General features: G+C 32.1%; 1 protein-coding gene across 1 annotated transcript; it reads left to right on the top strand.

The window, feature by feature from the left end:
• The first annotated feature begins 26,097 nt into the window (after nucleotides 1-26,097).
• Nucleotides 26,098-69,964, top strand: LOC148948263 (3-hydroxyanthranilate 3,4-dioxygenase-like). Its single transcript, XM_089093847.1, has 6 exons — nucleotides 26,098-26,252; nucleotides 54,812-54,974; nucleotides 57,793-57,899; nucleotides 61,573-61,688; nucleotides 66,431-66,660; nucleotides 69,704-69,964. The coding sequence occupies exons 1-6, from the start codon at nucleotides 26,152-26,154 to the stop codon at nucleotides 69,854-69,856; spliced, it is 870 nt and encodes a 289-aa protein (XP_088949973.1). The 5' UTR covers nucleotides 26,098-26,151; the 3' UTR covers nucleotides 69,857-69,964.
• Nucleotides 69,965-72,089: the final 2,125 nt, after the last annotated feature.

Raw genomic sequence — 72,089 nt, 5'->3', positions numbered from 1 at the left:
TAGCTTGGAGTCTTAGCTTAGAGTTTTTGTTAGAGTTTTAGTTTAGTTTAGTTTAGTTAAGAGTTTAGAGTTTTTAGCTTAAAGTCTTAGGTTAGAGTTTTTGTTGAAGTTCTAGTTTAGTTTAGTTTTAGTTAAGAGTTTAGAGTTTTAGCCTAGAGGCTTAGCTTAGAGTTTTAGTTAGAGTTGAAGTTTAGTTTAGTAATAGTTAAGAGTTTATTGTTTTTCTTAGAGTCTTAGCTTAGAGTTTTTTTTATAGTTATAGTTTCTTATATTTAATAGTTTAGAGTTTTATATTACAGTCTTAGCTTAGAGTTTTTGTTTAATTTATATTTTAGTTTAGTTTTAGTTAAGAGTTTAGAGTTTTATCCTAGAGTCTTAGCTTAGAGTTTTAGTTAGAGTTGAAGTTTAGTTTAGTAATATTTAAGAGTTTAGAGTTTAAGCTTAGAGTCTTAGCTTAGAGTTTGTTATAGTTCTAGTTTAGTTTTTTTTTATTTAGTATTTTATAGTTTTAACATAAAGTATTATAGTATATTTTTTTTTATATTTTTAGTTTATTTTATTTTTATTTAATAGTTTATATTTTTATCTTAGGGTAATATCTTAGAGTTTTATTTAAAGTTATAATTTAGTTAAGTTTTAGTTAAGAGTTTCTAGTTTTATCTTAGAGTAATAGATTAGAGCTTCTGTTAGAGTTATAGTTTAGTTTAGTTTTAGTTAAGAGTTTGGTGTTTTAACTTTGAATCTTAGATTAGATTTTTTGTTAGAGTTCTAGTTTTTTTTAGTTTTATTTAAGAGTTTAGTTTTTTATCTTAGAGTGTTATATTATAGTTTTTGTTATATTTATAGTTTACTTTATTGTTAGTTAATAGTTTAGAGTTTTATCTTATATTTTTAGTTATATTTATAGTTTATTTTATTTTTATTTAAGATTTTATATTTTTTATATTAGATTATTATATTAGAGTTTTTTTTGAAGTTATAGTTTAGTTTATTTTCAGATAAGAGTTTAGAGTTTTAGCTTAGAGTCTTAGCTTAGAGTTTTTGTTAGAGTTCTAGTTTAGTTTAGTTATAGTTAAGAGTTTGGAGTTTTACCTCAGAGAATTAGCTTAGAGTTCTAGTTTACTTTAGTTTCAGATAAGAGTTTAGATTTTTAGCTTAGAGTCTTAGCTTAGAGTTTTTGTTAGAGTTCTAGTTTAGTTTAGTTTTAGTTAAGAGTTTAGAGTTTTACCTTAGAGTCTCAGCTTAGAGTTTAGTTAGAGTTTTAGTTTAGTTTAGCTATAGTTAAGAGTTTAGAGTTTTCTTATATTAGAGTCTTAGCTTAGAGTTTTTGTTAGAGTTATAGTTTAGTTTAGTTATAGTTAAGAGTTTAGAATTTTAGCTTAGAGTCTTGGCTTAGAGTTTTTGTTAGAGTTTTAGTTTAGTTTAGTTTAGTTTTAGTTAAGAGTTTGGAGTTTTAGGTTAGATTCTTAGCTTAGAGTTTTAATTAGAGTTCTAGTTTAGTTTAGTAATAGTTAAGAGTCTAGAGTTTTTTAGCTTAGAGTCTTAGCTTAGAGTTTTTGTTAGAGTTTTAGTTTAGTTTAGTTTTAGTTAAGAGTTTAGAGTTTTAGCTTAGAGTCTTAGCTTAAAGTTTTTGTTGAAGTTGAAGTTTAGTTTAGTTTTAGTTAAGAGTTTAGAGTTTTAGCTTAGAGTCTTAGCTTAGAGTTTGTTTTATAGTTATATTTTAGTTTATTTATTGGTAAGAGTTTATAGTTTGAGCTTATAATTATACTTTTAAATAGAGTTCTAGCTTAGTTTTGTTTTATTTAACAGTATAGAGTTTTTTTAGCATAGAGTCTCAGCCTATAGTTTTTCTTAGAATTCTTTTTTATTTAATTTATATTTAAAATTATATAATTTTATATTAGAGCAATAGCTTGGAGTTTTTTGTTATAGCTCTGGTTTAATTTTGTTTTAGATAAGAATTTAGAGTTTTAGCCTAGGGTTTTGTCTTAGAGTTTGATTTATAGCTATAGTTTATTTTAGTTTTAGTTAAGATTTTATAGTTTTACAATAGTTTATTATCTTAGATTTTTTTTGTTATATTTGAATTTTATTTTAATAATAGTTAATAATTTAGATTTTTTTTCTTATAGTCTTAGCTTAGAGCTTTTGTTAGATTTATAGTTTAGTTTAGTTTTTGTTAATATTTTATAGTTTAGATTATAGTCTTAGCTTAGAGCTTTAGTTAAAGTTTGAGTTACTTTAGTTTTAGTTAAGATTGTAGAGTTTTAGCATAGATTCTTACATTAGAGTTATGTTAGAGTTGAAGTTTAGCTTATTCATAGTTAAGAGTTTAGAGTTTAGCTTAGAGTCTTAGCTTAGAGTTTTTGTTAGAGTTTTAGTTTAGTTTAGTTTTAGTTAAGAGTGTAGAGTTTTACCATAAAGTCTTAGCTTAGAGTTATAGTCAGAGTTGAAGTTTAGTTTAGTTATAGTTAAGAATTTAGAGTTTTATTTTAGAGTCATAGCTTAGAGTTTTACTTAAAGTTGTAGTTTGGTTAAGTTTTAGTTAAGAGTTTAGAGTTTTAGCTTAGAGTCTTAGCTTAGAGTTTTTGTTAGAATTATAGTTTAGTTTTAGTTAACAGTTTAGAGTTTTACCTTAGAGTCTCATTTTCGATTTTCTTTATAGTTGAAGTTTAGTTTATCTATTGTTAAGAGCTTTGAGTTTTATCTTTTAGTCCTATATTAGAGTTTATTAAGGGTTGAAGTTTAGTTTAGCTATAGTTAAGATTTTAGAGTTTTATTTTTGAGTCATAGCTTAAAGTTTTTTGTTAGAGCTCTAGTTTAGCTAAGGATTTTAGTTTTGAGTTTAGAGTTTTAGTTTAGAGTCTTAGAGTTTTAGTTAAAGTTAAATTTTCGTTTTCTTATAGTTAAGAGTTTAGAGTTTTAACATGGTCTTAGCTTAGAGTCTTAGTTTATAGTTTGTTTTGAAGCTCTATTTTACTTTAGTTTTATTTTATAGATCCACCTTAGAGTCTTAGATTAAAGTTTCAAGTAGAGTTGAAGTTTAGTTTAGTTATAGTTAAAGGTTTAGAGTAAAGGTAAGAGTTTAGAGTCTTACCTTAGAGTCTTAGCTTAGAGTTTTAGTTAGAGTTCTAGTTTAGTTTATTTTTAGTTACGAGCCTAGAGTCTTAGCTTAGAGTTTAGTTAGAGTTGAACTTTAAGTTTAGCTATAGTTATGAGTTTTGAGTTTTATCTTAGAGTCTTAGCTTAGAGTTTTTGTTGAAGTTCTAGTTTAGTTTTAGTTATATGTTTAGAGTTTTATCTTAGAGTCTTGGCTTAGAGTTTTTGTTGAAGTTCTAGTTTAGTTTAGTTAAGAGTTTAGAGTTCTACATTAGAGTGTTAGCTTAGAGTTTTACTTAGAGTTGAAGTTTAGTTTAGTTATAGTTAAGGGTTTAGAGTTTTACCTTGGAGTCTTAGCTTAGTGTTTTAGTTATAGTTCTAGTTTAGCTTAGTTTTAGTTACGAGTTTAGACTTTTAACTTAGAGTATTAGTTTAGAGTTTTAGTTAGAGTTCTAGTTTAGTAAAGTTTTAGTTAAGAGTTTAGAGTTTTATCTTGGAGTCTTAGCTTAGAGTTTTAGTTAGAGTTCTAGTTTACTTTAGTTTTAGTTAAGAGTTTAGAGTGTAACTTTAAAGTCTTAGCTTAGAGATTTAGTTAGAGTTGAAGTTTAGTTTAGTTATAGTTAAGAATTTAGAGTTTTACCTTAAAGTCTTAGCTTAGAGTTTTAGTTAGGGTTGAAGTTTCGTTTAGTTTAGTTATATTTAAGAGTTTATAGTTTTAGCTTAGAGTCTTAGTTAGAGTTTTATTTAGAGTTATTGTTTAGTTTAGTTTTAGTTAAGAGTGTTAGCTTCGAGTTTTAGCCTAGAATCTTAGCTTAGAGATTTAGTTACAGTTGAAGTTTAGTCTAAACTAGCATAACCACGAAATTCCACAATATTACATAGAAATACTAAAACCATAGGTTAGATTAGGTTAAGTTATGTTAGAGGTTAGCTTTCTCCACGTTTAAGTTAGGTTAGATTAGGTTAGCTTATCATGAGAAGTTAGGTTAGATTAGATTAGGTTAGCTTAGGTTAGGTTAGGTTATGTGGCGCGCCACTTGACCTAACCTAAGCTAACCTAATCTAAACTAAGCTAAACTAGAACTCTAACTAAAACTCTAAGCTAAGATTATAATATAAAATTCTAAACTCTTAACTAAGACTGTACTAAACTAGAACTCTAACTAAAACTCTAAGCTAAGACTCTAAGTTAAAACTCTAAACTCGTACCTAAAACTAAATTAAACTTGAACTCTAACTACAACACTAGGCTAAGACTCTAAGCTAAAACTCTAAAACTCTAAACTCTTAACTATAACTAAACTAAACTTCAACTCTAAGTAAAACTCTAAGCTAACACTCTAAGGTAGAACTCTAAACTCTTAACTAAACTAAACTAGAACTTCAACAAAAACTCTAAGGTAAAACTCCAAACTCAAAACTATAGCTAAACTTAAACTTCAACTCTAACTAAAATCTAAGCTAAGACTCTAGGCTCGTAACTAAAAATAAACTAAACTAGAACTCTAACTAAAACTCTAAGCTAAGACTCTAAGGTAAAACTCTAAACTCTTAACTATAACTAAACTAAACTTCAACCCTAACTAAAACTCTAAGCTATGACTCTAAACTAAAACTCTAAACTCTTAACACTAAACTAAACTAAACTAGAAGTAAAACCCGAATCAATGACTCTAATAAAAAACTCTAAACCATTTACTAACACTAAACTAAACTAGAACTCTAACAAAAAACTCGAAGATAAAATTCTAAGGTAATACTCCAGACTTTTAACTATAACTAAAATAAACTAAACTTCAATCCTAAGTAAAACTCTAAGCTAATACTTAAATGTACAAATCGAAACTCTTAACTAAAACTGAACTAAACTAGAACTCTAACTAAGGCTATAAGATATCACTATAGGCTAGAACTCTAAGCTCTTAAATAAAAATAAAATACAGCAGAAATCTAACAAAAACTCTTAGCTAAGATTCAAATATAAAACTCTTAAATGAAATTGTACTAAACTAGAAATTTAACTAAAACTCTAAGGGAAAACTTCAAACTCTAAACTAAAACTAAATTAAACTATAATTCTAACTAAAACCATAAGCTCTGAGTCCAATCTAAAAATGCAAATCTTTAATTATAACTAAACTAACCTTCAACTATTATTAAAACGCTAAGATAGGACTCTAAGGTAGAACTTTAAACTAAAAATAAACTAAACGAAAACTATAACAAAAACTATAAGCTCAGACTCTAATAAAAGACTCCAGGATAAAAATCTAATATCTTAGCTAAAACTAAACGAAACTATAAATTTAACTAAAACTCTAACTAAAACTCTAAGACTATAAACTAAAACTCTAAACTCTAAACTAAAACTCTTAACTAAACTTAAATTCTAACAAAAAACTTTAAGCTATGACTCTAAGCTAAAAACCCAAAATCTTAAAAATAGCTAAACTAGATTACAACTCTTACTAAAACTCTAAGCTAAGACTCAAAGCTAAAACTCTAAGCTAAGACTCTAATTTAAAACTCTAAACTCTTAGCTAAAACTAAACTAAAGTAGAACTCTAACAAAAACTCTAAGCTAAGATTCCAAGATAAAACTCTTAACTAAAATTGTACTAAACTAAAAATTTAACTAAAACTGTAAGGGAAAAATTCAAGCTATTAACTAAAAATAAATTAAACTAGAACTCTAGCTAAAACTCTAAGCTAAGACTCAAAGCTAAAACTCTAAACCTTCAATTATAACTAAACTAAACTTCAACTCTTAGTAAAACTCTAAGCTAAGACTCTAAGGTAGAACTCTAAACTAAAACTAAACTAAACTATAACTTCAACAAAAACTCTAAACTAAGACTCTAGGCTAAAACTCTAAACTCTTAACTAAAACTAAACTAAACTACAACTTTAACTAAAACTCTAACTAAAACTCTAAGACTCTAAACTCTAAACTAAAACTCTTAACTAAACTAGAACTGTAACAAAAAACTCTAAGCTATGACTCTAAGCTAAAACTCTAAACTCTTAACTATAGCTAAACTAAACTTCAACTCTAACTAAAACTTTAAGCTAGGACTCAAAGCTAAAACTCCAAGCTCTTAACTATAGCTAAACTAAACTTCAATTTTAACTAAAACTCTAAGCCAAGACTCTAAGAAAAAACTCTAAACTCTTAACTAAAACTAAACTAAACTAGAACTCTAACAAAAACTCTAAGCTAAGGCTCTAATCTAAAACTCTAAAATCTTAACTAAAACTAAACTAAACTATAACTCTAACAAAACTCTAAGATATGACTCTAAGATAAAAACCTAAAATCTTAACTAAAACGTATCCAAACTACAACTTTAAGCAAAACTCTAAGCTATGACTCTAATCTAAAACTATAAATTCTTAACTATAACTAAAATAAACTTAAACTCTAACTAAAAATCTAAGCTAATAATTTATGTTAAAATTCTAAACTCTTAAATAAAAATAAACTAAACTGGAACTCTAACTAAAACTATAAGATAAGACTCTAAGGTAAAACTCTAAACTATTAAATATTATTAAACTAAACTTCAACTCTAACTAAAACTTTAAGCTAAGACTCTAAGCTAAAACTCTAAACTCTTAACTAAAACTAAACTAAATTAAAACTCTAACTAAATCTCTAGGCTAAGACTCTAAGCTAAAACTCTTAACTAGAACTAAACTAGAACTCTAACAAAACTCTAAGATAAGACTCTAAGCTAAAAACTCTAAATACTTAGCTCTAACTAAACTAAACTTCAACTCTAACAAAAAAATCTAAGCTAAGACTCTATGGTAAAACTCTAAACTCTTAACTAAAACTAAACTAGAACTCTAACAAAAACTCTAAACTAAGTCTCTAAGCTAAAACTCTAAACTCTTAACTAAAACTAAACTAAACTAGAATTTCAACAAAAACTCTAAGCTAAGACTCTAAGCTAAAACTCTAAACTATTAACTGAAACTAAACTAAACTATAACTCTAACAAAACCTCTAAGCTAAGACTCTAAGATAAAAAAAAATATAGTCTCTTAAATATAACTTAACTAAAACTCTAACTAAATCTCTAAGGTAAGACTCTAATCTAAAACTATAAACTATTAGATAAAAATAAAATAGAAATCTAACTAAAATCTATTATTACACTTCCAAGGTAAAACTCTAAACTTTTAACTAAACTAAAACACTAACACAATCTCTAATCTAAGACTATAAGATAAAATTCCAAAATCCTAACTATAACTAAACTAGAACTCTAACAAAAAATCTAAGCTAAGACTCTAAGCTAAAAAACTCTAAACTCTTAACTAAACTAAACTAAAACTCTAACTAAAGCTCTAAGCTAAGACTCTAAGCTAAAACTCTAAAACTCTTAACTAAAACTAAACTAAACTAAAACTCTAAGCTAAGTCTCTAAGTTAAAATGCCAAACTCTTAACTATAACTAAACTAGAACTCTAACAAAATTCTAAGCTAATACTCTAATATAAAACTATAAACTCTTAAATATAACTAAACTTCAACTCTAACAAAAACTATAAGCTAATACTCTAATGTAAAACTATAAAATCTTAACTAAAACTAAAGTAAACTATATCTTAAACAAAAATTCTAAGCTAATACTCTAAGCTAAAAACTCTAAACTATTAAATAAAAATAAACTAACTATAGCTCTAACAAAAATCTAATCTAAGGCTATATGATAAGACACTAAACTATTAAATAAAAATAAACTAAAATATAAATAACAAAAACTCTAAGCTAAGACTCAAATGTAAAATTACCAAACTCTTAACTAAAACTAAACTAAACTAGAACTCTAACAAAAACTCTAAGCTATGACTCTAAGCTACAACTCTAAACTCTTAAATATAACTTAACTAAACTAAACTTTAACTAAAACTCTAAGCTAATAATCTAAGATAAAAATATAAAGTATTAAATATAAATAAACTAAAATTAAACTATAAAAAAAACAGTAAGCTAATAATTTATGTTAAAAATATTAAATATTAAATAAAAAAAAACGAAACTAGAACTATAACAAAAACTCTAAGCAAAGAATAAGATAAAACCCTAAACTCTTAACTATTACTAAACTAAACTTCAACTATAACAAAAACGCTAAGATAAGACTCTACTACAAAACTCTAAAATCTTAACTAAAACTAAACTCAATTATAAATTCAACAAAAACTATAAGCTAAGACTACAATCTCAAAAATCTTAACTCTTAACTAAAACTAAACTAAACTAGAACTCTAGCAAAAACTCTAATCTAATACTGTAAGCTATAACTATAAACTATTAACTAAACGAAACTATAACTCTAAAAAAAACTCTAAGCTAAGACTCTAAGATAAAACTCTAAACTCTTAACTATAACTAAAATAAACTTAAGCTCTAACTAAGCTTCTAGGATAAGACTCTATGCTAAAACTCTAAACTCTTAAATAAAACTAAAATAAACTAGAACTTCAAGGAAAACTCTAAGCTAAGACTCTAATCTAAAAACTCTAAACTCTTAACTATAACTAAACTAAACTAAAACTCTAACAAAAACTGTAAGCTAAGACTCTAAGCTAAAACTCTAAACTCTTAATTAACTAAACTAAACTATAACTCTAACTAAAACTCTAACCTAAGACTCTAAGCTAAAAAACTCTAAACTCAACTAAAACTAAACTAAACTAGAACTCTAACAAAAACTCTAAGCTAAGACTCTATGGTAAAACTCTAAACTCTGAACTAAAACTAAACTAAACTAGAACTCTAACAAAAAATCTAAGCTAAGACTCTAAGCTAAAAAACTCTAGACTCTTAACTATTACTAAACTAAACTAGAACTCTAATTAAAACTCTAAGCTAAGACTCTAAGCTAAAACACCAAACTCTTAACTAAGACTAAACTAAACTAAAACTCTAACAAAAACTCTAAGCTAAGACTCTAAGCTAAAATTCTAAACTCTTAACTATAACTAAACTAAACTAGAACTCTAACAAAAACTCTAAGCTAAGACTCTAAGCTAAAAAACTCTTAACTATAACTAAACTAAAACTCTAACTAAAGCACTAAGGTAAGAGTCTAAGCTAAAATTATAAACTCTTAACTATAACTAAACTAGAACTCTAACAAAAAATCTAAGCTAAGACTCTAAGCTAAAAAACTCTAAACTCTTAACTAAAACTAAACTAAACTAAAACTCTAACTAAAGCTCTAAGATAAGACTCTAAGCTAAAACTCTAAGACTCTTAACTAAAACTAAACTAAACTAAAACTATAAGCTAAGTCTAAAATTTAAAACTACAAACTATTAACTATAACTAAACTATAACTATAAAAAAATTCTAAGATAAGCATCTAAGATAAAACTCCAAACTATTAACTATAACTAAAATACAAATCTCACAAAAACTCTAAGCTACGACTCTAAAGTAAAACTCTAAACTCTGAACTAAAACTAAAGTAAACTAGAACTTCAACAAAAACTCTAAGCTACGACTCTAAGCTAAAAACTCTAAACTCTTAACTAAAACTAAACTAAACTAGAACTCTAACAAAACTCTAAGCTAAGACTCTCTGCTAAGACACTAAACTCTTAACTAAAACTAACCTAAACTAGAACTGACAAAAACTCTAAGCTAAAACTCTAAACTCTTAACTAAAACTAAACTAAACTAGAACTCTAACAAAACTCTAAGCTAAGACTCTATGCTAAGACACTAAACTCTTAACTAAAACTAACCTAAACTAGAACTAACAAAAACTCTAAGCTAAGACTCTAAGGTAAAACACAAAACTTTTAACTAAAACTAAACTAAACTATAACTCAAACAAAAACTCTAAGCTAAGACTCTATGCTAAAATACTAAACGCTTAACTAAAAAAAAATTAAACTAAAACTCTAACTAAAACTCCAAGCTAAGACTTTGAGGTAAAACTATAAACTCTTAACTAAACGAAACTAGAACTCTAAAAAAAACTGTAAGCTAAGACTCTAATTTATAACTCTAAACTCTTAACTATTACTAAACTAAACTTCAGCTCTAACTAAAACTCTAGGATAAAACTATAGGTTAAAACTCTAATCTCTTAACTAAAACTAAGCTAAACTAGAACTTCAAGGAAAACTCTAAGCTAAGACTCTAAGCTAAAAACTCTATACTCTTAACTATAACTAAAATAAACTAGAAATCAAAATAAAAATCTAATATAATACTATAAGCTAAAAAAACTCTAAACTCTTAACTAAAACTAAACTAAAATAGAACTATAACAAAAACTCTAAGATAATAATATATTTTGAAAATCTAAAATCTTAACTAAAACTAAACTAAACTAGAACTCTAACTAAAACTCCAAGCTATGACTCTATGGTAAAACTCTAAACTCTTAACTAAAACTAAACTAAACTAGAACTCTAACTAAAACTCTAAGCTAAGACTCTAAGCTAAAACTCTAAACCCTTATCTAAAACTAAAGTAAACTTCAACAAAAACTCTAAGCTAAGACTCTAGGCTAAAACTCTAAACTCTTAACAATAACTAAACTAAACTTCAACCCTAACTAAAACTCTAAGCTAAGACTCTAAGGTAAAACTCTAAACTTTTAACTAAAACTAAACTAAACTAGAACTTCAACAAAAACTCTAAGCAAAGACTCTATGGTAAAACTCTAAAATCTTAACTAAAACTAAACTAAACTAGAACTCTAACAAAAACTCTAAGCTAAGATTCTAAGTTAAAACTCTAAACTCTTTACTAAAACCAAACTAAACTAGATCTTCAACAAAAACTCTAAGCTAAGACTCTAAGCTAAGACTCTAGGCTAAAACTTTAAACTCTTAACTAAAACTTAACTAAAACTACAACTTTAACTAAAACTCTAAGTTAAGACTCTAAGCTAAAACTCTAAACTCTTAACTATTACTAAACTAAATTTCATCTCTAACTAAAACTCTAAGCTAAAACTATAAACTATTAACTAAAACTAAACTAAACTAGAACCTCAACAAAAACTCTAAGATAATAATATAAAGTAAAAACTAAACTCTTAACTCAAACTAAACTGAAATTCAACTATAACTAAAACTCTAAGCTAAGAATCTAAGCTAAAACTCTAAACTCTTAACTAAAACTAAACTAAACTAGAACTTCAACAAAAACTCTAAGCTAAGACTCTAAGCTAAGACTCTAGGCTAAAACTTTAAACTCTTACATAAAACTTAAAGAAAACTACAAATTTAACTAAAACTCTAAGTTAAGACTATAAGATAAAACTCTAAAGTCGTAAATATTACTGAACTTAACTTCACCTCTAACTAAAACTCTAAGATAAAACTCTAAACTCTTAAATAAAAATAAACTAAGCTAGAACTTCAACAAAATCTATAATCTAAGACTCTAAGGTAAAAACTAAACTCTTAATTCAAACTAAACTGAACTTCAACTCTAACTAAAAATCTAAGCTAATACTATAAGATAAAACTATAAACTATTAAATAAAACTAAACTAAACTAGAACTTCAACACAAACTCTAAGATAAGACTCTAATCTAAAAACCCTAAACTCTTAACTAAAACTAAACGAAACTAGAACTCTATAAAAAACTCTAAGCTAAGACTCTAAGCTAAAACTCTAAACTCTTAACTAAAACTAAAGTAAACTTCAGCTCTAAATAAAACTAAGCTAAGACTCTAGGCTAAAACTCTAGGCTAAAAATAAAACTAAGCTAAGACTCTAGACTATAACTCTATGTCAATGGGTTAAAGAAAAAAACTGGGAAAATAATGGATAATTTCAAAATCTAAAAATTCATTCCGGAAAAACTTTAAAAAATTTAAAAAAGGAGGGAGGAATGGAGGTCTTCGGTAAACTTTGCCCGGAGACAAATCTCCTGGACTAACATCAACAAATCAATTTCTCGGAAATCCATTTCCCCTAGGGAGTCTATGCCCATATATGGAGCCCCGTTCGGACTGACAGCACATGTGACCTCCCTAGGGATTCTATACCCATATATGGAGTCCCTTCACGAGTCAATAACATTGTCTATGCGGTTAGGTACCGTTAGACTAAATTGTAGATGGCAGCAGGGGTGAAGGGTGGGAGTCAATAAGGGGGTTCTACTTGTAGATTCTATAATTGTTCAGGTGGTGGGACAAAAACTTCTTTTCCTTCCAACGAATAATTATTTATAACACTTGTAAATTTTCGTTTTATGGATCTTGTCTCATTTGATAGTCTAGGATGTTGATTCTCGCCGTTTGCGAATTTGATTTATTCGGGGTGTTCTTTTGGTCTTATCACGTTTATAGTTCTCAAAGATATTTATTATTTCTTATAGATATTATTTATTATGTTATTTATTATAGATATTTATTATAGTCCAGGTAGTTGATTTTCAACAATTGTGAATTTAATTTGTTCGGGCTGTTCTGTTGGTCTTATCACATTTGATAGTTCAGGTGGTTCTAGAGAATCATCATTTGTATTCTCATCGCTATCATTTTCAATTTTGACACGCTTTAATTATCGCTGTGGCTTATCTTCTAACCCCATTTCTCTTTCTTCTTCATTTTGGATTTTCATTACTTCAAAGAATTTACCAATATCCTTTGCTTTAGCTGCCCTTATTGGCCTAGTCTTACATGACGGTCCAGGGTTGTAGATTTGTTAATTGTACAGGTGGCGGGACAAAACATTCTTTTTCTTCCAACGAATTATTATTTATAATACTTGCATTTTTTTAGGGGGGGGGGACTTTTCTCATTTGATGGTCAAAGCTGTTGATTTTTACCCATTGTGAATTTGATGTTAAAGTCCATTGCTTTAGCTGCCCTTACTGGCCTAGTCTTACATGATGGTCATGGTTGTAGATTGTTTAAGTGTTCAGGTGTTGGGAAAAAACTTCTTTTACTTCCAATGAACTATCATCTATAACACTTTTAAATTATCATTTTTGGGTCTACCTATAGACATGTTTCTCATGCTGATATGTCTTTTCATACTGGGTCTTTTTAAAGATATTTGATTAATGAATGAAGTCCAATTCTTAACACCGATTGTCTACTATGTTTCAAGCTTTTTTTAGGTCTTTGAATTGCTATAATCCCTTGTTAATGTATATACACATATTTGTGAAATTACTCTTCGAGCAATTTAATGTAAACTTCTCTATGTATGAAAATTTTCAGTTTTTCCACATAAGTGTGACAACTGTGTCAACGTCATTGCAATACTGATGTATGCAAAAATGACGTCACTCACACGAAACTTTTTTTCCAAAATTATGGCTCTTAATGAATTTTTTCATACTTCTGACCTATCAAGAATCTTTTTTTTTAGGCCAGAATTTCCCTGTATAAAAATTCCCCCCCCCCCCAAAAAAAACGGAGCCGATAATTTTGGAGACCACACTGCCTTTCCATGACGATAAATAAAAGTTAAAACAGGGAATAAAATCCTTTTAATAGACAGTGTTTCAAAAACAGTGATAGAAATTCACAAAAAATACCAGATATTTCGGTCACATATGCAGTGACCGAAATATCTGGTATATATATATATATATATATATATATATAAATATATATATATATATATATATATATATATATATATATATATATACATATATATAAAATACATGTGTATATTATATATATATATATATATATATATATATATATATATATATATATATATATATATATATATATATAATATATATATATATATATATATATATATATATAAAAAATATATATATATATATATATATATATATATATATATATATATATATATATATATATATATATATATATATATATATATATATATATATATATATATATACATATATGGATTTTCATTACTTCACACCCTTTGCTTTAGATGCCCTTATTGGTCCAGTTTTAAATGATGCTCAAGGATGTAAAAGTAGAACCCTCTTATTGACTCCCACCCTTCACCCCTGCTGCCATCTACAATTTGGTCTAACGGTACCTAACCGCATAGATAATGTTATTGACTCGTGAAGGGACTCCATATATGGGCATGGAATCTCTAGGGAGAACACATGTGCTCTCAGTCCGAACGGGGCTCCATATATAGGCATAAACCCCCTAGGGGAAATGGATTTCCGAGAAATTGATTTGTTGATGTTAGTCCAGGAGATTTGTCTCCGGGCAAAGTTTACCGAGGACATCCATTCCCCCCTCACTTATTGAATTGTTTAAAGTTTTTCTGGACTTAATTTTTTAGACTTAGAAATTATCCAACATTTTTCCGGTTTTTTCTTTAACCCATTGGCATAGAGTTTTAGCCTAGAGTCTTAGCTTAGTTTTATTTTTAGCCTAGAGTCTTAGCTTAGTTTTATTTAGAGCAGAAGGTTACTTTAGTTTTAGTTAAGAGTTTAGAGTTTTAGCTTAGAGTCTTAGCTTAGAGTTTTTGTTAGAGTTCTAGTTTAGTTTAGTTTTATTTAAGAGTTTAGGGTTTTTAGCTTAGAGTCTTAGCTTAGAGTTTATGTTGAAGTTATAGTTTAGTTTAGTTTTATTTAAGAGTTTATAGTTTTATCTTAGAGTATTAGATTATAGTTTTAGTTAGAGTTTAAGTTCAGTTTAGTTTGAATTAAGAGTTTAGTTTTTAACTTAGAGTCTTATCTTAGATTTTTTGTTGAATTTCTATCTTAGTTTAGTTTTATTTAAGAGTTTAGCTTAGATTCTTAGTTAGAGGTGTAGTTAAGTTCAGTAATAGTTAAGACTTTAGAGTTTTAGCTTTGAGTCTTAACTTAGAGTATTAGTTAAATTTGTAGTTTTAGTTTAGTTTTAGTTAAGAGTTTAGAGTTTTAGCCCAGAGTCTTAGCTTAGAGTCTTAGCTTAGAGTTTTTGTTGAAGTTCTAGTTTAGTTTAGTTTTAGTTTTAGTTAAGAGTTTATAGTTTTATCTTGGAGTCTTAGCTTAGAGTTTTTGTTAGAGTTCTAGTTTACTTTAGTTAAGAGTTTGGAGTTTTACCTTAGAGTCTTAGCTTAGAGTTTTTGTTGAAGTTCTAGTTTAGTTTAGTTTTAGTTAAAAGTTTAGAGTTTTACCTTAGAGTCTTAGCTTAGAGTTTTAGTTAGGGTTGAAGTTTAGTATAGTTATAGTTAAGAGTTTAGAGTTTTATATTAGAGTCTTAGCTTAGAGCTTTTGTTGAAGTTTACTTTAGTTTTAGATAAGAAATTAGAGTTTTAGCTTAGAGTCTTAACTTAGAGTTTTAGTTAGAGTTCTAGTTTAGTTTAGTTATAGTTAAGAGTTTAGAGTTTTAGCTTAGAGGCTTAGCTTAGAGTTTTAGTTAGAGTTCTAGTTTTTTAGTTTTTTTAGTTTTAGTTAAGAGTTTAGAGTTTTACCATAGAGTCTTATCTTAGAGTTTTTGTTAGAGTTCTAGTTTAGTTTATTTTTAGTTGATTTTAGAGTTTTTTTATATTATAGTATTATATTAGATTTTTATTTAGAGTTCTAGTTTAGTTTAGTTATAGTTAAGAGTTTATAGTTTTAGCTTAGAGTTTTAGTTAGAGTTCTAGTTTAGTTTAGTTATAGTTAAGAGTTTAGAGTTTTTAGCTTAGAGTATTATCTTAGAGTTTTCCTTGAAGTTCTAGTTTAGTTTAGTTTTAGTTAATAGTTTAGAGTTTTAGACTAGAGTCTTAGCTTAGAGTTTTAGTTAGAGTTGAAGTTTAGTTTAGTAATAGTTAAGAGTTTAGAGTTTTATCTTAGAGTCTTAGCTTAGAGTTTTTGTTAGAGTTCTAGTTTTGTTTAGTTAAGAGTTTAGAGTTTTAGCTTACAGTCTTAGCTTGGAGTTTTAGTTATAGTTTTAGTTTAGTTTAGTTTTAGTTAAGAGTTAAGAGTTTTTAGCTTAGAGTATTAGCTTAGATTTGTTGTTGAATTTCTATTTTATTTTATTTTTAGTTAAGAGTTTAGTGTTTTAGCCTATAGTCTTAGCTTAGAGTTTTAGTTAGAGTTCTAGTTTAGTTTAGTTTTATTTAAGAGTTTAGTGTTTTACCTTTGAGTCTTAGATTTGAGTTTTTGTTAGTTATAGTTTAGTTTAGTTTTATTTAAGATTTTAGCGTCTTAGAATATAGTATTATCTTAGAGTTTTTGTTAGAGTTATAGTTATTTCAGTTTTAGTTAAGAGCTCAGAGTTTTAGCTTAGAGTTTTTGTTAGAGTTATAGTTTAATTTAGTTTTAGTTAAGCGTTTAGAGTTTTTAGATTAGAGTCTTATATTAGAGTTTTTGTTGAAGTTATAATTAACTTTAGTTTTAATTAAGATTTTACAGTTTTAGCTTAGAGTCTTATCTTAAAGTTTTAGTTAGAGTTGAAGTTTAGTTATAGTTAAGAGTTTATATTTTTAGATTAGAGTCTTAGCTTATATTTTTGTTAGGGTTCCAGTTTAGTTATAGTTAAGAGTTTTGCGTTTTAACTTAGAGACTTAGCTTATAGTTTTAGTTTAGTTTAGTTTTATTTAAGAGTTTTGTAGTTTTAGATTATAGTCTTATCTTATAGATTTAGTTAGAGTTTTAGTTTATTTTAGTTTTAGTTAATAGTTTAGAGTTTTTTATATTAGAGTATTAGATTATATTTTTTGTTAGATTTCTAGTTTAGTTATAGTTAAGAGTTTAGAATTTTAGCTTATAGTCTTAGCTTAGAGTTTTTGTTAGAGTTCTAGTTTAGTTTAGTTTTAGTTAAGGGTTTATAGTTTTACCTTAGAGTCTGAGCATAGAGTTTAGTTAGAGTTCTAGTTTAGTTTTATCTAAGAGTTTAGAATTTTAGCTTAGACTCTTACCTTAGTGCTTTAGTTAGAGTTTTAGTTTATTTATAGTTAAGAGTTTTTTAGCTTAGAGTCTTAGCTTAGAGTTTTTGTTAGAGTTATAGTTTAGTTTAGTTATAGTTAAGAGTTTAGACTTTTAGCTTAGAGTCTTAGCTTATAGTTTTTGTTAGAGTTTTAGTTTAGTTTAGTCTTAGTTAAGAGTTTGGTGTTTTAGCTTAGAGTCTTAGCTTAGAGTTTTAATTAGAGTTCTAGTTTAGTTTATTTATAGTTAAAAGTATAGAGTTTTTTAGCTTAGAGTCTTAGCTTAGATTTTTTGTTGGAATTCTAGTTTAGTTTAGTTTTAGTTGAGTTTATAGTTTTTCCTTAGAGTATTAGCTTAGAGTTTTTGTTATAGTTCTAGTTTAGTTTAGTTTTAGTTGAGTTTAGAGTTTTTTAGCTTAGAGTCTTAGCTTAGAGTTTTAGTTAGAGTTCTAGTTTATTTTAGTTATAGTTAAGAGTTTAGAGTTTTAGCTTAGAGTCTTAGCTTACAGTTTTTGTTAGAGTTTTAGTTTAGTTTAGTTATAGTTAAGAGTTTAGAGTTTTTAGCTTAGAGTCTTAGCTTAGAGTTTTCCTTGAAGTTCTAGTTTAGTTTAGTTTTAGTTAAGAGTTTAGAGTTTTAGCCTAGAGTCTTAGCTTAGATTTTTAGTTAAAGCTTAAGTTTAGTTTAGTAATAGTTAAGAGTTTAGAGTTTTGCTTAGAGTCTTAGCTTAGAGTTTTTGTTAGAGTTCTAGTTTCGTTTAGTTAATAGTTTATATTTTTATACTACAGTCTTATATTATAGGTTTTGTTAGTGTTTTAGTTTAGTTTATTTTTAGTTAATAGTTAAGAGTTTTTAGCTTAGAGTCTTAGCTTAGAGTTTTTTTGAAGTTCTAGTTTATTTTCAGTTAATATTTTAGAGTTTTATCATAGAGTCTTAGCTTAGAGTTTTAGTTAGAGTAGACGTTTAGTTTAGTAATATTTAAGAGCTTCGAGATTTAGCTCAGAGTCTTAGCCTAGAGTTTTTTTTAGAGTTATAGTTTAGTTTAGTTATAGTTAATAGTTTATGGTTTTTATCTTAGAGTCTTATCTTAGAGTTTATTTTGTATTTCTATTTTAGTTTAGTTTTAGTTAAGAGTTTAGAGTTTTAGCTTAGAGTCTTAGCTTAGAGTTTTAGTTAGAGTTGAAGTTCAGTTTAGTTTGAGTTAAGAGTTTAGTTTTTACCTTAGAGTCTTAGCTTAGAGTTTTTGTTGAAGTTCTAGTTTAGTTTAGTTTTAGTTAAGAGTTTAGAGTTTTAGCTTAGAGTTTAACATAGAGGTGAAATTAAGTTCAGTAATATTTACGACTTTATAGTTTTAACTGTGAGTATGAACTTAGTGTATTAGTTAAAGTTGTAGTTTTAGTTAAGTTTTAGTTAAGAGTTTAAAGTTTTAGCCTAGAGTCTTAGCTTAGAGTCTTAGCTTAGAGTTTTTGTTGAAGTTCTAGTTTAGTTTAGTTTTAGTCAAGAGTTTAGAGTTTTAACTTAGAGTCTTAGCTTAGAGTTTTTGTTAGAGTTATAGTTTACTTTAGTTTTAGTTAAGAGTTTAGAGTTTTACCTTAGAGTCTTTGCTTAGAGTTTTTGTTGAAGTTCTAGTTTAGTTTAGTTTTAGTTAAAAGTTTAGAGTTTTACCTTAGAGTCTTAGCTTAGAATTGTAGTTAGGGTTTATGTTTAGATTAGTTATAGTTAATAGTTGAGAGTTTTATCCTAGAGCCTTAGCTTAGAGCTTTTGTTGAAGTTTTAGTTCACTTTAGTTTTAGTTAATAGTTTGGAGTTTTAGCTTATAGTCTTAGCTTAGAGTTTTTGTTAGAATTCTAGTTTAGTTTAGTTTTAGTTAATAGTTTAGAGTTTTATCTTAGAGTAATAGCTTAGATTTTTTGTTAGAGTTCTAGTTTAGTTTAGTTTTAGTTAAGAGTTTAGAGTTTTACCATAGAGTCTTAGCTTAGAGTTTTTGTTAGAGTTCTAGTTTAGTTTAGTTTTAGTTAAGAATTTAGAGTTTTTTAGCTTCGAGTCTTAGCTTAGAGTTTTAGTTAGAGTTCTAGTTTAGTTTAGTTATAGTTAAGAGTTTTAGCTTAGAGTTTTATCTTAGAGTTTTTGTTAGAGTTTTAGTCTAGTTTAGTTATAGTTAAGAGTTTAGAGTTTTTAGCTTAGAGTCTTAGCTTAGAGTTTTCCTTGAAGTTCTAGTTTAGTTTAGTTTTAGTTAAGAGTTTAGAGTTTGAGCCTAGAGGCTTAGCTTACAGTTTTAGTTAGAGTTGAAGTTTAGTTTAGTAATAGTTAAGAGTTTAGAGTTTTGCTTAGAGTCTTAGCTTAGAGTATTTGTTAGAGTTCTAGTTTTGTTTAGTTAAGAGTTTAGAGTTTTACCTTACAGTCTTAGCTTAGAGTTTTTGTTAGAGTTTTAGTTTAGTTTAGTTTTAGTTAAGAGTTTAGAGTTTTTAGCTTACAGTCTTAACTTGAAGTTTTTGTTGAAGTTCTAGTTTATTTTAGTTTTAGTTAAGAGTTTAGTGTTTTAGCATAGAGTCCTAGCTTAGAGTTTTTGTTTGAATTAGAGTTTAGTTTATTTTTAGTCAAGAGTTTGGCGTTTTACCTTTGAGTCTTAGCTTAGAGTTTTTGTTATTTATAGTTTAGGTTAGTTTTATTTAAAAGTTTAGTGTCTTAGAAGAGAGTCTTATCTTAGAGTTTTGTTAGAGTTCTAGTTTAGTTTAGTTTTAGTTAAGAGTTTAGAGTTTTAGCTTAGAGTTTTTGTTAGAGTTCTAGTTTAGATTAGTTTTAGTTAAGCGTTGAGAGTTTTTAGCTTAGAGTTTTAGCTTATATTTTTTGTTTAAGTTCTAGTTTATTTTAGTTTTAGTTAAGAGTTTAGAGTTTTACCTTAGAGTCTTAGCTTAGAGTTTTTGTTAGAGTTGAAGTTTAGTTATAGTTAAGAGTTTAGAGTTTTAGCTTAGAGTATTAGCTTAGAATTTTGTTAGAGTTCTAGTTTAGTTATAGTTAAGAGTTTGGCATTTTAACTTAGAGACTTAGATTAGAGTTTTAGTTTAGTTTAGTTTTATTTAAGAGTTTTAGAGTTTTAGATTATAGTCTTAGCTTATAGATTTAGTTATAGTTTTAGTTTAGTTTAGTTTTATTTAAGAGTTTAGAGTTTTTTAGCTTAGAGTCTTAGATTAGATTTTTTTTTAGAGTTATAGTTTAGTTATAGTTAGGAGTTTGGAATTTTAGATTATAGTATTAGATTAGAGTTTTTGTTAGAGTTCTAGTTTAGTTTAGTTTTAGTTAAGAGTTTAGAGTTTTACCTTAGAGTCTGAGCATAGATTTTAGTTAGAGTTCTAGTTTAGTTTTAGTTAAGAGTTTAGAGTTTTAGCTTAGACTTTTAGCTTAGTTAAGAGTTTTTTAGCTTAGAGTCTTAGCTTAGAGTTTTTGTTAGAGTTCTAGTTTAGTTTAGTTATAGTTAAGAGTTTAGAATTTTAGCTTAGAGTCTTAGCTTAGATTTTTTGTTAGAGTTTTAGTTTATTTTAGTCTTAGTTAAGAGTTTGGTGTTTTAGCTTAGAGTCTTAGCTTAGAGTTTTAATTAGAGTTCTAGTTTAGTTTAGTAATAGTTAAGAGTCTAGAGTTTTTTAGCTTAGAGTCTTAGCTTAGAGTTTTTGTTAGAGTTCTAGTTTAGTTTAGTTTTAGTTAAGAGTTTAGAGTTTTAGCTTAGAGTCTTAGCTTAGAGTTTTTGTTATAGTTTTAGTTTAGTTTAGTTTTAGTTGAGTTTAGAGTTTTTTTAGCTTCGATTCTTAGCTTAGAGTTTTAGTTAGAGTTCTAGTTTAGTTTATTTATAGTTAAGAGTTTAGAGTTTTTATCTTAGAGTCTTAGCTTACAGTTTTAGTTAGAGTTCTAGTTTAGTTTAGTTATAGTTAAGAGTATAGAGTTTTTAGCTTAGAGTCTTAGCTTAGAGTTTTCCTTGTAGTTCTAGTTTATTTTAGTTTTATTTAAGAGATTATAGTTTTAGCCTAGAGTCTTAGCTTAGAGTCTTAGTTAGAGTTTACGTTTAGTTTAGTAATAGTTAAGAGTTTAGAGTTTTATCTTAGAGTCTTAGCTTAGAGTTTTTGTTAGAGTTCTAGTTTCGTTTAGTAAATAGTTTATAGTTTTATCTTAAAGTATTAGCTTATAGGTTTTGCTATAGGTCTATTTTAGTTTATTTTTAGTTAATAGTTTAGAGTTTTTAGCATGGATTCTTAGCTTAAATTTTTTGTTGAAGTTATAGTTTATTTTCAGTTAAGAGTTTAGAGTTTTATCCTATAGTCTTAGCTTAGAGCTTTAGTTAGAGTTGACGTTTAGTTTACTCTTAGTTAAGAGTTTCGATATTTATCATAGAGTATTAGCCTATAATTTTATTTAGAGTTCTAGCTTCATGTAGTTTATTTAATAGTTTATATTTTTACTACAGATAATTATCTAACAGTTTTATTTAGAGTTTTAGTTTATTTTATTTTTATTTAATAATTTATAGTTTTAGCAGATAGTAATAGCTTAGTGTTTTTTTTATACTTATAGTTTAGTTAATTTAAGTTAATAGTTTAGAGTTGTATATTAGAGTCATGGGTTATATTACTAGTTTAGTTTAGTTTTAGTTAAGAGTTTGGTAATTTTACCTTTGAGTCTTAGCTTAGAGTTTTTGTTAGTTATAGTTTAGTTTTATTTAAGAGTTTAGTGTCTTAGCATATAGTCTTAGCTTAGAGTTTTGTTAGAGCTCTAGTTTAGTTAAGTTTTATTATGGAATTTTGAATTTTAGATTATATTTTTTGTTATACTTATATTTCAGTTTAGTTTTAGTTAATAGTATATAGCTTTTATCCTTTATCATTATATTATAATTTTTGTTCAATTAATAGTTTCCCTAAGTTTTAGTTCATAGATTATAGTTTTACCTTAGAGTAATAGCTTAGAGTTTTTGTTAGAGTTGAAGTTTAGTTATAGTTAAGAGTTTAGAGTTTTATCTTAGAGCATTATATTAGAATTTTTTTATATTTATAGTTTAGTTATAGTTAAGATTTTGGCATTTTAAATTTTAGAATTATCTTAGAGTTTTATTTTAGTTTAGTTTTAGTTAAGAGTCTTAGAGTTTTATCTTAGAGTCTTAGCTTAGAGCTTTAGTTAGAGTTTTATTTTAGTTTAGTTAAGAGTTTAGAGTTTTTTATCTTAGAGTCTTAGGTTAGATTTTTTGTTAGAGTTCTAGTTTAGTTATAGTTAGGAGTTTAGAATTTTAGCTTATAGTCTTAGCTTAGAGATTTTGTTAGTGTTATAGTTTATTTTAGTTTTAGTTAAGAGTTTATATTTTTACCTTGGAAGTCTGATCATAGAGTTTAGTTAGATTTCAATTTTAGTTTTATTTAAGAGTTTATATTTTGATATTATACTCTTAACTTAGAGATATATTTATACTTTTAGTTAATTTATATTTAATATACTAGAGTTTTTTTTATCTTAGATTCTTAGATTAGAATTTTTTTTAGAGTTATAGTTTAGTTTACTTTTATTTAATAGTTTATATTTTTATATTAGAGTCTTATATTATAGTTTTTTTTTAAATTCTAGATTAGTCTAGTTTTAGTTAAGAGTTTATAGTTTTATCTTAGAGACTTAGCTTAGAGTTTTTGTTAGAGTTCTAGTTTAGTTTTAGTTAAGAGTTTAGAATTTTAACATATAGTCTTAGCTTAGATTTTTTTGTTAGAGTTGAAGTTTAGTTTAGTTATAGCTAAGAATTTAGAGTTTTTAGCTTAGAGTCTTAGCTTAGAGTTTTGTTAGAGTTCTAGTTTAGTTCTAGTTAAGAGTTTTAGCTTAGAGTCTTAGCCTAGAGCTTTAGTTAGAGTTTTAATTTAGTTTAGTTATAGTTAAGAATTTAGAGTTTTAGCTTAGAGTCTTGGCTTAAAGTTTTAGTTAGAGTTGAAGTTTAGTTTAGTTATAGTTAAGAGTTTAGAGTTTTAGCTTAGAGTCTTAGCTTAGAGTTTTAGTTAGATTTCTAATTTAGTTTAGTTTTAGTTAAGAGTTTAGAATTTTACCATAAATTCTTAGCTTAGAGTTTTAGTTAGAGTTGAAGTTTAGTTTATTTATAGTTAAGAATTTATAGTTTTAGATTAGAGTCATAGATTAGAGTTTTACTTGAAGTTGTATTTTTTTTAATTTATAGTTAAGATTTTAGAGTTTTATATTATATTATTATTTTATAGTTTTTGTTATTTTTCTAGTTTAGTTATTTTTAATTTTTTTTAGTTTTTATATTATAGCCTTATATCAAATTTTCTTCTATGGTTATATTTTAGTTCATTTTTATTTTAGAATTTAGAGTTTTTTCTTAGATTCTTGTATTAGAGTTTAGTTAGAGTTGAAGTTTAGTTTATCTATAGTTCATAGCTTAGAGTTTTAGCTTTGAGTCTTAGCTTATAGTTTTAGTTAGAGTTGAAGTTTAGTTTAGTTATATTTAAGATTTTAGAGTTTTAGCTTAGAGTCATAGCTTTAAGTTTTTTGTTAGCGTTCTAGTTTAGTTAAGAATTTTAGTTTAGAGTTTTATTTTAGAGTCTTAGAGTTTTAGTTAAAGTTGTAGTTTAGTTAAGTTTTAGTTAAGAGTTTAGAGTTTTAGCCTAGAGTCTTAGCTTATAGTCTTAGTTTAGAGTTTTTTTTAGAGTTAGAGTTCTAGTTTAGTACAATTTTAGTTAAGAGTTTAGAGTTTTATCTTGGAGTCTTATCTTAAAGTTTTTGTTAGAGTTCTACTTTAGTTTATTTTAAGTTAAGAGCTTAGAGTTTTACATTAGAGTCTTAGCTTAGAGTTTTAGTTAGAGTTCTAGTTTAGTTTAGTTTTAGTTAAGAGTTTTGATTTTTACATTAAAGTCTTAGCTTCGAGTTTTAGTTAGAATTGAATTTTAGTTTACTTTAGTTATAGTTAAGAGTCTAGAGTTTTAACTTAGAGTTTTATATTAGAGTTTTTTGTTAGAGTTCTAGTTTAGTTTTATCTTAGAGTCTTAGCTTAGAGTTTTAGTTCTAGTTCAGTTTAGTTATAGTTAAGAGTTTAGAGTTTTAGCTTAGAGTCATAGCTTAGAGTTTTAGTTAGGGTTGAAGTTGGGCTTAGTTTTAGTTGAGAGTTTCTAGTTTTACCTTAGAGTCTTAGCTTAGAGTTTTAGTTAGAGTTCTAGTTTAGTTTATTTTTAGTTACGAGCCTAGAGTCTTAGCTTAGAGTTTAGTTAGAGTTGAAGTTTAAGTTTTTTCATTAAGATTTTACTCCTTATAAAGGATTTTTTCCTCCTGTTTTTAAACTAAAATAGGGGATACCTTTTTTGATATTCCTCAACCTCCTAACTTTTTGAGGTTGGTTTGAATTTAGTGGATTTTATGTACTCTTAATTAGTGAAAAATTAGATTCTCTTGACATATTCATTGTAATCGAAATTTCATTTTTTATAGTTTTACTTTGCATTTGGCAAAGGTCGCACTTTACTTATAGTTCTTTACCAGAAAGTGCCTGAATAATATTACGTGCATGAAACAGTTTGTGGTAACAAACAATAACTAAGGAGTGACTTGACCCAGTAGTAACGCAAAGTATAATCACCTACGGAACAAGTACTGACAAAACCTATCCTCTCCACACAAAAAAAGTGACCCTTTGTCCGCGTCTTCGAAGACGATTCCATACGTATGCGAACCTGGCAACTAAATACCGTAGTTACACAATTTAATACAACTTTCCCGCTCACTCGTCGCCTGAATCACGCTCTAGCATAATTTATTGGCTCGTACCAGACTACTTTGGCTCGGAGCAATTAAGTAGTACAGCACTTTGTGTCTAGAGGCGCTGAGGTACGTGGGGTCACTTTTGGAGAGTTTTGTCAGTATTTGTTCCGTAGGTGATTATATATTGTAGTAACGCAATAGTTTGTTATACTGATGGCTCGCGGTGTGGTGGAAAACCGAGGACCGGAGTTTTAATATACCCAAATACTCCCGATGTGAACAAGGAGGTAATTAGTTATTATCTGTTAACTTCATACATTTGGTAAATTGGTAATTTCGTTCAGTTTTTTAGACTGAAACGTATGGAATAAAACGAATGACTGGAAGACTGTCACAAAATGGAAGCTCAGGAAGATTCCAATTCTCCTTTTTGCTTGTTCTTTAAAAGATTCTGAAGTGCCTTTAGGCATGTTTGATTGGTATGTATGATGTATGTGTATATATTATATTGTATTATATCATATATATATATATATATATATATATATATATATATATATATATATATATATATATATATATATATATATATATATATATATACATATATATATATATATATATATATATATATATATATATATATATATATATATATATATATATATATATATATATATATATATATATATATATATATATATATATATATATATATATATATATATATATATATATATATATATATATATATATATATAGGAAATGGATTATCAGGTAATGAATGATCTATTGTCTTGAAAAACCACATCATCGATAAATGAATGGAGAAAATGAAGGATAACGAAGAAATATCCTTGAATTAGATGGGAACAGTTCATAAGAAAGGATCTAAAAGAAGAAGGAAATTGATACGAGGAAGTAAATACTGCAGATTTGAATGAAGGATTTATTGACCTCAGGTGACTTGTGTTGCGATAAGTTTTATTGACAGTTTATCCGCAGAGTTGGTCCCGGTGGCACTCCGCAGACTACCTTCCTAGCCACTGAAGTCTACGAGGATATATAGGGGGAGTGATTTTTCATTTCACGCTATTTTCAGAAATGTAAAGTAATCCCACCACAGTTGGAACATGATAGTATATCTCCTACAAATACCTAGCACTTTTTGAATAATTTAGTTACTTAGGAACAAAAATTTGGCTTAGTATAAAACAGTGACAATAATTTGACTTTATAATCTGTATAAAAGAACGAGTTCTTTTCGACGAATATTTATGTTTTAAATTTAGCTACAACCAAAAGGTTCCACTGCCAAAATCCAGGTTCTATTTGCAATTAAACCAGTTACGTAATTATTCCTATCTGTTGCAAACCTTATAATTTTTTTTTCTTTTCTTTTTTTTTTAGCTTAATATATAGCTGCGAAATTTTAAGACCCACCAGTGTTGTTTAGTATCTTTACGAGGGAACACAAGAAGCATGATCACTGATATCGCTATGGTTGGGGGAAGGAAAAACCTGAACCATTTTGTTAAGGAAAATAAAGATGTTTTATGGCCAGCTTGGTGTACAAAGATGATGTAAGTACCTTTCCTGTTTACAGAACATCCTTAAATACCAGCGGTACCATCATAGGCAGCGCAATAGCGCTGCTTATGTAAAGAGTGATGCGAGCACAATGTATTATTTCTTATTTTTCTTTCGTTTTTTTTTACCAGGTCACTTTGTATAGAAGAAGTTGTCATAGAAACTTCAAAAAGGGGTCATTCGATTCAATATTGAAAGGGCTAGTGCCCTTTTTAACTGTCGAAAGTAATTGGAAGGCAGTCCCCCCAGCCCATCATTTACCCCAACACATCCAATCATAATTTTGAGATAGGCATTTCGTTCAGCTTATTCGGATTGTCTGGAATTTTTTCTTTGCGGATGACAACCTCCCCCAACCCCAAGGCCCTCAGGGCAAGGGTTGTAAGTTATGCCCTGGGGACAAATAAGGTTTCTATAGAAAGGGTGTTGGTATAAACTTCGGCTGGGGCTCATTGGACTGAAAATAAGTAGTTTTAGTTCCCATTTTAGGAGGTCCAAGTGATCAGAGGGCAACTACACCCCGCCCCCTCTTATGGCCTATTTTCTTCAAAGGCATCCGATAGAAATTTTAAGATAGCAATTTTGTTCAAAAACAGCCCAAAGATCACATAACAAGACCTTTGGGATTGATACAACCGCCCACAGTCTTTGCACAATGTGTTCTAAATTATACCCCAAGGGATATATAAGCTTTTTTATGGAAGGGGTGGTTGTGAGAACTTTAGAGGAGGCTCGTCTGATTGAAAATTAAAAGTTCTAGTGCCTTTTTTAAGAGTCAAAAGTGATGGAGGGCAGCTAGCCCCTCCCCAACAAGCCTATCATTCCCCAAAATGCATCCAATCAAAATTTTAGGACAACTATTTTGTTCATAATTGTCGAAAGGTCCAGTAGTTATGTCTTTTGGGATGTCAACCTCCCCATGTCCTCATGTTAAGGGCTGTAAGTTAGGCAATTCGTTCATCGTTTACATACAGTATGAATTATTGCGAAAGGTAAGCATGTTTGAACTTTATTTTCCAAAAATACAAAGGGAATTCAGCGGAACCTTTCAGAGAATGTTGAGGGGAGTGTTGAATTAAATAAAAACACGTTGTCTGTAAACGGGTTGTCAGAAGGGTGCAACTCATGAATGACTGGTTATGGATAGATAAATAGTTAAGTGTATTTTAATCCCAAACGTACGGCCATGAACACAAAAAAGTACAAAATGTATAAATTCAGATCAGCTATCATCATAAAACACTTAAATGAAATATTTACATAATACTAGCACTTAACCCTTGAAAATACGCTCATATATAGTCTACCAGGAAAAAAAGAAGAAAAAAAAGCACAAGTAAAATAAACTTACATCAGCCATCATTAAATATAAAATAAATATATAAAAACATTCAGGAAACTTTCAGGAAAAGATAAGGGAGATGATCAAAAAGGGAATATTTGCATGCTACCACTGCTACAATAACTACCACTGCTGATATTGCAACCAATACTACTACCACCACACTACTCCATTTACAGTATTGAGGAAAAATCTGAACTAAATTAAGACGCTATGTGCATGCACATTGTCAAAAGAGCAGACTGATATTAAAAGAATTCATAATTAATACAACCAATCAAATGAATTATGCCGATTGATTTTGATAGGTCTTCTCCCTATAGATATTATCTCGAAGATGATGCGCGTGTAGTCTTCACAGCAGAAGGGTTAATAGATCCCAAAGATACCAATGATGCATAGTTGAGTATTATTTGCATGGGTGTCGATAGGGGGGGGGGGGGCAGGGGAGCAGACCCCCTGGAAATTTGGGACTAGAAAGTAGTTATTAGGAAACCAAAGGAAAGGCAGCAGAATAGGGAAAAACCAATGAAAAAATGTGTGTTGCCCCATTGTTTACTGCCTGTCAATAAATTTTGAACCTTAATAAGGAAAACATAAGTTCTAATCCTTTACTGAGTGACCCCTTTCTAGTTTTCCACAAACATTTTTCTTTATGATTTGGTTGGAACAAAAAAAAACAAAAAAACAAATTCTTCATAGTAACGAATGGTAAGTAAATAACGATCCTTGTCGATAACGAAAGTATAAGAGCCTAACTATTGATAACATTCAATTAAAGAATCAGCTTTTTATGGTGATGCTAAATATGTATTTGTTTATTTAGTGCAGTTATTAGTACACAAGAAAGTTGGTATACTTACAGAAAAGACAAGGAAAACAACTTTAATAAGGGACAGTTTCAGTAAAAATATGCCATCAACTATTGCTTGCATTGCAAGAGTACCCATGAGCTGATATATAAGCCAGTATAATCAGAAATGTTTCCCCTGAACGGAATGCTGGGAATTTCTTTATTTCCCCCCTGAACGGATGCGTTTTTGTGTTTTAATATAATTTTTTCCAGGAGTGATGGTATTTATCTAGTTGTCACTTTGAAAAAAGTTTAATTTTTTACAGTTATGAAGAATAAAGGTGTCAAATATACTGACTTTTGGTATTCAAAATCTAATTCAAAATATTAAGTTAAAAATATTTATTTGATTTTATTAATCTTAGTTTTAATGTTTTACTTTGAACAAGCTACTTTGATAATGCATTACTGTTTATAAAAACTGAGTCTAAGGGTATTAAATATTTTGGGGTTTAATAACCAAGTTAAAAACTGACAATTTTATTAAAAAAATATCCGCTCAACATTTGCTCAACAGAACTGAATGCTGGGAGTTTATATCTTAGTTTTTGTAAGTAGGCTATCGTTTTGTACATTTTTTGTAATTACTTACTTTTTTCATTTTTATATACTTTTAATTTAGAAAAATGTTTGTCTCTAAGCTTCATTAAATAAAGAAAAAAAACGAGTTTTTTCAACTGAAAGTAAGGAGCAACATAAAAACTTAAAACGAACAGAAACTATTACTTATATGAGGGGGGGGGGGGTTGCCCCCCTCCTCAACACCTCTCTCTTCACAATACAGTTTTTCGGCACTTAAAAAAAATTTACTTATTTTTCTAATTAAACGACCATTGTGTTTAAGGAGTCGTTTTAAAAGAATTGGAAAACCTTTAAACTTTAGCGTATAGAGCGAGGTTTTGAGGAGGGGACAACCCCCCTCATATACGAAATAATTTCTGTTCGTTTCAAGTTTTAATGTTGTTCCTAACTTTCATTTGAAAGAAATTGTGTGTTTTTTTTTAATTTCTGATCGTTTTTTTAACTAACGCCAGGATACCTGGCTCCATCTCCACGTTAAAATCCCCCTGCCTATAGAAATATCCTCTGGATAATTCAGTCTTGGCGAAAATTTACCCCGGGCAATTACCCGTAACATCTCCACGCGTAAAATTGAATCGATGAAGAGAAAGTAAGACATATAAAAATATTTCGTATAGGACTTCTAGCCAATTCACCCAGTGTATAATTTCCCCTGAAAAGTTCACGCTCTGCAAACTTCCCTCTCAATGGAAAATTCTCCAAGCAAAAAGTTCGTTCTCCCCTCCCCACCCGAAAAATGTATGCATACTTCATATTTTGGGAAAAAGTGGCGTCGGAGGGGGCCCAGTTGTCGTCCAATTTATTTTGTCGCTTAAAAAGGGCACTGGAACTATTCATTTCCGTTAGAATCAGGCCTCTCTTGACGTTCTAGGCCCACTGGGTCGATATGATCACCCCTGGAAAAAAAAATATAAAAACACTCATCCGTGATTTTTCTTCTTGCGAAATTACAAAATTCCACATTTGTGCAGACATGGGCTTGTGCGCATAAATCTCTACAGTAGGGTTCTTTGATACGCTGAATCTGATGCTATAATTTTCATTAAAAATGACTTCATGGAGGTCTTTTACTCCTTTTTTGAAAATCAGACAAATTTGCTCAGGCTCGTAGCTTTTAACGGGTAATTAAATTTAAAAAAAACAAGTTTTTAAACTGAAAGTAAGGAGCGACATTAAAACTTAAAACGAACAGAAATTATTCCGTATATGAAAGGGGCTGTCCCCTCCTCAACGCCTCGCTCTTTACGCTAAAGTTTTTTATTGTTTTAAAAAATAAAGTTGTGAGACAGAGTCAAACTTTAGCGTAAAGAGCGAGGCGTTGAGGAGGGGACAGCCCCTTTCATATACGGAATAATTTCTGTTCGTTTTAAGTTTTAATGTCGCTCCTTACTTTCAGTTTAAAAAACTTGTTTTTTTTTATTTAATTTCTGATCGTTTTTTAGTTAATGCAGCTTTTATTTGCGAAAAAAATTTACTTTTCTTTTGCTAAATGGATGTCTTTACAAATTAACTTACGTAACTAACTTCTATATTCGTATATTTTTCTTTGGCAAAAAATACAAAGTTGCAGATTTTTGCAGATATGAGCTTGAAACCTATGTAATAGGGTTTTCTAATACGCTGAATCTGAAGGTGTGATTTTCATTAAAATTCTTTCACTTGTAGGGGATGTTTCCCCCTCTTTAAAAAATCGAGTAAATTTTCTCAGGCTCGTAGCCTTTGATGAGTAATACTAAACTTAACAAAATTTATATATTGAGAAGCAACATTATAAAAACATTCTTTTGATACATTCATTAACATTAAAATTCCGTTTTTAAAAGTTTCAATTACTATTGAGCCGTATCGCTTGTTTTTTTATTGTTTTTTTTTTATTAAGTTGATGTTATTACGTATATGAGGGGGTTCTCCCCTTAGTCAATACCAAGCTCTTTAAGTTAAAAGTAAAAAAAAATTGATTCACAAACCCCTGAATCACAAAGGCCGTTTAATTAGAATAGATAGCTCTTTTGAAAGCACTAAAAAAAACTGTAGCGTAAAGAGCGAGGTATTGCCTTGGGGGAGAACCCCGTCACATACGTTATAATTTCTGTTCGTTTTAAGTTCTAATATTCCTTCTTACATTTCAGTTGAAAAAACTTGTTTTTTTTTAATTTAATTTCTGATCGTTTTTTACATTATTCTTGGAAATCCGGCGCCCCCTTCATAGAAATGTCCCTTACCCCAAAGAAACATCCTCCACGGAAATATTCTCCAGAGTAACCCCCTCCTCTAGCCCCCCCCTCCAGAAGAAATCCTTCCTGAAAATGGTTGTATACTTCCCAATAACCAATAAATAATGCTGGCAAGTCCGGCGCCCCCTTCATGGCAATTTCCCTTCCCCCATGAAAACTTCCTTCATGAACAGATCCTCCAACATAACCACCGACCCACCCTTCCCTCCCACTGCGAGAAAAAAAAACCTCCTGAAAACTTCTGTATACTTCCCAATAACCAATACTATATGTTAACATTGGGTAAAGTTCATAACTTTTAGCCCTCCCTCTGGGAACTTCGGGGATTAAGTCATCCTAAAAGACATATTTATCATATTTTCGACCATGCTGAACAAAATGGCTATCTCAAAATTTTGATCGGGTGACTTTGGGAAAAAAATAAGCGTGGGTGGGGGTCTAGTTGCCCTCCATTTTTTTGTGTAAATTAAAAAGGGAACAGGAAATTTTAATTTCCGTTCAAAAGAACCCTCCCATAATTTTATAGGACCACTGGGTTTATACTATCACCCCTGGGAAAAAAAAAAACAAAAAAACAAATAAAAACACATCCGTGATATTTATTCTGGCAAAAAATGTAAAATTACAAATTTTTTTATATAGGAGCTTGATACCTAGAAAGTAGGGTTCTCTGATACTCTTAATCTTATGGTGTGATTTTATTTAAGGTTCTATAACTTTTTGGGGTCTTTCCCCCTTTTTTTGAAATTCGGCCAAATTTTCTCAGGCGCGTAACTTTTGATGGGTAGCACTAAACTTGATGAAAGTTATATATTTGAAATCAGCATTCAAATTTGATTCTTTTTGATATATCTATTGGTATCAAAATTCAGTTTTCTAGAGTTTCGGTTACTATTGAGCTGGGTCGTTCCTTGCTTACAGTTCGTTACCACGAACTGTTTGATAGTGAACTTGGAAACTAGGGATTCGAAAGTATAGCGGGTCTGCATGCAAACTGTATTAGCTACAATTATACCTGCATTTTATTAAGTATGAAATTTTTTCTAACTTCATACTGTCCAAACACTTTACCCCCACTCCCCTAATTTGCAAATATATAGCCCAAATTATACGAGTCTAATGTATTCTGTCAGTAGAGAGGCCTCATGAGCTCCCACGAGGACAATACCCCTTCGAATCCCGATCCGGACACTTTTTTTAAAACTCCCACGCCCACACCATATATGGGCATAGAGTCATTAGGGGGAACACGTGGTTAATGGGGTCAATGACCTCTTTTCCAAGGTCGATTTATTTGATGTTTCTATGTGTAATAGCTCCGGGACGAAGGTTGCACATGCGCATTGAATTCTAACGGGAACAATGTTATTGATCTAGGACTCGAGGGGGAAGTGAATTACCGAGAACTTGATTGCGTAATCAAAGTGTGTCAACAACAACAACATCGACCTTGACATTCACTGAGAGCGTGCACTTACACCACCGGTACAAACCACGTGGTTTATGGTCCATATATGGGCATAGAATACTGACGTGGCTCCAAATATGAGCATGGACTCATTAGGGGGAACACGTGGTTAATAGGGTCAATGACCTAAATTTCACAACAACAACATCGACCTTGACATTCGCTGAGAGCGTGCACTTACAACAACAAAAACCCGGAATTTGGAACACCTGTGCTGTCGACCTCAATTCACATATCGTGAATCAATAATTCCCCTTAGAAACAACAAATTAATTTCCCTTTCTTGACAGATCAATCAATCAATGACACCATCTATCAGACTTTAAAAATTTCCTCCTAGAAACATTTCTCCAGGAATAGATCCAAGTCATTAATGTCTTTGTCTCGGAAACAACTCTTTTGGTCGAACTCCAAAATATATTAATAACCCAAGGCCATGGAAACAATTAGGCAAGAAAACATCTTAGTGATGAATTGTTTTGGCGCGCGAGAAGGTTTCCTATTAATTTGAAATGCGTTAGTGCAGAGATGCCAATAACAAAGGAAAACGTTGAATTTATGTTTAAGGATAATTTGGGCGAAACTGTTTTAGACAGGTTATGGAACTATTTCGGTGAAACAGTTAGAGACATTTTAAAAGAACATTTTAGAAGAGAATTTGAGTGTGGTCGTTATAATACACAAGCTTCATTTGAACAGTGTTGTGAGGTCCTCTAACCCAACCCCAAAGGGTTCCGATCCTCCTACCCCAACCCCGAAGGAAGCCCCCGGTCCTCAAAGCCCCCCCCCCAAGCTCCCTAAGGGACACCGGCGCCCCCAAAGGCCCACCCAGACCCCCAACTGTCCCCCCGGACCCTCAAAGGCCCTCCCTGTGCCCCAAAGGTCCTCCTCCGGTCCCCAAAGGCCCATCGAGCTCCCAAAGGACCAATGGGGTCGCAAAGGCCCTCTACCGGTCCCCAAATGTCCCCCAGGCATCCAAAGGCCCTCCCTGTGCCCCAAGGGCCCTCCTTGTGCCTCAAAGGCCCTCCACTGGTCCTCAAAGCCCCCAAGCTCCCCAAAGGGCCACCGGCGCCCCCAAAGGCCCACCCAGACCCCCAAAGGCCATCCCCCGGCCCCAAATGTCCCCCAGTCCCCCAACTGTCCCCCCGGACCCCCAAAGGCCCTCCCTGTGCCCCAAAGGCCCTCCCCCGGCCCCCAAAGGTCTCCCGGGCTCCCAAAGGACCAACGGGGTCCCAAAGACCCTCCACTGGTCCCCAAAAGTCCCCCAGGCCCCCACAGGCCCTCCATGTGCCCCAAAGGCCCACCCTGTGCCCCAAAGGTCCTCCTCCGGTCCCCAAAGCCCCATCGAGCTCCCAAAGGACCAACGGGGTCCCAAATGCCCTTCACCGGTCCCCAAATGTGCCCCCAGTCCCCCAAAGGCCCTCCCTGTGCCCCAAAGGTCCACCTCCGATCCCCAAAGGCCCATCGAGCTCCCAAAGGACCAACGGGGTCCCAAAGGCCCTCCACCGGTCCCCAAAGGGTCATCGAGCTCCCAAAGGACCAACGGGGTCCCAAAGACCCTCCACCGGTCCCCAACAGTCCCCCCGGCACCCCAAGGCCCTCCACCGGCCCCCAACTGCCCCCCAAGCTCCCAAAGGATCACCGGCGCCCCCAAAAGCCCACCCAGACCCCCAAAGGCCATCCCCCGGCCCCACAAATGAATTATTTACTGACCTTCTGTTGTTGTTATTTTAATATTTCTTCTTTTGTTTTCTAAAATCATCGCATATAATGACTCAAACTGTTTCTCCCAAAGAGACACATACACAGAGACAACCACACAGAGACACACACAGAGATATACACACACAGACACACACACACACACACAAGCACACACACAAACACACAGACACACAAACACAAAGAGACACACACACACAGACACACACACACAGAGACACACACACAGAGACACACACAGGTTATGGTTTACCTTGTCACAGTTACATTTTCTTGATTTTTCAAAGTTCATTTTGAATTTCTTTCGTTGAAATGCAAGAGTTGGAATATTTCAGTAGTGTTTGGTTGTGGTTTACCTTGTCACAGATACATTTTCTTGATTTGTCAAAGTTCATTGTGAATTTCTTTCGTTGAAATGCAAGAGTTGGAACATTTCAGGAGTGTTTGGTTGTGGTTTAACTTGTCACAGTTACATTTTCTTGATTTTTCAAATTTCATTTTGAATTTCTTTTATTTAAATGCATGAGTTTGAATATTTCAGTAGCGTTCGGTTGTGGTTTAACTTGTCACAGTTACATTTTCTTGATTTTTCAAAGTTCATTTTGAATTTCTATTGTTGAAATGCAAGAGTTGAAATATTTCAGTAGTGTTTGGTTGTGGTTTACCTTGTCAAAGTTACATTTTCTTGATTTTTCAAAGTTCATTTTGAATTTCTTTCGTTGAAAAGCAAGAGTTGGAATATTTCAGAAGTGTTTGGTTGTGGTTTACCTTGTCACAGTTAAATTTCTTGATTTTTCAAAGTTCATTTGAATTTCTTACGTTGAAATGCAAGAGTTGGAATATTTCAGTAGTGTTTGGTCATGGTTTACCTTGTCAAAGTTACATTGTCTTGATTTTTCAAAGTCCATTTTGAATTTCTCTCATTGAAAAGCAAGATTTGGAAAATTTCAGTAGTGGTTGGTTATGTTTTAACTTGTAAATGTATAATGTTCTTGATTTTTCAAAGTTCATTTGAATTTCTTTAGTTTAAGTTAAAGAGTTGGACTATTTCAATAGTGTTTGGTTCTGGTTTATCTTGTCACAGTTACATTTTACTGATTTTTCAAAGTTCATTTTGAATTTCTTTCATTGAAATGCAAGAGTTTGAATATTTCAGTAGTGTTTGGTTGTGGTTTACATTGTCACAGTTACATTTTCTTGATTTTTCAATGTACATATCGAATTTCTTTAGTTGTAATGAAAGAGTTGGAATATTTCAGTGGTGTTTGGTTATGGTTTACCTTGTCACAGTTACATTTTCTTGATTATTCAAAGTTCATTTTGAATTTCCTTTGTTGAAATGCATGAGTTGGAATATTTCAGTAGCGTTTGGTTGTGGTTTAACTTGTCACAGTTAAATTTTCTTGATTTTTCAAAGTTCATTTTGAATTTCTTTTGTTGAAATGCAAGAGTTTAAATATTTCAGTAGTGTTTGGTTGTGTTTTAACTTGGCACAGTTAAATTTACTTGATAATTCAAAGTTCATTTTGTTTTTTTTTCGTTGAATTTCAAGAGTTTTAATAGTTCAGTAGTCTTTTGATATGTTTGACCTGGCAAATGGTAATTTGAAAGGATAGTACCTTGTACATTCGAACTCATTTCTTTGAAAATCTAGTGTTTGTCTATTTAATTGGGGTTTTTTCGTGTTTTTACGTGTCACAGTTACATTTTAACGATTTTTAAAAGATCATTTTGAATTTCTTTCGTTAAAATGCAATAGTTGGAATATTTCAGTAGTGTTTGGTTGTGGTTTACCTAATCACAGTTACATTTTCGTGTTTTTTCAAAGTTCATTTTGAATTTCAATAATTGAAATGCAAGAGTTGGAATATTTCGGTAGTGTTTGGTTATGGTTTACCTTGTCACAGTTACATTTCCTTGATTTTTCAAATCTCATTTAGAATTTATTTCGTTGAAATGAAAGAGTTGGAATGTTTCAGCAGTGTGTTCTTATTGATGACCTGGTCTAAGTTACTTTTTCCTGATTTATCATAGTTCATTTAGAATTTCTTCCCTTGAAATCAAAAAGTTTGACTAGTTCATTGGTGGATTTTTGTAGTTTAGATTATTACAGTTACATTTTCTTGATTTTTTCAATTCTAATTTTGATTTTATTTCATTTAGATTAAAGAGTTGGAATATTTCAGTAGTGTTTAGTTATGGTTTACCTTGTCAAAGTTAAATTCTCCTTATTTTTCAAATTTCATTTTGAATTTATTTCGTTGAAGTGCAAGAGTTGGAATATTTCAGTAGTGTATTCTCTTCGTTTACATTTTCAAAGGGACATTTTCTTGATTTTTCAAAGTTCATTTTGAAGGTTTTTCCTTGAAATTAAAGATTTATAATATATTATTTGTGTATGGTTTTGGTTTAAAATGAAACAGTTACAGTTTATGGTTTTTTCAAAATTCATTTGAATTTCATTTTTTGAAATGCAAGAGTTGGAATATTTCAGTAGTGTTTGGTTATGGTTTACCTTGTCACAGTTACATTTTCTTGATTTTTCAAAGTTTATTTTGAATTTCTTTCGTTGAAATGCAAGAGATGGAATATTTCAGTAGTGTATGGTCGTGGTTTACCTTGTCACAGTTACATTTTCTTGATTTTTCAAAGTTAATTTTGAATTTATTTCATTTAAATGCAAGAGTTGGAATATTTAAGTAGAGTTTGGTTGTGGTTTAACTTGTCACAGTTACATTTTCTTTATTTTTCAAAGTTCATTTTGAATTTCTTTCGCTGAAATGCATGAGTTGGAATATTTCAGTAGTGTTTGGTTGTGGTTTACCATGTCACAGTTACATTTTCTTGATTTTTCAAAGTTCATTTTGAATTTCTTTCGTTGAAATGCAAGAGTTGGAATATTTCAGTAGTGTTTGGTTGTGGTTTACCTTGTCACAATTACATTTTCTCGATTTTTCAAAGTTCATTTTTGAATTTCTTTCGTTGAAAAGCAATAGTTTTAATATTTCAGTAGTGTTTGCTTGTGGTTTACCTTGTAATAGTTACATTTCTTGATTTTTCAAAGTTCATTTGAATATCTTTCGTTGAAATTTAAGAGTTGGAATATTTCAGCAGTGTTTGTTTGTGGTTTACCTTGTCACAGTTACATTTTCCTTATTTTTCAAGTTCAATTTGAATTTCTTTCGTTGAAATGCATGAGTTGGAATATTTCAGTAGTGTTTGGTTGTGGTTTACCTTGTCACAGTTACATTTTCTTGATTTTTCAAAGTCCATTTTGAATTTCTTTCGTTGAAATGCAAGAGTTGGTATAATTTTGTTGCGTTGGGTTGTGGTTCTCCTTGTCACAGTTAAATGTTCTTGATTTTTCAAAGTTCATTTGGATTTTCATTCATTGAAATGCAAGAGTTGGAATATTTCTGTAGTGTTTGGTTAGTATTTTATGTCTATGGTTTATATTGTATAATTTAAAATTAATTGAGTATAAAATGTTATAAATGATTTTATTTCATTGAAATGCAAGAGTTGGAATATTTCAGTAGTGTTTGCTTGTGGTTTACCTTGTCACAGTTACATTTTCTTGTTTTTTCAAAGTTCATTTGAATTTCTTTCATTTTAAATGCAAGAGTTGGAATATTTCAGAAGTGTTTGGTTGTGGTTTACCTTGTCACAGTTAAATTTTCTTGATTTTTCAAAGTTCATTTTGAATTTCTTTCGTTGAAATGCAATAGTTGGAATATTTCAATAGTGTTTGGTCGTGGTTTACCTTGTCACAGTTACATTTTCTTGATTTTTCAAAGTTCATTTTGAATTTCTTTCTTTGAAATGCAAGAGTTGGACTATTTCAGTAGTGTTTGGTTGTGGTTTACCTTGTCACAGTTACATTTTCATGATTTTTCAAAGCCCATTTTGAAGTTCTTTCGTTGAAATGCAAGAGTTGGAATATTTCAGTAGTGTTTGCTTATGGTTTACCGTGTCACAGTTACATTTTCATGATTTTTCAAAGTTCATTTTGAATTTATTTCGTTGAAATGCAAGAGTTGTAATATTTCAGTAGTATTTGGTTATGGTTTACATTGTCACAGTTACATTTTCTTGATTTTTCAAAGTTCATTTAGAATTTATTTCGTTGAAATGCAAGAGTTGGACTATTTCAGTTGTGTTTGGTTATGGTTTACCTTATCAAAGTTACATTTTCTTGATTTTTAAATGCTCATTTTGAATTTCTTTCGTTGAAAAGCAAGAGTTGGAATATTTCAGTAGTGTTTGGTTATGGTTTACATTTTCACAGTTGCATTTTCTTGATTTTTCAAAGTTAATTTGAATTTCTTTCGTTGAAATGCAAGAGTTGGAATATTTCAGTAGTGTTTGGTTATGGTTCACCTTCTCACAGTTACATTTTCTTGATTTTTCAAATTTAATTTCGAATTTCTTTCGTTGTAATGCAAGAGTTGGAATATTTCAGTGGTGTTTGGTTATGGTTTACCTTATCACAGTGACATTTTCTTGATTTTCAAATTCATTTTGAATTTCTTTCGTTTAAATGTAAGATTTGGAATATTTCACTAGTGTTTGGTTATGGTTTAGCTTGCCACATTTACACGCATTTATACACATATTTACACACACACACACAGACACGCAAACACATACAAACACACACATACACACACACACACACACACACGCACACATAAACACACAAAAAAATACACACACACAAAAACACACACAAATACATACACACAAAAATACACACACACACACACACACACACACATACACACACACACGTTAGGTTACGTTAGGTTAGGTTAGCCACTGTACGCTTCACTTAGGTTAGCTTAGGTTAGGTGAGAGACAGGCAAAAAGTTAGGTGTATGATTAGGTTAGGTTAGATTAAGTTAGGTTAGGTTAAGTTAGGTTAGGATAGGTTAGCCTACGTATACGCACATATAGGTTAGGTTAGGTTGGATTAAGTTAGGTTAGTTTAAGTTAGGTTAGGTTAGATTAAGTTAGGTTAGGTTAAGTTAGGATAGGTTAGATTAAGTTAGGTTAGGCTAAGTTAGGTTAGGCTAGGTTAGCCTACGTACGCGCGCGTACGTAGGCTAACATATTTTTTTGGGGGAGGGGGCAGCTGAACTGAATCACAACACGCCGTCCGTATGCAGGATGTCAAAAGGGCGTAACAAAATATCATAGGAACAGTTTGGTGTTTGAAGTCGAAACTAACAGGGCTTTTTGTGGGGGATGTTGAACTAACAAAAGAAAATACTTGCATCCTATTGCTACTGCTGCTACCCATACTGTTATTACTGCTAGTATTATTACTAATTCTACTACTACAACTTCCACGAAAGGTAAGGCTAATACTATTAATTCTACTACTACTACTACTGCTGCTGCCAATAAAACTAAGGATATTAAGACGAAATATTTGGGAAATATTGAAATTTTATGGAGCTGAATAGAAACCCACTATACCAACACAGGCTGCTAAGAGGACTTATCAGAAATGCTTCAGGAATGATCCATGGTATTAAGTCTAAACTTTCAGCGTGTTTCGAAGGTAATGTTGAAGAAACAAAAGGGGCTATGCACATACTGCTAAGAATGGTACTACAACTATTGCTACTATGCAAGCTAAGAGTAGATAATTTCGGAGACCACACTGCATTTCCATGACGACAAATAAAAGTTCAAATAGATATAAAATACTTTTAATAGACAGTGATGATAGAAATTCACAAAAATACCAGATATTTCGGTCACATATACAGTGACCGTCATCAGTAGTAAAACTAAAATAAAACAATTTAAAACAAAAGTTTATATACTAAATCAAATAACACTACATATTGTTTGAATCTCTAATTCTTTTCAAAGCAAAGGCGGAAGCTATTCTCTTTGACCTTCTTGGATTCGGTTCATTAGCGTTCAATGATATAACATTTGGACAAAGGTCAACTACATTGGGTGAATTGAACTTTACTCTTTCAGATTTCAATAAATTATCATAGATAGAGTTCAGCCCTATCCTGTACCCGGGCTAAGTGTATCCTAATGTACCCGGGCTAAGTGAAAAACTTAAAAGAATTTTACAAAGCAATGGTCTAAGGGTAGCTTTAAAGAGTAATAATACTTTGGGTAGTTTTCTAAATTCTGGGAAGGATCTAACTTCAATGGGGCAACAAAGTGGGGTTTATCAGATCCCATGTACTTGTGGAAGCTCATATGTGGGACGTACTAACCAGAGTTTGGAAATGAGATTATTACAACACAAAGATTCTATTTCTTCGGCTTTAAAGCAAGTTTCTAAGTCTGAAGATTTCACTTCAGCCCTTTCAGAACATATTTTTAATTTTCCAGACCATTTTATTTTGTTCGAGAATGTCTCTTTGATTTCTAGGGATCGGGGTTTAAAGAAAAATTTTCGTGAAATTCTTGAAATAAAGAAAATCTTATTCAAGAATATTGCTTTGAATCGAGATACAGGTGAATATGGGCTGAGCTCTATCTATGATAATTTATTAAAATCTGAGAGAGTAAAGTTCAATTCACCCAATGTAGTTGACCTTTGTCCAAATGTTATATCATTGAACGCTAATGAGCCGAATCCAAGAAGGTCAAAGAGAATAACTTCAGCCTTTGCTTTGAAAAGAATAAGAGATTTAAACAATATGTAGTGTTATTTGATTTAGTATATAAACTTATGTTTTAAATTGTTTTATTTTAGTTTTACTACTGATGACGGTCACTGTATATGTGACCGAAATATCTAGTATTTTTGTGAATTTCTATCATCACTGTCTATTAAAAGGATTTTATCCCTATTTGAACTTTTATTTATCGTCATGGAAAGGCAGTGTGGTGTCCGAAATTATCTACGTCATATTTATGGGGATGATTTGACCAAAATTGTGGGTAAATATATAAACACTCAGAAAAAACATGCAAATGTTATCAACCAACAGGATTTTCTTCTACGATGTAAGAAGATGAGAATTGTACCACCTTTACTAAAATTCAATTTACATTTGGTCACTTTCAATTAAAAAAATATTGAACGAAGATTCCATGTCGAGAATTTAAATCACGTGATGAAGTATAAAATTCGAAAAAGATCTTAATTAGTGAAGTAAAAGTTCCATGGAAAAGCGCATATCAAAAAAGGTTTGGTTGACTTCGGTCTTATTCAACAAATAGGAAACATTCACTTCAATCATGACTTCTGCATTTCCAGGGACCTATTTCAAAAAAAGTATTTAAAACTATCAACAAATAATGCGGTAAAACCTTCGTCAATTCTTGGACCAGGTGTGGTTAATTTTTCATCAAGAACTTTAGCGATGCAAGACCAATCAGTGCTTAAAATGCGTCCAAAATTTTGTTTTAAACCAGATGAAGTCCCCGTGGAAGACATTATCTCTTCAATAGAAACATCTTTGCTTAAAAATGCAAATATAATAAAAGATGTTAGCTTAGTAAGAGCTTCTACCGTAAAAACCCTGTTCTAATTTTGTATTGAAACCGAATTTTCCTAGTACGACCATCAAAGACATAAAAATTCTTAAAAACTTGAAAAAGGATAGTTCAATTACCATTACAAAAGCAGATAAGAGTAACACTTTAGTTGTGATGAATACTGAGGACTACGAATCAAAATTAAGAAGTTTACTAGAGGATGAAAAGACATACAAGAAGCTATCGTATAATCCAACAGACTCTTTTACAAATAAGTTTAAGAAAGAACTGAAGTGCTTAAAGGATGAAGGAAAAATTACACCTCAACTCTATTACAAATGCCTGCCACGCAGTTTCTTGTGCCCTAAATTATATGGACTTCCCAAGATTCATGAGCCTAACCTACCATTACGACCAGTTGTGTAAAATACAAGGTCGCCAACAAATGTTTTGAGCAAATGGTTAGTGTCAATCTGTAAACCACTTTTGTCTACACAAATTTCGTTTATTAAGAATTTTTCGAATTTGGTTGAAAAACTGAAAAAAGTAGAAATTTCTTCGAATTCTTTGCTTTCAAGCTTCGACATTGTATCAATGTACACAAATATTGATGTAGAAGCAGCCGAAACTCTTCTAGAAGGACAGCTGTTAAGAAATTTGGAGTTGATTAGTGGCAAAACAGATTTTGAAGTTTCTGTAATTATGTATTTAGTAAGGTTGTGCAATAAGTTCTCTTATTTTTTTCAATTTAGAGTGGAGTATTTAGAACAAATAAATGGTTTACCTATGGGGGCCCCTTTATCCCATTTATTATCTAATATTTTTGTGGAGAATATTGAAACAATTGCGTTAGATTCATATTTTTTAAAACATATTTTCTGGGGCTGGTATATGGATGACATTATTTCAGTATGGGATTATGGGGAGGAGGAATTAAAGGGATTTTTGGAACATCTTAATTGTTTGGGAGGGGATTTAAAGTTTACTGTTGAATTGGAAGAGAATGGGAAACTTCCTTTTCTTGATGTTCTTCTTTTGAAAAATCAAAATAGTCTGGATTTTAAAATTTACAGAAAACCGACAAATAACAATAGATTTTTGTCTTACAGTTCCGGTCACGCTCGCCAAGTAAAAATTGGTTTGATCATTTCTTTAACTGATTGGATCTTTAGTATTTGCTCTCCAAAATTTGTTGAGGAGGAATTGTCTTTTCTAAAGAAAATACTAATAAGCAATATGTATCCAGAATGGTTAATTAACCAGATTTTTTCAAAAAGAAGAAATATGTTTCTAAAGATTTCTAAGGAAGTCTTGGAGACAACTTGGGAGAAGGAGGTTTTCTGATCCTTACCATAGGTACCCGGGCTAAGTGAAAAACTTAAGAGAATTTCACAGAGTAATGGTCTAAGGGTAGCTTTAAAGAGTAATAATACTTTGGGTAGTTTTCTAAATTCTGGGAAGGATCTAACTTCAATGGGGCAACAAAGTGGGGTTTATCAGATCCCATGTACTTGTGGAAGCTCATATGTGGGACGTACTAACCAGAGTTTGGAAATGAGATTATTACAACACAAAGATTCTATTTCTTCGGCTTTAAAGCAAGTTTCTAAGTCTGAAGATTTCACTTCAGCCCTTTCTGAACATATTTTTAATTTTCCAGACCATTTTATTTTGTTCGAGAATGTCTCTTTGATTTCTAGGGATCGGGGTTTAAAGAAAAATTTTCGTGAAATTCTTGAAATAAAGAAAATCTTATTCCAGAATATTGCTTTGAATCGAGATACAGGTGAATATGGGCTGGACTCTATCTATGATAATTTATTAAAATCTGAGAGAGTAAAGTTCAATTCACCCAATGTAGGTGACCTTTGTCCAAATGTTATATCATTGAACGCTAATGAACCGAATCCAAGAAGGTCAAAGAGAATAGCTTCCGCCTTTGCTTTGAAAAGAATTAGAGATTCAAACAATATGTAGTGTTATTTGATTTAGTATATAAAATTTTGTTTTAAATTGTTTTATTTTAGTTTTACTACTGATGACGGTCACTGTATATGTGACCGAAATATCTGGTATTTTTGTGAATTTCTATCATCACTGTCTATTAAAAGGATTTTATCCCTATTTGAACTTTTATTTAAAGCTAAGAGTATTATGGTCAAGCTTTTAAGAAATATTTAGGCGGATGTTGAACTAGACCAAAATGTTCTAGTGCCATTTTAAGAGTCAAAATAGATTAGAGGGCAAGCAGCCCTCCTCCCAAGCCCATTCATTTAAAAAAACATATCCAACTCCCCATATCACTATCTATAAATAAATGAAACCCAATACGAACATAAATTACAACAAATAACCGAGTCAAATTCAAAACGAGCAAAAATTAAATGAGCAGCACTGATTGCCCTCACGCCTTCTCAAAACCAGAACATTAATTTTACTTTATTGAAAAAAAGAAAAAATTGCCGTGGAATTTCAATTTAACATACATATACTGATATTTATTGCTTAAAGTTTCAATTTTTTTATAATTAAAGTAAAAAAAAGTTGAAACATTAAAAATGTAGTTTTTTTCAGTAAAGTGCAAATTATGTTTTTGTCTTGATAAGTTATGGAGGTTGTCAGCACTACTCATGTTAGTTTTTTCTAGATTTGGGTTTCACTCGGTTATTTATTATCATTTCTGTTCGTTTTGGGTTTCATTTATTTATTGCTGGGGATTTGTGGTAGTTTTACGCTTGGAAGACTATTTTACTTTATTTCTGCTCACTTTTTGTTTAATGGAGCTTTTTACTTTTCTTTGAAAACTTCTCTTGTGGATAAAGTCTTTTTTAATTAATATCATGAAACATCGGGTTTTCAAAGGCACCCAGAAAAGCCAGGTTATTCCCGTACAACATTATAATCACACTCGTCGATAGAACCAAAATTACACAAGGCCACATCGCCAATTTTTCATGCTGTTCATAATTTCTCGAGTTGAACATTGTTCAACTATCAGGTATCAACTCTTTGATTAATTAAAAAAAAAAAAACAAGTTTTTTAAACTGAAAGTAAGGAGCAACATTAAAACTTAAAACGAACAGAGATTATTCCGTATATAAAAGGGACTGTCCCCTCCTCAACGCCTCGCTCTTTACGCTAATGTTTTTTATTGTTTTAAAAAATAAAGTTGTGAGACAGAGTCGAACTTTAGCGTAAAGAGCGAGGCGTTGAGGAGGGGACAGCCCCTTTCATATACGGAATAATTTCTGTTCGTTTTAAGTTTTAACGTCGCTCCTTACTTTCAGTTCAACAAACTTGTTTTTTTTAATTTAATTTCTGAACGTTTTTTAGTTAATGCAGCTTTTATTTTGGCTCACTGTCCTTGAATAATTAAACAAAATTTGAATAAAAATTTTACTCTTCTTTTGCTAAATAGCTGTCTCTAAATTTGGTTCTGACGTAATTTACAAATTAACTTACGTAACGAACTTCTATATTCGTATATTTTTCTTCTGGCAAAAAATACGTTGCAGATATAGTTGTAGATTTTTGCAGATATGAGCTTGAAACCTATGTAATAGGGTTTTCTGATACACTGAATCTGACGGTGTGATTTTCATTAAAATTCTTTCACTTGTAGGGGATGTTTCCTCCCTCTCTAAAAAATCAGGTAAGTTTTCTCAGGCTCGTAGCCTTTGATGAGCAATACTAAACTTAATAAAATTTATATATTTAGAATCAGCATTATAAGCCCATTCTTTTGATACATTTATTGACATCAAAATTCCATTTTTAAAAGTTTCTATTACTATTGAGCCGTATCGCTTGTTTTTTTTTGTTTTTTTTCGTATATGTTGTAATGTATATGAGGGGGTTCTCCCCTTAGTCAATACCACCCTTACTTTCACCTCCCCTTACTTTCAGTTGAAAAACTTGTTTTTTTATATTTAATTTCTGATATTTTTTTTAATAATGATGGGAAATCCGGCGCTACCTTCATAGAAATGTTCCTTCCCCCATGAAAAATTCCTTCATGAAAAGATCCTCCCATATAACCCCCGACCCACCCCCATCCCCCACTACCAGAAGAAAAACCCTGAAAACATCTGTATACTTCCCAATAACCAATACTATATGTTAACATTGGGTAAAGTTCATAAATTTCAGACCTCCCCCTGGGGGCTTCGAGGGATTAAGTCATCCTAAAAGACATAGTTATAATGTTTTCGACCATGCTGAACGAAATGACTATATCACAATTTTGATCAGGTGACTTTGGGAAAAAAATAAGCGTGGGAGGGGGCCTAGTTGCCCTCCATTTTTTTTGGTCACTTAAAAAGGGCACTAGAACTTTTAACTTCCGTTCCAATAAGCCCTCCCACAATATTCTAGGACCACTGGGTCGATACGATCACCCCTGGGGAAAAAAAAAGAAATAAACACGCATCCGTGATCTTTCTTCTGGCAAAAAATGGAAAATTCCACATTTTTGTAGATAGGAGCTTGAAACCTCTACAGTACGGTTCTCTGTTATGTGGAATATGATAGTGTGATTTTCACTGCCGTTTTATAGCTTTTAAGGGGTGTTTTCCCCTTTTCTCGAGAATCAGGCAAATTTTATCAGGTACAAAACTTTTGATAGGTATGATTAAACTCGATGAAACTTATATATTTGAAATTAACATAAGATTATGATTCTTTTGATGTATCTATTGGTATCAAAATCTCGTTTTTTAGAGTTTCGGTTACCATTGAGCCGGGTCGCTCCTTACTTACAGTTCGTTACCACGAACTGTTTGACTATTCAGAGTCAAGAGCTAAGGCATAATTTTTATGAAACTAGTTATTTTTATTAATTTTTATTGAAACTAGAAATGATGGAGGCTTAAAACCGTAGTTTTTTTTTCTATATATTACAAGAATCTGTTGTATCAGTAGAAAACAATTTCGGTAAAAGCTTTTCAAACTAATTTCTGGCAATTTAAATAAGGAAAATTCCAGGTCATTCATAGGACTTAGCTTTATAATCGGTAGATATGACGATGGTGAGGCTCGAGCATTAGAGAAATTGTAGGACGATAGGGGGAGAGGGGAAATATAGGGGGGCAGATAGGGAGAATATAGGGGGACAGTGTAATAGAAAGGAGAAGCTCCGATTCAATGCTATTTTAGGTAAAGGATTTGTTTGGAACTCAAGTACATGGGTGTTGTACTTCAATTGTTTTCCAACAAAGGTTATAATGTTTCTATAGAACGTCTTTTCAAACTTTAAAAGTACGTCTTTCCAAGCTGCATTTGGAAAAATATTTTATTAGCGAAACAACACCTAAAGGTACCCCTGCTGTTGCTTTATTGCATTGTGATATACCAGAGAGGCAACCCCATTTGGCCTAACTATGTTTGTTTTTGTGCTATTTCATGGTGACCATTTTCAAAGCGGACGTTAGCAACTTATATTTTTTTTATTGGTTGTGCTTCTGTTTTTTCCTTTTCTCTAGATGTTTTTTATAATTTAATTTTATTTGTTTTTTTCCTCCCAATTCTAAAGGTTTTCGGACGTGAAGCCGAAATATTCGGGCTTTAAATATTATTAGTGGAAAAACAGCACATTTATTATTTTTCACTGTTTTATTTGATGAATTAAGGAGGTGTGAAGTGGAGGCCATGGATAAAATTGCCGAGGATCTGGAAGATGCAGCTAGACGGAGTAAAAGTAAAATATTGTACTGGCATGTTAAAAAATTGAGAGGGAGGAGTCAATCCGGACTTGGCCCAGTTAAAGATAGGAGTGGGGCCGCAATTACCGATAAGGAAAAAACTAAAGAGAGATAGGCCGAACATTTTGAGAATTTGCTTAACCAAGATAGAGTTGCAGGAAAAGATATAGAGAAAAATGATAAAGTTTGTGATACCTTGGATGTGAAGGAAGATTTGTTTTGTGAGGAGAAATTAGCAACAATACTAAAAGGATTAAAAAATAATAATACTCCAGGTGCTGATAGGGTGGTAAATGAGTTTGTTAAATATGGTGGCTCTGAGGTTACAAATAAGTTACTGAAGATTATGAATATGATTTTTGAAAAAGGGGAAGTACCTAGCGATTTTAGGAAAACCTTAATTAAGCCACTTTATAAGAAAGGTGATAAAAGTGAGTGTGGTAATTATCGAGGTATTAGTCTGGTCTCTGTAGGTAGTAAATTATTTAGCAATATGATACTTTTTAGACTGAGAGATGCCATAGACAAGGTTTTACGAGAAGAACAGTGCGGTTTTAGAAAAGGTAGAGGATGTGTTGACCAAATTTTCACTCCTAGGCTAATAATTGAGAAGTGCCTGAGTTTTCGAAGACATTTTGCCCTCAGTTTGATGGATTATAGGGAACTGTTCAAGTCTATAGATAGAAGAGTTATATTAAAGGCTTTATTCTTGTATGGTTTACCGGGAAAAGAAATCAAAGTGATTAGAGCTGTGTACAAGAATAACACTGCTGGGGTTAAGGTAGGAAATGAATTTAGCAGCTGGTTTTGTATTAAATCAGGAGTTAAGCAGGGTTGTATTCTATCCCCCTTTATATGATTTATTTTGATGGACTTTGTTTTAAGGAGCACAGGAAAGGCAATGGAAGACCACGGAATCAAATGGGGAGGAAAAAGTCTCCTGGACTTGGATTATGCTGATGATTTAAGCATCATAGATGAAAGTGTGAGCAAAATGAATGAGGTTTTAGAGGTTTTGCAAGTTCAGGATGCTAGAATTGGTTTGAAAATTAATGTTAGGAAGACTAAGTCACTAAGGCTAGGAATAAGTTAAGATGAAAAGGTGACGTTGGGTAATGAAAAGATTGATCAGGTGGGCAGCTTCACATACCTTGGTAGTATTTTTAGTAAAGATGGTGGGAGCAGTGAAGATTTTAAAATTAGAATAGCCAAGGCTCAGGGTGGTTATTCACAGTTAAAAAAGTCTGGAAGTATAGGAAGATAAGTCTGCAAACCAAGATTAGAATATTAGAAGCTACAGTGATGACAGTGGTCAAATATGACTCTGAAGAATGGACGCTCCGAAATGTGGATGAAGATTTGCTAGATGTTTTCCAGAGAAATTGCTTAAGGATTGTTCTGGGTGCCCGGCTGACTGACCGTATTTCAAACAATAGGCTATACGAAAAATTTGGTTCAATACCGCTCTCTAGGGCTATAATGAAAGATAGGTTGAGGTGGCTAGGGCACGTTGTGCGGATGAAGGATGAACGATTGCCGAAGATTGTTCTTTTCGGCCAACCGTCTAGGGCTAAATGGAAAGCAGGTCGTCCTCGTCTGGGGTGGGAGGACGTAATAAAGAAATATATAAAGGAAATGGGAACTTCGTGGGCGGGTGTAAAAAGGGAGGCTTTAAATAGATTGGGGTGGAGGAGAAGCATGCTTAGCTGTGTTGGCCTCAGGCGGCTTGGTGCTACGGTGAGTTGTTAGTAGTAGTAGTAGTAGTTTTATTTGAAACAAATTCCCATTTTTTTATATTTTCACTCTGTCTTTTTTATAAATGGAAAATTAGTATGATCCAGGAGATTAATTTCTGAGAAAGAAATGCATATAGGAGAATTCCAAGAAGGGGAGCACTTGGAGATCAAGGCCCAAGGAATAAACTAGAATTGTTGGCTAATCCTCACTGGGACATGAATATTGCTGGTGGTGTCGACTTCGTAAGGGAATGCACGCATAGATTACCAAAAACCTAGACTAAAAGATTCATTTTCTAGAACAAAATCGAAAAGCAAGTCCGTTGATTTGTAATTAAAATCAAGTAGTTGTGGGCATCCAGCCATGGCCAATCGTAGAAAAGTGAAGAGAGACAGTCCGGATGAGAGGCAAATCTGGCATAAGCCCTTTTTAGAACTGTATAAAAATGATGTAATTTCACTTGTTGATAGATAAGTCTATTATCCATCCGTCCATACATCATTCCTAGGGCAGAACTAAGATAGATAGTCTTAGAACTGATGGATGAAAGTTTGGATTGATTTTGGGTTGACACGTGACGCACAATGTCCATTTTACTCGTATGCAAAATGGGGGGCTGAATTTGCATGGACTCAAAGGCGACCAAATGACCTAATCCTAATAGGCTTGGCCACTAGTAGTCTAAAGGTGGAATACCGTGTCATAGGATTGCACTAGAAGGGATAAAGTCCAGTATCATTTTTTGATTAATGAACTGGAGTCCAAATCCTGTTTTTAATTGGCATTATTTACGGAAATTATTAATATCTGAGATACTTATTTTTTTATATTGTAAAAGTTTGAATTGAAAAAAAAATACAAATGAAACTTGATCCTAAAATGACCATATATTAAATGAATAATCGATATTTACTTAAAGTACACAGAATGTACCTCACACAGGAGTAGGACTGTCATTTGAGTTTCGTTGAAAGCAACCTTTATTCATAGTAGTGTGATTTTCATTAATCATAACATCAACAGCATTAAAATAAAAAATAATATCATAAAGCTAATCAAGGCTTAAAAATATAAGTGGTGTCACGTCCTCTTGTTGAAAACCCTCGAAACAGCTGGAGTTTAATTTGTATTTCATTGGAAATAATATCTATGTCAGTCATACGATAATTCAAACTTAAAACAAGCAGAAATTACCATCAATGAATAAATGAGATCCAAAATGAAAAGTGAATAATCCAATTAAACTTAAAACGAACATAAATTGCATTTTCATTTCTTTTCCCCGAGTTGTTAATGAGATAATGCAGACTTACCTAAGACTTGACTTACCTAAAAGCTACTTAGCTGTGCAAGAATCCTAAGCCACATAGGAGCACATATTGTAAAAGCTTTTCGATGGATCAGAGACCAAAATTGTTTTGTCTCTTCTCCCTTCCTCAACACTAAATAATCTTTCCCAATCATCACTTCTCCCTTTTCCTGTTAGTTTTTGAAAGTTTTGACTTCATCCCCCAAACCATTCCTAAGATATAGCTGATATGATATTGTGATGGCTTAGATACATGTAGTGTCACTCAGTTTACCTCTGCCCCTTTCCGCAAGTCAAAGATTTGTTTCCAACTGACTTCTTTCCCCACTCTCTGGAAGTTTAAACTCGATCCCCCCCGGCCACTTCCAAGATATTTCAGGGCTGCTCTCCAGGGGGTAGGGGCTGGTTGCCTTACAATCACTTATGACAATTAAAATGGTAGTAGAGCTTTCGCCATCTATTCCAAAGTGCCTCATCGAGATGTCTAACATCAGCCCTTCCATGTGATGTGGCTGGAGAGGAATTTTTTCTTTCCATGGGCATTGTCATTAAAAGATCACCTGTTTCGCCGATATAATTTGATAATATTAAAACAGCCGAATTTAACATAGTTTCAAACAGTGAACTGACTGAACTGATGAAATATATATTAATTACTTGACTTGACTTGCTTTATTTACTACAAATTACAAAATAAACTATATACAAGCAACCGCCCGGGGAAGGCTCTAAAAGCCTGATGAAGGACGGCTGCAATCCTCCAATTCTCAGCCATTTACAAAAATTCATTTTAAAAAATAAGACCTGAACACTCTTTCTCAATTAACCAATAATACCAAAATCTATGAAGAAAAAAAAAACTGATAAAATAATAAAAAGAATGAAAAAAAAAAAAAATTATATCCCCTCTCCCAATAAATTTTTTTTTATTTTCAATTTAAAAGACCCAATGTGTCCAGCTTCCCGAACGCCAACTTGGATATCATTCCAAATAGCCGGAACCAAATTCCAAATTCCAAAACCTGCACGTCTGATGTCTCCACACTTAACCGTAAAATTTTCCGCCTCTCTATTCGTATACCTGTGGAGTGAAATATTTACACGAAAAAAATTTGTAAAAACTGGAGGGCATACATCATTCCAACATCTATAGGTATAAATAGCTTGGTAATCGCGAATCTGACCAATGTTAAGCACACTTAATTTTTTTAAACATGACGCGGTATCATTCACATTTTCTGTATAATTCCCAAGAAGACGTACTGTTTTATCTTGTAAAATCTGCACTCTTTTGAAATTTGCGCAAAAATTGCTAGACCAAATGACATATCCATAAGAAATATAAAGCGCAACAATACTATAATACAATATCAAAAGAACCGACAATGGTAAAAAATGCTTCATACGACGCAAAATTCCCAGACCTCTAGCAACTTTAGCTGCAACAAGATCACTATGGTGCTTCCAAAACAAATTGCAATCAAGCTGGAAGCCCAAATAACTCACCTCATGCACATGTGACAAAGGCTTACCATTAAAAAATATCTCTCCATCAACACTCGGGGTCTTACCAACTCTCCTAAAAATCATAAAATTAGTTTTTTTAACATTCACTGACAAAAGGCTCAAACTTGTAAATACATAAAATGACTTTAAACCCCTATTTACTTTCAACAATAGATCATCAATCATTCGACTAGACATAGTTAAAGCACTTTATCTCCTCTAAAATCAGGAGTTAAGCATTCCACCAGCAAAGACGGGGACCTAAAAAAGAAACAATATTAGGAATGTTTTAAGGATTAAAGTTTTAAGGGTTATTTTTATGTCCCAAGAGATATTATAGATTTGACGAGGTACACCACACTTCACTTGATAGGGAGAAGAAAATGCATCATTTAAAACAACTTGAATAGATCTTTCACTTAAAAAACTATCAAAACATTTCAGATAATTACCACGAACTCCAAGGGACTGTAGACGTTTGAGTAAAATTTTAAAATCCACTGTATCAAACGCCTTTCTAAAATCAATAAAAACAGTCAAGGGGATTTTACCACGTTCAAAGCATCTATTTACAATATCACAGAGAGAATGCACGGCGTCCGACGTCGAGTGACCTTTCCTAAAGCCGAACTGAGTTTCACTTAACATCCCTGTTTTCGTAAGATAATCATATAGCCTTTTATGCACAATTTTTTCAAATATTTTTGAAAACAGGGGAAGGATTGATATAGGTCTATAATTTTCGATATCTAGTTTAGACCCACCTTTATGAGGGGGATGACTTTTGCCCTTTTAAGCGCATCGGGGAATGCCCCAGTTTCCAGGGAAAGATTGATTGTGTGGACGAGACATGGTATTAAATAACACATCACTGATTTAAAAGCCTTCAAATTAATTCCATCTGTCCCTGCTGAATTAGATTTGATTGTTTCCACAACCTTCAGAATTTCATCTCCAGTACACGGTTGAAATTCAATTTCATTTCCAATTCCTCTTTCATCCAAAAATTCGTTCTTCAAGGAATCATTATTAAAATTCACTAACCCTTCCTCATGCACATTTTGACCAATACTTGAAAAGAACTCAGCGAATTTATTAGTAATAATCGTTTCATCACTCACTGCTTCTCCTTGAATCAACAGCGAATTGGGTGGAGCCTCTTTCCTCTTTCCCAATAGGTCATTTATAACCTTCCAACCGTTAACCGTTCCTCTCACATTATCCTTGTTTAAACTCAGTTGGTTAGCAAAATATTCTTTTTTAGCTTTCCTTCTCATTGAGTTCACTTTATTGCGTATTATTTTAAACTCTTCCAATTTCTTGACACACTTACTATGTAAATAATCTGTATACACTTGATTTCTTAAATCTGAGGCTTCAAGAATTTATGTAGTTATCCAAGGCTTCCTTGGTTGATCCTTATGCGGTTTCACAAATTTAACTGGGCAAGTCTTGTCATAAATTGGCTGTATGATCCTCATCATGCAATCAAATGCCCCAGAAGCGTCATCTTTTATCCCCAAAATCTCGCTAAGATCAGTGCTGCTTAACTCATCACCAAACCTCTGTAAATTCTCTTTTTTTAGCGACCGAGTCTTCACTTTTTTCTTTCATTTCTTTTTATGCGGACACAAGGTACCGTTCCGAGAACTGGAAAATGGTCAGAACAAGGGTACAGAACCACATCAGCATAACTACGGTCCAGATAAATAATTAAAAACATACTTAATGCAAACTGTTCTTAATATGTTTTCATTCTCGAATGATTGTAGCGCATATAAATGCATAAATATTTTGCATGGTAAACGTTACCATAGCAAAACTTTATGAGTCACAGAGTACCCGACAAAAATACCGTAGTGGAGTCTTTAAGGAATTATTGAGCAAAAACTTCAATTACGTACTAAAAAAGAACTTTGGCTACCTAAGGTCTCCCACTATTTTTGGGCCCAAAATGCCTTCACAGCCCTGGCACGTAAGCAAAAATTTTCTTCGGAGGGGGGAGGAGGATAGTATAAAAAACATTTTGTATGATAATTCTAACAATCACTATTGAAATAATCGGGAAAATGTAGGATTCCAAGGGATATGCAGGTCCCTTTGCCCCCCCCTTCCTTGCGTACCCTCATAAGCAAGTCTTTAAAGTTGTTTTTTAAAGAACATATAAACTTCCCAGCCCTATTCCCAAACAATATAACGTTTTTCTTCGTTGGATCCAAAACGTCCATCTTCTATTAAGGAACAGTCTTACTGAATATGTTAGTACGCAACTTCAGAAACCTATCCGCTACTTGGTTGTAAAAGCGAATTGCCACATAATAACTGCGTTCTTTTACATTATCCTAGCCAGAAACAAAGTATTTGCCTTTACTATCCGCGCTACCCCGTACCTTAAAAACACAGTAGGACAAAACTTGTTTTTTGGCGGAATGTTTTTGGATGGTCGAAACACATGGCATACACTCGTTTTATTCTCTTTTTTTTATGAAAGTGTTCTAAATCAATGGTAAATTATGTTCCAGCAAAAAGAGGTGCTGGCTAGGGGAGGATGTCTTGTCAAATTTATAGCGCTTTCTGGTTATTTCAATTTTAATCTCTTTTTACTTTTATTCTAAACCAATTTATTACTATTTATCAGGTATGACAAGCAACTGAAAGTTTACTGTGTTGGAGGTCCAAGGCTACGAAAAGACTATCGTGTAACAAACTGTGACCAATTTTTCTACATGAAGACTGGGGATATGGACTTATATGTGATGGAAAAGGGGATCCGTCGCAAAATCACTATCAAGAAAGGAGAGGTTAGAAAGAGAACAAGTTTATTTTTATTTAGTTTTTACGTATTTTTGCTTTAACTACTTAAAAATTTAATTTTACCTTTAATTAAATTAAATTTAATTTTAATTAAAAAATAAAATTTAATTTAATTTTAACTACTTAAAAATAAAAATTTTACTCTTCTTTTGCTAAATGGCTGTCTCTAAATTTGGTTCTGACGTAATTTACAAATTAACTTACGTAACGAACTTCTATAGTCGTATATTTTTCTTCTGGAAAAAAATACAAAGTTGCAGATTTTTGCAGATATGAGCTTGAAACCTATGTTATAGGTTTTTCTGATACGCTGAATCTGACAGTGATTTTCATTAAAATTTTTTCACTTTTAGGGGATGTTTCCCCCTCTTTAAAAAATCAGGTAAGTTTTCTCAGGCTCGTAGCCTTTGATGAGTAATACTAAACTTAACAAAATTTGTATATTTAGAATCAGCATTATAAGCCCATTCTTTTGATACATTTATTGACATCAAAGTTCCGTTTTTAAAAGTTTCGCTTAAAATTGAGCCGTATCGCTTGTTTTTTTTTATTGTTTTTTTTTTTATTACGTATATGTTATTACGTATATGATGGGGTTCTCCCCTTAGTCAATACCACGCTCTTTATGTTAAAAGTTAAAAAAAAATTTAATTCACACACCACTGAATCACAAAGGCCGTTTAATTAGAATAGATAGCTTTTTTGAAAGCACTAAAAAAACTGTAGCGTAAAGAGCGAGGTATTGAATTGGGGGAGAACCCCCTAATATACGTAATAATTTCTGTTCTTTTTAAGTTCTAATGTTGCTTCTTACTTTCCGTTGAAAAAACATGTTTGTTTTTTAATTTAATTTCTGATCGTTTTTTAAATAATGCTTGGAAATCCGGCGCCCCCTTCATAGAAAGGCCCCTTACCCCAAAGAAACATCCTCCACGGAAAGATTCTCCCGAGTAACCCCCTCCTCAAGCCCCCCTCCCCCTCCCCCACCAAAAAAAATTCTTCCTGAAAATGTCTGTATACTTCCCAATAACCAATACAATATGTAAGCAATGGGCAAAGTTCATAATTTGCAGCCCTTCCCCTGGGAACTGTGGGGGATTAAGTCATCGTAAAAGACATATTTATTAGATTTTCGACTATGCTAAACAAAATGGCTATCTAAAAATTTTGAGTGGTTGACTTTGAAAAACAAATGAGCGTGGGAGGGGGCCTAGTTGCCCTCCATTTTTTTTGGTCACTTAAAAAGGGTGCTAGAACTTTTAATTTCAGTTCCAATGAGCCCTCTTACGATATTCCATGACCAATTGGTCAATACGATTACCCCTGGGAAAAAGAAAAAAAAAACAAATAATCATGCACCCGTGATCTTTCTTCTGGCAAAAAAAACAAATTTCCACATTTTTGCAGATAGAAGCGTGCAACCTCTACAGTAAGGTTCTCTTATACGCTGAATATGATGATGTGATTTTCATTAAGGTTCTATAACTTTTAGGGGGTCTTTCCCCCTTTTTTCGAAAATCAGCCAAATATTTTCAGGCGCGTAACTTTTGATGGGTAAGATTAAAGTTGACGAAACCTATATATTTGAAATCAAAATTAAAATCTGATTCTTTTGATGCATGTATTGGTACCAAAATTTCGGTTTTTAGAGTTTCGGTTACCATTGAGCCGGGTCGCTCCTTACTTACAGTTCGTTACCACGAACTGTTTGATAATCGTATATTTGTAAACCCTGCAGCGAACTACTTATATCCCATCATCTAATCTTCAGGAAAAAGTTTCTTATGGCAGTTCCAAAGGTGTCATATTCTTAGGTCCTAACTAGTAGAACTAAAGTCTTGGAGTGACAGATGAAAGGGGAAGGGGAAGACAGGAGAGGAGTACAATTCTCCTCCCCCCCCCGAAGATTTGTTCTTTGGAAGTTTCATTAAAAAACAATCTTAAAAAAGGTAATCCACCCCCCAAAATTTCGAGAAAATCTCTTCTTGTATTTTCAAAAAAAATCTAAAGTTCTTGTCCCAACTATTTTTGTGGACTGTTTCCCATGATGAGGTTTGATTTAAATCTAATCGAGGAAGTACAAAGAACCCTCAAACATATAAAATCCTGACTTTTTATTAACAATCAATACATGTGTTTCAAGAAGAAGCCATTTCATTTTTTTCCAAGCTATGTTATGTCCTGCAAACCCAAATATCACATTGCAATAGTCCAAATTGTTTTGATGATGTTTGAGTCCATTCTGCTTTGTGTTTGCCAGCTGTCACATCTCTTAATTGCTTCCAAAAAGGTTTTGGTCTCAATTTTGAAAAAAAAATACCAAACACATGAAACAGTTGAGATTGACTATGTTTTGTGTGATAAGAAAAGGTCAATTAAAGAAGAACAAGAAAATGCTGGGTATATATATGCTACATTTAGCTAGATTTCTGTTTTCCAATGATTTTTTTAGGAGGGGGTGTCAGTATTCGATGAAATTCTGCCTAGTAGATTTCATAATGCATGTATACAAATTTCTCATGAGCCATGAAAATAATGACAAAAGTATTTGGTGGCATCCATTAGTATCATATTGGATGGTTCAACCGAGTTTTGATCTCTCCCCTCTCTCCTATTTTACCTATGCTTTGCTTAAGAGGGGCCACTGAATTTATTTTCAGATTTCGTCAATCGATAAAGTATAACCATATACTTATGTCTTTCTAAGTGAAAATGTGATTTTTGCAGGGAATTTTGGCTGATTCAAAATTTACTATTGGATACGGATTTTATTTCTTTAGTGCATTCAATGATGTTTGATTCTAGGTGTTTCTTTTACCAGCAAGGGTGCCACAATCTCCTCAGCGCTATTCAAACACTATTGGTCTCCGTGTAGAAAGAAGCAGAGTTGGACAGGAAATGGACAGCATTAGGTATTATTTTCCTCCTTTTATTGGTTTGAATGTGTGTTCACTTGACTCTCCAAAGTGCCAAACTACCTTAGACCAACACATTTACGCACGCTTCTTCTATCTACATTTATTCAGAGATTCTTTTTATTCCTTCCCATGACGATTCCTACTTCCTTAAATCTTCTCTTTTAACTTTTACTCTTTAGTCCACTGCTTAAAGAATTACTGCCTCCAAGCTGCCACGGATTCAGAGAGCAAAAATAAGGACTTCGGGACCTTTTTTTTTTTACTGAAGTGACAGGACTCTAGGGACCCTTCCGGACGCGAATATTTCTTTTAATGAGCCTTGGGAAGCAAAGAAACGCCGGGTAAAGCCGAAAGTGACACTAGCTTGAAGGGAAAAATAAACAGATCAGAAATTTTGGGTCAGCTTTTGATACGATCAAAGGCCTAGGATCGGTCTGGCTAATGACCCCCCCCCTCTTAGGACAAATTAAAATGATAAACAAAGTAACGATACGACTTTGTCTTACCAAATCAAGCAAAACCAAGTGAATTTCCCGGTTGGGCCCTAAATTTGAAGTTTGTCCCTAAAGTCCTTGACTTTGCTTGGGTTTAAAGGTTAATCTTCTGTTGGCTACTACAAATTATTAGACTATTTTTTTCTGAAATTTTATTTCAAATTCTTAAAATTTAATCTTAAATCTCTAAGCCAAGGCTAACTGGTAAATTTAGTTACCACATAGTTCTGAGTGGGGGTTCCCTAGCCTAACGAACCCAAAACCTGCGATCTGATTAGAATTAAAATTTTCCTTTAGCCGCTTTTAGACTTTGGAAAGAAAAGCGTTTATTCCAGTTAAAGAAGTCCACCGTGAAACTGTTATAAAAGAGAGACTTTAACCCATCTAAAAGTATGGGCGATTGCTCCCTCACCCCACTGCAGATCTGCCACTGTATTCAATTAACAAACCTTATTTGCTAAGATTTTTATTTGATTTGTTGTTTGTTCTGTAGTTTTGTTGAGACAATTGAAAATTAAAGTGGTAAAACCTTCCATGTGGTATTAGTTTGTTTATAATGAAATACAGAATAGTTTTGCTTCCTTGGTAAAAAATAATACACAGTGGCCGTTTATTAATATATAATATGTTATTATTATATATTAATATATTGATATTATATATTATATATATAATATCATTGATATTATATATTATATATATAATATCATTGATATTATATATTAATATATAATATCAAGTTATTAATATATAATAATTTGATGTTATAATATAATTATTAATAGTGATCTTCCAAACTTTCGAAGCATCATAAAACTTCCGTGACACAATTCCTATTTAAGAATTTTTCTGCGGATTCCTATATCCTCTCCGCTAAGGCCTCCTAAGTAAGGAGATAGTCGTCTCTAACGGTAGTTTTTTCTGCAGATTCCTATATCCTCTCCGCTAAGGCCTTCTAAGCAAGGAGGTAGTCGCCTCTAACGGGAGTTTTCAAATCTTCTTTGTGTAGTCGACGCAAATTTTGATTAAAATTTTAGAAAAAGACAGTGACTGAAGACTGCGAGATGGAAATTTCGCTTTGGGGGGTCGACTCGTTGCTTTGCATTTTTTTTTTTTTTATTATAAGTTTTTTTATATTAAGCATGTTGGAAATTTGTCACAAAGAAGGTGAAACTAACTGACGGGAAAGAGGACTCGTGGAAAAGTATCTGGTTGTCTTCACACACACAAAAAAATAATACAAAATGAAATTAATCTTTTATAAGAATTTTTTAAGGCTTCAATGGGAGCGAAAATGCTGTGTCGCACAATGCCAACGGCATTCAAAGAAATAATTAAATGGAATAATGCACACATAATCTAAAATTTTGATTTCATAACAGAACGGACAAAATAAAATGTAAAGTAATAAGAGGAGTGACAAGATTGACAAGAGGAGCCATCACGGCTATAATCCTTGCATTCTCAGCTCCAGTTTTGAAGCTTTTGGCGCCACTTTTCGTGTATGTGTATGAATTTGTTACTGAGAATCTCAGCTACTTTTCTTGTAATTTCGACCCAATTTTATCCATCCTTTTTTTTATATTTCTTTGGATTCTCCGCGACCACTCCTACAATCTTTGCTACATTTTGTGCAATCTCAAGTGCAAGAATTGTTGCCTCAGTAAGATTTATTTTTGGGTGACTTCTTCTTATGAAGACCCCCCATTACAAAGTTGCTATTATCTGCTTCAAATAGTGGGACCTAATGACAACAAGAAAAACATGGGTGAAGAAAGAAGCTGAGAGGGCTTGAAACGTAAAGGAGTAATATTCTCTGCTTTTCCAATAGGGTGAAGGGGGACTTACTGACTTTCAGAAAGGCGGGCGGAAAGGCACCGAATGTCTAAGAGAAATAGAACGCCCCCCCCCCCCAACTATAAAAATAACTAGAGGGATTCAACCTTCAAGAATGGCTCTTGGCTGAGATTAAGTCTCAGATGGGGAAGCACACGCATCAAAAGTGGGCATTTGAAAAGAATCAAATATTAAATCAGATTTTATTTATGAGATGAAAACGTTTCATCTTTTTCTCAAATTAACGACAAAATTCTAAGTTGCTGCAACCGGAGGACAAAGAGGCAACAACTGATAGTTAAGGTAAATTCATTTTTAAGGGTCAAATTTTCATGCTGAGTCCCTGGATATAATAATAGTCAAATTAAAAACAATAACTAAAATAACACAATTATTGAATATTTTAATCAGAATAATATAACTCTGATTAAAATGTAATAGTATTATCATGATTAAATAAAATGATGATTCAAGCCAATATAATGATTAAAATTATTTAATGTAAACTAATTAAAATTTTTAGTTTGTAAGTTGTTTTGTATTTCTTAGTAAATATTTCAGTGATCAAGTTAAAAAAAAATTTATAAATTTCACAAAATTGTGGGTTTTGAGAAGGAGGACGAATCATTTTATAGCATTCTTGTTTACTATCAAGTATTATCTTTTCACCTTCATAACTTTGAAAAAAATACGTCAAACCTACGGTTCATAATAAGGTTACTTATTATCTTAATAAAATAAATGTTAGAACAGTTTTTAGCTTCATTTGTGGAATTTGTCTTTTGTTTTCTATCTTTACAGGATGGTTAGATAAATTCTTGACTTGAAGAAACAAAGATAATTTTTTCGTACTAACGTTTAATCTGGTTTGGTTTCCAGTGCAGTTTTTTTCTTAGCTTAATACACCAGATCCAAAAAAATATTCCCATTTTTGTTTTGCTTCTGAAAAACAGGGACTATTCAACCTTTCAAAAAGACAATCTGGTTATCAACAAAAACCTAACTGGAACATTTTTTTTTTCGTCGAACAAATTTTTCTACATGAATTGCAAGAAATAATCCTTGGGGGTTAAAAACATGGATTTTTCCAAGAAAAATTCCAAGAGTTTTCTTTCTCTCTATCTCCATACCTCTCTGTCTTAGTCTCTCTCTATCTCTCTCTTTTCTCAGTCGCCCTCTGTTTCTTTCTTTCTTTCCTTGAATTATTCGTGTGTACATATGAGTAAATGGGTTTTTGCGCACGTGGGTTCATGTGTAGAGGTAATAAGGTTACTTTTAGTATTTACAAATGCAGTGTGTCTATAAATAATATTTTCAATAATTTAAGGGTATTTCAGGTTCTACACAAACGATAATTCTGGCGTTCTTTTTGAGAGATGGTTCAAATATACAGAACCGAAAGAGATTCAATCGGTTATCGACGATTTCTATGCATCTGAGGAATCAAAAACAGGTAATTTTTTTGATTTTTTATTGATAAAAAGAAATTCCATTATTGGGCCACTTAACAATATCGCTACAGAAAAAGAACGCCTTTGGTACATGCTCTTTTTTGTTAGAAAGATATACGCAGTAAACACCTTATCTCATTATTGAAATTAAAAATTACTGATCATACCGTAGCACTGCCAAGATTGCTGAAGAAGATACAAAAATTCATAGATTCCCTTCAATTATCCGCTTATCGTACTGGGTTCCCTGAAGCCCTAGTCCAGACCCGTGATTTCGATTTAGATAACTGAACATAGCAATGTATCATGTCACCAGTGAACAGCGAATAATACCTTTTCCACCTATTTCAGCGGAAAGTACTTGAAAGCCTTGATGTATAGTATAGTAGCATAATATATTTGACACGAAAAACCCTGCAGGGCCATGGCCACAAAAACAAACAAAATAAAAATACAGTTAACAACATACAAATACAATTAAACAATTCAATTGAAACATTTGATCAAAACGATTAAAGCAGAGAAAACCATTCAAAGATACTAACACAAATAAACAAACGAACCAAGTCATCACAAAACACTCTCACGATGGGTTATACCTATAGGAATAAACCGCGCCAGATTTTTAATAGTAAAAAAACACCCATTTCCCAGAAATTCGTCCACCCAAGCAACTTATACTACTACTGCTACTGACAACCAACCACAATATCAAGACGCCTGAGGCCAACACAGCTGCACAGACTCAATTCTTCATTCTCTTCCTGTTGAGAGTCTTTTGCTCTTTACTTATTTCAATTCAGTATCTTTTTTCTTTAAACAAAATTAAAAAATTCTTGAGCTCTTATATGTTTTTGTTAATTGGGGTCCCTGTCAAAGAAACTTTTATTTCTTTTACATGTATTTATATTATCTCTTCTTACCCCATTTTATGAGGCCCTGATTTTTGCTCGGCCCCAGTTAAATTGCCAAGAAGTACAATTTCGGGCAATCTATCATCATTAGTACTACTACTACTAGGAACTCATTGCAGCATCAAGCTGACTGAGGCCAAAACAGACGTGCAAGATCTTCCTCCATCCCGATCTTATCAAAGATTCCCTCTTTACCCCTTCCCAAGAATTTAAATATCCTTTAAATCCTTTCATGCAACCTATTCCTGCCCCATTCGGGTACGACCTGTTTTTCATTTGGTTTTAGATGGATGGCCAAAAAGGACGATATTTGGCAATCTGTTATTATTCATTCACGAAACATTTCCAAGCCATCTCAACCTTTCTATAGGTTGCCATCTCAAAATTTTAGTGCTTAAGAAGGCTTTCTGACCAATTTCTCTTTTCAAGATTTGGGAGTTTTCAGGTCAAAGCTCTTGACTGGCTTTTAAATTTATTAAATAAAAAAAACAAGTTTTTTAAACTGAAAGTAAGGGGCGACATTAAAACTAAAAACGAACAGAAATTATTCCGTATATGAAAGGGGCTGTCCCCTCCTCAACGCCTCGCTCTTTACGCTAAATTCTTTTATTGTTTTAAAAAATAAAGTTGTGAGACAGAGTCAAACTTTAGCGTAAAGAGCGAGACGTTGAGGAGGGGACAGCCCCTTTCATATACGGAATAATTTCTGTTCGTTTTGAGTTTTAATGTCGCCCCTTACTTTCAGTTTAAAAAACTTGTTTTTTTTATTTAATTTCTGATCGTTTTTTAGTTAATGCAGCTTTTATTTTGGCTCGCTGTCATTGGATAAGTAAACAAAATTTGCATAAAAATTTTACTTTTCTTTTCCTAAATGGCTGTCTCTAAATTTGGTTCTGACGTAATTTACAAATTAACTTACGTAACGAACTTCTATTTTCGTATATTTTTCTTCTGAAAAAAAATACAAAGTTGCAGATTTTTGCAGATATGAGCTTGAAACCTATGTTATAGGGTTTTCTGATACACTGAATCTGACAGTGATTTTCATTAAAAATTTTTCACTTTTAGGGAGGTTCCCCCCTCTTTAAAAAATCAGGTAAGTTTTCTCTGGCTCGTAGCCTTTGATGAGTAATACTAAACTTAACAAAATTTATATATTTAGAATCAGCATTATAAGCCCATTCTTTTGATACATTTATTGACATCAAAGTTCCGTTTTTAAAAGTTTCGCTTACTATTGAGCCGTATCGCTTGTTTTTTTTTATTGTTTTTTTTTATTACGTATATGTTATTACGTATATGATGGGGTTCTCCCCTTAGTCAATACCCCGCTCTTTACGTTAAAAGTTAAATATTATTTAAATTCACAAATCCCTGAATCACAACGGCCGGTTAATTAGAATAGATAGCTTTTTTGAAAGCACTACTAAAAAAACTGTAGCGTAAAGAGCGAGGTATTGACTTGGGGGAGACCCCCCTCATATACGTAATAATTTCTGTTCCTTTTCATTTCTAATGTTGCTTCTTACTTTCAGTTGAAAAAACTTGTTTTTTAAAATTTAATTTCTGATCGTTTTTTAAATAATGCTTGGAAATCCGGCGCCCCCTTCATAGAAATGTCCCTTACCCCAAAGAAACATCCTCCACGGAAAGATTCTCCCAAGTAAACCCCTCCTCCAGCCCCCCAACCCCCCCCCCACACCAAAAAAAATTCTTCCTGAAAATGTCTGTATACTTCCCAATAACCAATACAATATGCAAGCAATGGGCAAAGTTCACAACTTGCAGCCCATCCCCTGAGAACTGTGGGGGATTAAGTCATCGTAAAAGACATATTTATTAGATTTTCGACTATGCTAAACAAAATGGCTATCTCAAAATTTTAATTGGGTGACTTTGAGAAAAAAAATGAGCGTGGGAGGGGGCCTAGTTGCCCTTCATTTTTTTTTTCACTCAAAAAGGGCACTAGAACTTTTAATTTCCGTTCCAATGAGCTCTCTTACGATATTCTAGGACCACTGGGTCAATACGATCACCCCTGGAGAAAAAAAACCAAATAAACACGCATCTGTGATCTTTCTTCTGGCAAAAAATACAAAACTCCACATTTTTATAGATAGGAGTTTGAAACCTCTATAGTAGGATTCTCCGCTACACTGAATATGATGCTGTGAATTTCATTAAGGTTCTATAACTTTTAGAGGGTCTTTCTTCCTTTTTTCGAAAATCAGCCAAATTTTCTCAGGCGCGTAACTTTTGATGGATAAGATTAAACTTGATGAAACTTATATATTTGAAATCAAAATTAAAATCTGATTATTTTGATGTATCTATTGGTACCGAAATTTCGGTTTTTAGAGTTTCGGTTACCATTGAGCCGGGTCGCTCCTTACTTACAGTTCGTTACCACGAACTGTTTGATTGCATTGCAAGAATATTTCCTGAAAATAAGCAATGGAAAATAAAGTGAAAGGGAATAACGGAGAAAAATGTTCAAAATTGTTTGCCATAAACACAAACACTTGTGTTTTATGTTTATGGCAAAAGGTTTGCCATATACATTCACACAAACAGTTGTTTGTCATAGATAAGGGAGCCTTAAAAAGGAAGCTTATTTTTGTAAGGTTAAAAATCCCAGACGTTTCTTTCTATAGCTTGGTCAAAAAGTTCTCTTGAAAGTTCAGTAATTAAATTAGTAGGTATTAGTAATTTTATGATTAATCAGAAGTACATAATTCCAGCTTCTAGATTCCAGGAAACTATTTCTTTTTCTTTGTTTTTCTTTTAGACAGGTGCTAAATAAACAAACATCGAGTTTTTAATAAATTAAAAAGCTATTCTGATGAAAAGTACCCTTTGGCAGTTTCTTTGATACATTTCACAGACAAAACAAGTTAAGCTTTGCCATTCCTCATACCAAGAATATTATGGTTCTGTCTAAGAAATCTTAACTATGGTTGCTTGCAGAAATATTCACTTTTGAGCGTGAAAAGGTTTCTCTTGATGGTTCTTTCCGAATTCGCTGTAAAACCTTTCACACCAGCATAACTTGTTGTTGTTTGTTGTTTGGGGTTTGACGCGGTCAACCACTCGGTCATATGCGTTCGTATCACTCGATTATTCTGTGCCTCCTGCAATCACTACCTTGCTTGGGTGTCACTTCAGTCAATATTCATTGAGCCAGATCAGGTATCACTTATTGTGCTATTGGTTGGGGGTTATTCACCTGTAGCAAATGTCTGCGTTGAAAAACGGGAATCAGACTAATCCAGCTGTACTTGTCATAAAACAATTAAAATACATTTACAACACAAGTAAAACAAATAATGCAAATATAAAACATTCCTGTCAAATACCAGCATAACGTGAACCTGAACCTGAACCTGAGCTCTGTTTATATTTTTACGTTATGTAAGTTTGTGTTACGTTATGGAAGAGTTCAACACAACAGCAATATAATGGAATTTATGAATGCTCATCCAATAGCTTCAAAACCAATTAATATAATTTTCCTTGGAAGCTTTTCACCCTTCATTGGAGATTGTTATCTCCATTCTATGTTTTTAAATATTTTAAAATGGTTTACTTATGATGATTATAATGATTTTAGACGATGATTATGATGGTTTTGTGGAGTTTTTTTTATCTTTTGCGAAAGGACTTGTTTAAGTTGGAAAGGCTTTACTTAAGTTAAAATAGATTAACCCTTTATCATAGAAAACTGCATACTTTGCGTGAAAGCTGTTTAACATAAGAAACATAATTCAAATTTGGCAAGTTAATATAATTCATTGTAAAGTTGCCATTAACGTGACCTCTTTGTATTTCAGGCGCTCCATCGGCTAACAGTCAGCTGGTAATAGCTCCATTTAAACCTGACGAGAAAGTAAGCATAGATGAGCCGTTTTCACTTGAGCAGTGGCTAGACCGCAACTGTCAAAAGCTTAGAAATGGAAAACTTGATTTGTTCCAGGGGAAATACCAAAGCAATATAATCGTATATGGAGCTGGGGAGGATGAAGTTCTCAATGAAGACGCCGACACTTTTATATGGGCTATTGTAAGTCCCGTTATACATTAGATTAAACAGGTGTTTCTTCCAATGAAAGTAAAGATTGAAATTAAAACTTGAAAACAACAGAAATTATTTAAGTTTGAGGGCTGCCCCCTCACCCCTCCCGTCTTTTTCAATAAAGTATGACTAGTATTTCTTTCAAATTATTTTATAGTGCAATATGTATAGCCCCCTGGTAGTGCATTGGTAAGGGCAGTACTTGCCAATCGCAAAACACCAAAAATTTATAGTGTTTCATGCAAATCGAAAGAAATAAACCCTTCCAATCTCAAGCATTGAATGAAAAAAATAGCAAATTTAAGTTTTAGTTCGTTCTTTACTATGAATTGAGAAACAACTGATTTTTAATATACTTTCACTCTTTTTAATATCGAACTCAATGTATTCCAAAGAGAGCCCTCAGAAACACACTACGAAAGAGTAGAGGTAATGTCAGAGATGAAATACCGAGTCATTGTCGAAATATAAGACAAAAAAAAACAGTAAAAAAGATCCATATAACTAAAATCTCTCCGATAAAATAAAAACAAACTAAAGAAAACAAAATGAAAAAATGGCTGAGCCTTAGCCTCGTCACTTCCTATAAATTAAGCGGAGACTGAAAAAAAGATTCGTTTCATACTGTTTTATTAAAATGTAAGCAATTACTTACTGAGATTTCGATAAAACTGTAAGGCATGAATAAACTTTTTGGATGTCTTAGCTGATCTTTCATCAAAAATTCTATAGAGTGAATTATTATCTTTCTTAATAGTTTCTATGTTCTTAGTTTTCGCCATTTTTATTTTATTAAAGAAGAATATTATTGGTCACATTACTTTTGGTCATTATTTGTCATATTAGACGGCTATTAGTCACATAGGCGAAATATTCTTTGAAGGTTTAATCTAATGGTTCAATAAATAAAAAAAAACAAAGTTTTTCTTACTGAAATGAAGAGCAAAGTTGAAACCCAAAGAACAAAAATAATTGCTTCCCAGATTGTGCCAGATACATCCCCAGAACTAGTTTACATAAATTGATTGGCTTAATTCTAATATACTACTACTACTAACAACTCACTGTAGCACCAAGCCGCCTAAGGCCAACACAGCTACGCAAGCTCCTCCTCCACCCCAATCTATTCAAAACCTCCCTCTTTACACCCCAGGAAGTTCCCATTTCCTTTAAATTTTTCTCAATGATGTCCTCCCACCCCAGACCAATACGACCTGCTTTCCGTTTAGCCCTAGACGGTTGGTCGAAAAATCAAATATTCGACAATCTGTCATCCTTGGTCCGCAGAACGTACCCTAGCCATCTCAACCTTTCTTTCATTATAGCCCTAAAAAGCGGGATTGAATCACACTTTCGTATAGTCTACTGTTTGAAATACGGTCAGTCAGCCGGGTATTCAGAACAATTCGTGGGCAATTTCTCTGGAAAAAATCAATTAAATATTCATCCACTTTTTGGAGTGCCCATGCTTCAGAGCCATATTTGACCATTTTCATCACTGTACCTTCCAATATTCTAATCTTGGTTCGAAGACTTATCTTCCTATTCTTCCAAACTTTTTTTTAACTGTGAAAAAACACAATGAGCCTTGGCTATTCTACTTTTAACACCTTCGCTGCTCCCCCGTCTTTACTGATAATGTTAGCAAGGTAAGAGAAGCTGACCACCTGATCAATCTTTTCGTTACACAACGTCACCTTATTATCTTCACTTATTCCTAACCTTAGTGACTCAGTCTTCTTCATTTTCTTTTTTAACTTTTTTTTACCTGAGATCAATTTTCCGTTAATTAAATAATTTGTTTTCTATATATTAAAGAAAATAATTTAATACTAAAGAATAATCCTGTTTTTAATTAAAGATACATCAACTTAAACAAACGGCTAAACAGTCCATCATTCCGGGGTGCCGAACTGTAAACAAAGAGCCTGGCATATAGTAAGTTCCTGGCATAATTTGATAACAGTCAGAAAAAAAAATTACGTTTTTAAAAACTGAACTTTTTCATTAACGTACTGAAAGAAATAATAAGACCTAAAATGAACAAAGAGTATTCTGTATACTTCCATTTATTAGGAGGCTGCCCCGTCCTCAACCTTCAGTCTTTGCGCTAAAGTTTGAATTTTTTTTATTCTTTAAGGACTACTGGGCCGGGGACTAATGACTAATGGGAATTATTTTCAAAGAACCTTAAGTCTTTAGTGTAAAGAGTCAGCGTTGAGGAAGGGGCAACCCTACTCATATATACACTAATTTCTGTTCATTTTAAGTTTTAATGTTGCTCCTTACTTCCAATTGAAAAAGCTTGTTTTTTATTTATTTCTGTCAGGACTAAATTCCTCCTCCCAACTTACTTTTGCATGAAAAAAATTGTCTAGAATTAAGGTTAATTTTCTGGGTTTGCTTTTTCAGATATGTTAATTGGTTTTAATTAGATTCTCATGATATTTTTATCAGACTAATTTTAACAAGTTTAATTGGAATTACCTTTATTGTACTATAAAAAAAAAAGTTTCTTTAGGCTTGCCAATGCCAGTGTATGGCCCCTGACTAGATTGCTACTCATTCTCTTTAATTTCTCATGCCTTGTACTTACATTCTTTCATTTTTACTCATGGGTGTAGGCAGCATTAGGCAGCATATTGTCTGGGGGGGGGGGGGCAGTCGATAGTTTGATGGAGTTTTATCAACTGCTTTTTCCAAACCATCTGCTTTTTCAGCCATATCTAATGTAAACTTGAAGGTCTAGGGGGGGGGGGCGCTGTCCCCTGCCCCTTCCCTACGCCCATGTTTTTACTTATTATTCTTATTATTTACTTATCAATTTCTCAATCTTTCTCAATCTTTCATTTTTACTTAATATTCTGCAGCTAATAAAGCTGCATAAGTATGAAAAGCTAAAAGATTCTACGATTGACTTTCTTTTCCTTTCTTTGGCGTGGATCTAACCTAAGATCTCCAAGCACCAGAGAATAAATTATTTCATTAGAATGAAACACTCTTTCTAATTGTGATGTTTACCATTTTGTAGCGTGGATTATCGATCCTTGACGTTGCTGGGGAAGCAACTCGTATTCTAGAAGGTGACGACACAGGCTACATTCGTAAAGGTCATCGCTACAAAATTACCAGAGAAGATGGTGCCAGGGTCTTGCAAATAGTAATGCCTTATGAGCGAAACTGAATTACTGACTGTAGACATGCAACACTGTCTCTCTTTTTTTGTGGTTATTTTTGGTGTTAGCTTTGTGATTAACATTGAATAATAAACTAAGGGTTCGAATAGTAAAAATATTTACGATTTTTAAACAGAATATTAGAAAATATGACTTTGACGGCGTCGTACAAATAGGCCAGGTTAATTGGAATTCTATCCAAGATCAAGAAAACTTTTTCTATCAGACCGTGACTGTGAAATTGAAAGCATTGAATAGATAAAAAGAAGATTATCCAGTGAAACCGCTGATATTTAGCTCAGGGGTTTTAGGCCTCCCTCTAAAATGTGTGTTATTCCATTTTGTTTAAAACTTTTGTTTAAAGAAGGGAAAACATTTTGTTTAAATATGGGAATTGTCTTCGGAATAGGATTTAGATTGCTCGCGTACGACGTTGACTTTTGTTGATAGCAGAGCATCGCCAAGTGTGAAAAATCATGCAGTTACCAAGATGGGCCCAGACTTGCAAATTAAACTGGAATTTCCGGAATTCCATTAAACTGGAATTCCCGGGGCTTCTTCCTCTCCGGTTCTAGTACGTTCTAAAACGCTTCCACCCCGGTTCCTCTCCGGTTCTAAACGCTTTGTGTAGGCTTAAGAAGAAGTTATTACTCCCTGAAAAGCTTAGACGTAACGTTCATATGCGTTTCTTATCATTCTGTTTTTTTTAGTAAATAAAAAAAAACTTTTTTCACAAAAGAAGTTTTTTAAGGAAAAGTAAAGAACTCCATTAAACCAAAAATGAGCAAAAATAAAATCAAATAATCTACCAAGCGTGAAACTAACACAAATCAGCATCGATAAATAAATGAACCCCAAAACGAACAGAAATTACAATAAATAACCGAGTCAAACTCAAAACAAGCAGAAATTAACATGAATAGGGCTCAAAACCCCTATACCTTCCCAAGGCCAGAACATAATTTGCACTTTACTGAAAAAATATAAATGTTTTTACTTTTAAAACTTTAATTAATCAAAGAATATTAACATTTTGATTACTAAACATCAGTATATGTATATTAAACTGACAATACACATTCATTTGTATTTTTTTCAGTAAAGTGCAAATTATGTTCTGGTCTTGGGAGAGCATAGGGTTTTGAACCTAACTCATGTTAATTTCTGCTCGTTTTGAGTTCGACTCGGTTATTTATTGTATTTTTTTTTTGGGGTGAGGATGACACAGAAAGTTAACGGAGGCCAGTAGCCCCCCCTCTACAATTTGTATTTTACCGAAATACACAAGATAGAAATTTGAGATAGCCATTTGTTCAAAAACAGTCCAAAGTTCACATAACAAAGTCTTTGGGGTAGCTACAACCCTCCTTAGTCTGGGGCAAGGGTTGTTAGTTATGCCCGGGTTTGCATACAAAGTTTTTATGGAAGGAGTGGTCGAGTGAACTTTAGAGGAAGAACTTTAGAGAAAGTATAGTTCTAGTTCCCAATTAAAAGTCAACATTGATGGAGTCCCCCCTCCCTGACACCCTCTTTTACACAAACGCATCCGATTAAAATTGTGAGATAGCCATTTTGTTCACAATAGTCCACAGAGTATATAACAATGCCTTCAGGGTGGACAAAAGGGCAAGGTTTTTAAGCTATACTTGACTTACTTGCTTGACTTAAGGCTCCTGCTGAGGGTTAAGCGTAGAGAATGATGAGACTAGGTTCCTCCAGGTTGACCTAACGCTTGCCAGGCTCGCAGCTTCTTCCACCGGGATGTGGGCTTTGGTGAGGAATTCATCGGCTTTGTCTTTCCACCTAGTGGGTGGGCGTCCTCTGGGTCTCTTCCATCCGTTAAGCTATACCCCGGGGCATATAAGGTTTTTATGGAACGGATGGTCAGATAAATTTCGGATATGATGGGCTTATTTGATTGGAAGTCAGAACTTCTAGTACCCTTTTTAAGAGTCAAAAGTGAATGGAGTGCAAACTCCTCCCCCCCCAAGCCTATTATTTCCCAAAACACATCCGATCAAACTTTTAAGAGATCTATTTTGTTCAGCATTTTTGAAAGATCAAGTAATTACGTCTTTGGGGATATCGAACTTCCCACAGTCCTCAGGGCAATTCGTTCATTATTTACATTATGTGAAAAAAACTACGTTTTCTAAAGAGTTAAAGAGGCTGAGTTACAAGGTCGAACCTTAAAACGTACAGGGATTAGAAGGCATAGTTGGGGGCTGCCGCCCCCCAAAC

The sequence above is a fragment of the Artemia sp. Qi Xiang Cuo genome, chromosome 9, assembly GCF_049724085.1.
Source record: "Artemia sp. Qi Xiang Cuo chromosome 9, ASM4972408v1, whole genome shotgun sequence".
In the NCBI taxonomy this organism is placed as follows: domain Eukaryota; kingdom Metazoa; phylum Arthropoda; class Branchiopoda; order Anostraca; family Artemiidae; genus Artemia; species Artemia sp. Qi Xiang Cuo.
Note: the sequence above shows the minus strand (reverse complement) of the source record. Positions and strands in the feature narration are given on the sequence as shown.

Coding starts and splice junctions, on each gene's coding strand:
- LOC148948263 (XM_089093847.1), top strand. CDS start 26,152: ATGATCACTGATATCGCTATGGTTGGGGGAAGGAAAAACCTGAACCAT. Junction 26,253..54,811: donor GCTTGGTGTACAAAGATGAT/GTAAGTACCTTT, acceptor ACTATTTATCAG/GTATGACAAGCAACTGAAAG. Junction 57,900..61,572: donor CAGGAAATGGACAGCATTAG/GTATTATTTTCC, acceptor AGGGTATTTCAG/GTTCTACACAAACGATAATT.